General features: G+C 37.0%; 1 long non-coding RNA gene across 2 annotated transcripts; it reads right to left on the reverse strand.

The window, feature by feature from the left end:
• Positions 1-4580: 4580 nt before the first annotated feature.
• Positions 4581-57171, reverse strand: LOC138442317 (uncharacterized). Of its 2 annotated transcripts, none has more exons than XR_011257638.1 (4): positions 57080-57171; positions 56807-57002; positions 29222-29315; positions 4581-6114 (listed from the first exon to the last, which is right to left on the reverse strand). It is a non-coding gene; the product is annotated as an uncharacterized lncRNA (long non-coding RNA). The 2 variants fall into 2 exon arrangements; XR_011257639.1 differs by having other exon boundaries at positions 57086-57151.
• Between the last annotated feature and the right edge of the window lie 14918 nt (positions 57172-72089).

Raw genomic sequence — 72089 nt, forward strand, 5'->3', positions numbered from 1 at the left:
TACTGAAACACAGAAGACACTCTTTTTTCCTGGGACCCCAACCTGCTGCTTTTCTCAGTCTTCTATTCCTCCAGCACAGACCATGGAAAACCCCAGGAGCTGCTTTGTCAAACTCTGAAATAAGCAAATTAATTTATAATAATTTATGAAGTTCTGGAGCTCCTTGAGATGAACATCTGCTGAATGCGACTTCATATTGTAGCGTTCTAAAACTCGATGAGTTAAACAGTTCAGGGGCTTGGAAAATCGAAAAAAATTAAAGCGTCTCTGTCTAAAATAAGTTGGAAAAAGTCAGGGAACTAGCTTTTGCAAATTAAAAGGATTACTTTATCATCTAAATTACAAACACCAGTTAGGGGTGAGAGATATGGTGCTTTGACCAGAATTTCTTCAAGACCACTGGAATATCTACTGCCAAACACTGTTGAGAATAAACTAGAAAAATTTATTATACATAACTCCTCACCCTCCCCCCTCCACAGCCTAAAACTTAAAAGACATTGAATTAGTTATGGGCAAACACTCCTAAAGATTCCTAGCCAGTTTATTATTGCCCCTTACTTAACACGGGGGTACTTGAGAGCACTGCTGTCATGAGTGAGGGACAGAGATGAAAATATGAGAGAAATGGAGTGAAATAGAGCAAGAGTATGATGTGAAGCAAGTGTAACTGAGAAACAGAATCATAGAGAGAAAAGAGGCAAAAACACTCTTTTCCTTACTTTTGCACATTATTTCCAGGCAACATAATTTATTAATTCACTTTTTTTTTTTTTTCGCTTTTCCTGTATTATTTTTCCCCAGGTCCAAACCGGTAGCCAAACTTGGTGTTCTTGGGAAGTTTATTTAGAAGGCAAAAGTAGAAGTTATTTGAAATAACCTGTGTTTTTCAATTTTGTTTTCTAGAAGCTTGGTCTCTTCAGGGAAAAGAGCTAAAAGCAAGGATGTTACTTGAGGCCGAGTTGGGCCTGGAAGCTCCCAGCTGGGAGGTAGAAAGTCCTTGGAGGGCAGTACCCAACAGGTGGGTCCTAGATGCAAGCCCTTGACCTCTGGTTTCCAACCTCAGCCAAGATTCTCTTGGGTTGTCTGTGATGCAAGTGCAGCAATTGCCAGGGTCCTATGTAAGTCTAAACGGGGAATGTGTCTATACCAACCAGTGCAGGAGGAAGCCCAGAGGAGTCTTCCTCATGTACTGACACTTCATGGGACCTCTGGTCCATTGCAACAAGTGTGTGGAGTAAGAGAGCTCTCCCCCACCCCCAATAATAACTGAGGGAAAACCCCCTTCTAATGGCATGAAGTCTCCGATTAGGGTTTTTAGGGTTGCGTTCCTCTTTGCTACATTTGACTTGTGGACTTGGAATCTCTCTCTTTTTTTTTTTTTTTGGTAACTACCAAGTCCAGCTTGCTTGCTTATGCTGTATCAAATGTTCACAGGTATTTTAATTTGTGTACATGCACACACGCTAAGTCACATCAGTTGTGTCCAACTCTTCAACTCTATGGACTGTAGCCTGCCAGGCTTTTATGTCCATGGGGTGTTCCAGGCAAGAATACTGGGGTGAGGTGTCATTTCCTCTTTCAGGGGACCTTCCTGACCCAAGGGTCCAATCTGCATCTCTTGCGTCTCCTGCATTGGCAGGAAGATTCTTTAGCAGTAGGGTCACCTGGGAAGCCCAGAAGTTGCAATGTATTGCCATAATTTATTAACATAATGTTTCCAGTTTTCCTTGTTACTTTTTTTTTGTATTCGTGTGTATGTGTTTGCCTGTGTGATTGTGCACATGTGCCCAAAGTCATACACTTAGAGAACCTAAAGTTACTTAATCTCAATAGTTTAGTGAATGTTGGTGTTATCATTGAGCTTCCCAGATGGCTCAGTGGTAAAGGTGATGCTTTCTTGTTCTTTGAGGTGTTTTTCTTAAATATAATCTTGATTTTAATAATAGTGTAGCTTCTGCCTCATGAGAAAGAGGTATTTCTATTTGAAAATTTATTATAGCTCATAAAATGGTTAGCTCAGAATAACTGAACTGATGTTCAAATAATTGAACTAATGTACAACAGAGTAAAAGACATACACTGTTAATAGTTCATTTAGTGTAACTATAAATAGTTCACAAAATACAAATAACCAGCCAGGTTATTGGGTTCTTCCTCATTAAAAATGGGTGGCACTCTTGGCCAGATGGGGTTGGCAACGTGAGTGCTTCATTGACTGGTCTGTATTGGAAGGTATGTTTCCTTATCAGAAGAACCGAACACAAGTTGTGGAGAATTGTTTCTCCTACTGCAAGTGTTTAAAAGTCTGTCTTTAAGCTTCTCTCTGTGCTTCCTGTTACCTTCCAGACTAGGCAGAGGTTGGGTGATAAGGAGATTTGCTCTGATGACACATGCTGTCCGTGAAACATCTTCTGTTTACCCTGGAAATAATGACTCTCCTTGAGCCAGTTTGTTTTCTGTCTCCTGGAGTTCATGGCAGAAGTGGGAGGAACTGAGCATTTTCTAGGTCAGGCTTTTACTGAGAAAGATTTTTAATTTTCCTTGAAAAAGTCATGGAAAGAAGAGGAAAGGGATACAAAACCACAGAGCAAATAAGCTTCAGTTTTAAGCTGCTTCAGGTGTCTCCTTGACATTCACCGTTTGTGGCCGCAGAATGAGTGACTCGGAAGGTCAGCATATCCAGTAGATTTTTAATACATTTTTACTAATCTAGTTAATATTATTAGTGGGAATAGCTGACTGCAAACAAATAAACTTTAGTTATTAGCAGTGTCAAATAATAGGTTTGTCCTACTTCTAAGAATTTATCACAAAACAAGTATATATGCGTACAGTTGACCGCATCACTTGATTACTGTAGCTTTATAATGTGTTTCACTAGCTTATAGAACACGTTTCCCAATGTAATTCTTTTTTAAAAAATGTCAATTATCATGTGTATGTTCATTCAGAAAATCTATGACTCTGTCATATTCTATCACCTTTATGAGAAGCTATATTTTTATTTAAATTCTCTTAAATAGACAAATAAATGTAGAACTAAATCTATGCATTTTAAGTTTTTCATCTAAGAGTATTGAATTATTATTTAACTTTAGGAAAGTACATTATATCTAATGATGTTCAATTTCATATTTTTATTTTGAACCCTTTTTATGCCTATTGATACAACTTTTTATCATGTTTTAGTTATCACATTAGGTGAATAACTATATTTATATTTTTAATATGAACTTATGATCTATTCAAGAAGTCTAGGTAATCTCTATTTAACATAAAAGCCATATTTTAAAGATAGAATTTGACATATTTTTAGCATAAAATTTTTAAGTTATTTAAAATCATTCAGGAAATCTGAAGATCTTTATTATTTCCATACCATCCTTATATATGCAAATGATTTTATACCAATCATATATAAAAGTATTGATATTGAGGTTTATGGTTGGCAGAATACTCAATAGTCAGCTTTTAATTCCTAAATACAACATGGAATATCACTCCTCCCCCACAGGCAAATGCCACATTCCTCCCCTCCCTTTTCAAAATTTCACCCTCGCTCAAGGTGAGGGTGAAATCCAAACTCTTTTCTGTGTCTGTTCCTGCTTGTCCAGTGTGTCCAATATTTGGCATAGTTACTGAGGTAATGAATGTCAACTTTGCTGCTTATTATGGACCCCTTACAAATTCCCATGAATAAGGGATAAGGAATCACCCTCTTACCCTCAGCTTTGAGTCTGGTGTTCAGTTCAGCCCTGATAGTGCACCAGCTGCCTTTTGCTTAACTAACTCCTTGTGGAGTTCCACAATGACTAGTTTGTAGTCTGGCACTATCCAAAATGAAATCTTGCTCTGAACATTAGCTGATTTGGGTTCAGCCCTCCAAACCCATAATTTCTGGAAAGTTGAATCCTGTACTTAACACCTGCCCGCATTGGCTAAGGCATTGCCTCACTCTATCTTGTCCTTCTACCCCAGGTCTATGACACTACTTCCCTGCAGACAGCTATTGCCATTTTCCAGATCCTGGTCATTATTACCCTACCTTATCCAATGCACTTGGTGTATTGTCAGTTTGAATACAACTCCCATTCATGAGCCTTGCCTGAGGTATTTAGTTTGGATTCTTGGTAGTTATGCTTGGGTCCAACTCCTAACTCATTTCACAATTCATAAATTCAGAATTACCCCAACTCCAAATACTTGCTTTTCCTTGGCAAGCTACTGTTCGGATAGCTTCAGACATTTTCTCTGACAGTGAAGATCATGAGATTATCATGTCTTCCTGAAAAAAGTCTGGCTTAATTATTAAATTATTTTTAATTAAACTTTGAAAGGACAGAAATTTATATTCCCTATTGTAATATTCATATTTGGGAGAATAGATCCAGATACATAATTTGATAAATTCTAGTGTATTTATGCCAATGCAGGAGATGCGGGTTCAATCCTTGGGTTGGGAAGGTCCCCTGGAGAAGGAAGTGGCAATCCACTCCAGTATTCTTGCCTGGGAAATCCCATGGATGGAGGAGACTGTCTATAGTCCATGGGGTCACAAAAGAGTCAGACACAACTTAGTGACTAAAACAAGTATATTTATAGAGTGAGAGCATGAATTATTTGAAATAGGACCTGATGTTGTATTCTGAATACTATGGTTATCTTATTTCTAGCATAGTTTCTTGCATATACTGTTCAAAATTTCTTTCTTGGTTAATATGTATAAATGATATATGAGATACATGGTTAGAAGAAGCCTTTTTTAGCTTGTTTAAAATCATAATTATTATTCACAGAACACTTTTGAGTGAATTCCTCCGGTGAAATTTTTCTGGAAACTCTTAGCATTCATACATTGTGTCAGGGGGACCTTTCCACTCTGTGCATAGAATGGTCTTTTCAATACAGCACCTGAAGGGGTCACTCATGCATAGGACAAATACTACTCTCAGTGGAGTAGACTCTTGATTTGAATAGTAAAATGTCTTTGAGTGGTAGTAGAAACTTTTTTTTTTTTTTTGGTCACCTCTGAGGGACTGACCAGTTGAATTCTTTCTAGAAATAAAGGTTGTTTCCAAATGAGTGTATTGAAATGTAAATTTAATGATTATTATTCTTGTCAATTCTGAAAAGATTTTATTTCCTTAACATTTTTCTAGAAGCTTGTTTTAAGGATAAGAATGCAACCCAGAGCACACAAGCATTAGAGAGATTAGACTTTCAAAGGCTTTGAAGGAATGAAGGCATAGTTTTGGGGTTTTTTTTTTCAGACTTTTACCCTCTATTTTTATAGGAGAAAGGATTTTCTAAGAACGGGAGCAAAAAAGGGTTGTAATTGCATAGAAGATTTTTTTTCCCCCAAACAAATTTAATTGTATTTTTGTTATCCAAAATACAGCTCAAGAAAGTATCGTCTTGCTTTATGGTTTATTACTGATTTCTTTCTAGGCAAGAATATATGAAAATAAGCAGCTCTTGACAATTAGATACTGCCCTGATAAAATATCGCATAAAGCTGAGATTGTTTTACCTTTAAAAACGGGATTGATTAATCTCACACAAAACGAGGTTATCTTAGAAATTCTGTCACTTGTATGATTGTTGTATGCCTAATTTATTATTTAAAAAACTTTGTGTACCTAAAAATCCTAGTGCTGTTACTATATGATGAAAGTTCTCACTGTTTTTCAAATACTTAAAGTTCATCTGTGACTGCAAATTAAATAGAAACTCCAATTTTTGTGCATCTTCTCTGTGTAGGTTTTTATTTCTAAATTTAAATTAAGGTTGACATCTTAAAGTAGCTTTATAGAGAAAAGTATGGTCACAGATTTTTTTACGTCTGATAATTGCATTTTTTTTAAAGCAAGTGATACTCATTGATTACGTTGAAAGTTTCTTTATGCTATGTTAATTTGATAGAGCAGGCAATTTATTAGGTGTTTCCTGTTTTTAACTGTAGTCTGATTCTGAAGGAAATGAGCAGTGTCTGTGGCACAGCAGATGAGTCTGTGTCTGATGAGAGCCATGTGGGCCAAACTCTCATTTTTCATAAGTGCTGTCATTTTACAGATGTATGACCTTTTTCTTCTTTCTTCAGAGGAGGAGGATCTGGGGGAAGAAGATAATACACAGGGTTCATTTGAGAAACTCTTGTAGGCAGATACACAAATCATGTCATGTAAACCAGAACAGCCCAAGGAAACCTCACATCTCTTTTCCGAAGACAATAACAGTTAGTACAGAGAAAGATGGAGTCAAAGATGATTAGGAAAACAGGAATGGTTAATGGATAACAGCAACGTGGCGCCAAGCTGTTCATTCCATGTCATAAAGATATGAAACCACACAAACAGAGGCCAGGTAAAAGGTCTCTGAATGCATAGCCAATCAATGCAGACGTAGGTTCGTGCTTTGAGCCTAGGTGATGGGGAAATAACATGAAGCATGGAGAAGTTACCCATAGTAAAACAAGCTGTTCCCTCCTGGAGTTGAAGCACATCCAGGGCCACTTCACGGTGGTGTGTGGTGACCTACGCAGTCACACAGGACTCGGCACTTGGTGTAATGCTTTGCTCTTGCCCTCCATTTTCATTAAGCCCTGGATTCTGATAATTATGTAGCCAGTCCTGAACATGCCTAGTACATTTTGGACCATATTTCTTGTGTTTTTTGATACATGACACTTTCACTTTTAAATTCTGAAACCATAGGTTCACATGGTCCTTGAAACCAAGGGTGTCTTAAATGGTCATTATGGTGATCAGCCGGAAGAGATCTCTTAGACTCTTTTCATACCAAATATCTGCTTTTACTTACTCTAGATATGGGAGGTTTAGGGAGGCCAAATTTGATGGAAAGTTGAGATTGTACCTGTAAGAATTTTCCATCATGACTCATGTTTAAAATAGAATGAAGAAAAAAAATGCATTCTTAGATTGTGTTCCTAAATAGAAATCTTATTCTATATGCTTGATTAACTAACACATGCACACAAACATAAACACACACACACACACACACACATCTAGGAATAAGTTTAGTGATACGTATAAATTATTTTAAAATCACTGTTTTATTTTATAGTATGAAAATAGACTGTATCAAGCTTAGAATTTTCATATACATGAAGAGATGCAACTTCATACGGTCTCCTTATGAAAAGAAATCACTACTGTATCATTTCCATTTGGAATAAATTCTATATAATATTATCATACCATTAAAGAGTATTCATAGAGAAAACTTAGTTTTTATTTCATTCTTATTAAGCTGTTTTCTAATATTGAGCTAGTTTCTTTTTTGTAAGCATTTAAGCCAATCCAGCCCTGAGCCCTGCTGCTATATTGTGAAGTCAGTTTCTCATTTTATTTTGGAGATCTTTTTGTTCAATTCAGTATTTTGGCCTGGATAGGACCTCATGAGAGCTGAGGGTAGCTGATGAAAGTCCAGCGAATTATCTCATCTGGGGTTTGACTTCATTACTGAGGGGCATTCTCTAATCTGAGCTTCTCAGAAGTAGCCTCCACTTTACGTCTAGTATCAACTGCACTGGGAACCTTTTCTCATCCTCCTTATGTAGGAGTTAATGTTTATTTGGGAGGCAGATACAAAAGAAGAATCTCTTACACGCTAGTTGATCTTTTCCAAAAAGAAGATAACATGTACCCGATGATAAATGTGAAGAGCTACTCTGATATCAATAAAATCAATTTGATACATCCAGCTTAACAATCAAGCAATCTAAATGCTTTCCTGCTGTGTCCAGAGCACTCAATGACAGTTGCCAAGTAATTTTTATTTTAAAAATCAATTCCATACTAAATTGTGTTATATGATAAAAACATCAAATATACTACACAGTACTTTAAAAAGACCCTTCACCCAACCCAAACTGTTAATTATTGCACAGTCAGGGCTGCAATTAAAGGCTGGAGATTTGTCTAGTGAGATAACAGAGGGAGGAAAACAAGGACACAATCTCTCCATGGGGCGGTTACATCATACTTGATAGCTCTCTCATGGATGCTATTGTGTTTGTTCCTTAGGAGAGCGAATGTCCTAGTCAATAGATACATAGAAATAAAGAGCAATTGAGATGTACATCTGGCTGATTATTGGAAAGGAATACACTCTATGAAAGACCTGAGAGATTCTCTTCTATCCAAACATCTCAAGCTCAACTCTCTGAAGTTAATTTCTTGGGAAAATGACATTGACTGAAATATAACTATGTAATCACTTATTTATTCTAAGATAATGGACTATAAATTCATTTAAGATAGACATAGAAATTATTTTAAGAAGTAAGATTTCCTCGTAAGACTTCATTTATCTGACAGACTAGAGCTAAGACTATAGGAAGATATTTAAGGGCAGAGGTATTTATCTTATATGGTATCCTTTTATTTCCGTTACAAAACTTAACATTACATAAAGCCCTAAGGTAACTCTGGTCTGTTTTAGGCATTATTGTCATTATTTTGAAATCCTTTCCACTGCTTATAAAAGATTTGCTCCTTTATTTTTCATCTTCTCTACTTATATTAAACAATAATCTATTGCTAAAAATAAATTTTTCTTATCTTTACTTTCTCTAAGCAATAGTTGATTTTTGTCATAAACTTCTAAAGCCAAGGCATTTGAAACTGGATAAATCAATCCTCTAGTTCATTTTTTGCTTTTCTTTTGAATTTTCTCCCACTTATCTAATCTCTTTTAAGAATCTCTGTTGTGTATTTATCTTAGGTATACTTACACATGTTTCAGTGATACTGTCTATCTAGATACAGGGGACACTGATTAAAATCTATCTAGAAATTGTTTTCTTCTTTTAGTAGTTACTATATTATAATATAGCTTCTATACTTGACATTAGAAATAATGTATTTTAATCCATTTGTTGAACTACAATGGTAGATATATCACGATTATCTTTTTAATCGAATCTCAAGCTGGTCATAAAGATACTTAACATATATTTTGATAACTATAAGTATCATAACTACATACTTACATGGTCTTACAACTTGAGAGAAACATTTTTCCTTGCCATAAAGTTGAAGATCTGAAAAAGGTAAGATGTAGCCACAAAATAAAGCGTTGAGGAGGTAGAGGTTTGGAGAAGTTGGGACTTAGGCTTAACTTTCTGCTTGACTGGTTGGATCTCCTTGCAGTCCAAGGGACTCTCAAGAGTCTTCTCCAGCACCACAGTTGGAAAGCATCAATTCTTTGGCGCTCAGCCTCCTTTATGTTCCAACTCTCACATCCATACATGACTACTGGAAAAACCATAACTTTGACTATACAGACCTTTGTTGGCAAAGTAATGTCTCTGCTATTTAAAACACTGTCTAGATTTGACATAGCTGTTCTTCCAAGGAGCAAGTGTCTTTTAATTTTGTGGCTACAGTCACCATCCGCATTGATTTTGGAGTTCAAGAAAATGAAATCTGACACTGTTTCCACATTTTCCCCATTTATTACCATGAAGTGATAGGATTGGATGCTGTAATCTTAGTTTTTTGAATGCTGAGTTTTAAGCCAATTAGTTTTTATTATATTGGCTTCCCTGGCGGCTCATTTGTTAAAAAGTCTGCCCGTTTTTATTATTATAGTTTATTTTATTACTATAGTTTTTATTCCTAGGTCATAATAAATACAAATAATTTTTAAAACCAGCTGTGGAATTTGAATGCAAGGGTTTTCTCTGAATCTAAATACAGATATGTAATCATTACAAATACAGATATAAAATCATTACAATTTTAACCTTTTCAATTAGCTCTGATAGGTTTACAGGAAGCCTGAAAACACTGGGCTCTCCTTCTAGGGTGGAATCTTCTTGAGCTATTTTAATATGATTCATTTGATCTTTAATTTATAAAGAATCTTCAGAAAGGCCTGCAGATCCAAACTTAAGGCTTAAAATGCTACCCACACATATTCTGAGTATTAGGAAGCTCAATACTTATCATGTGGTAGAGCATGTTCCAACTCTTCTTTCTTAACAAATGCAGTGACATAATCTCATGGAATGTTGAGAGTCCCCATTTTGTGAAATAACTACGATGCAGCAGTCCTGTGTTGAAATAATGTAGCAAACTTTCTGTACTGATCAACAGTATTTGTAATCTGTAATTTTAGGCTCTTTGTTCAAGAATTAAAAACAAAATGGGAATAGTCTGTCTGGTTTGCTTAACCAACCATGGGGTTTTAAAATTTAATACTTAAGCAACATGCAAATTAGAAAATAACATTTTAGGAACTGGTCAATCAGAAAATCCTATGATTAAACTATTTGTTTGATAAGCATTCAAAAAGACCCCCCCATGTTCTTCCTCTTTTGGCATGGTTGTGTTCCTGCTTCTCAGGCCTAAGGGTTTTCATTTGCATTTTATTTGCATTTTGTTCTTAATGGGGGAAATAAAGAGAAACCAAGGAGATAAGAGAAAGAAAAAACAGTTCCAGATATCTAGTAGTAACCAATTCCTTGGTGTTAGCCTGTGCTTTTGAATATTTTATAATTTATAAACTGAAAACACATTATGCTCTGCTTTTCAAACAGGCTTTGTCACATGCCTTTCCTAAACCTTTTAAGACATAAGGCTTGTGACTAGGATAAAAAATGTGCATTCTTTATTTCTGCATATCTCCTGTGATGCTACACTGTGGGATTGGAAGGATAGAGGAGGTTAGAAGGATGTTCGAAGTCCCTGCTAATCATTTACAGAGGCAAAACTGATTTTTAACTTGTGACTATTATTGAACAACAAAAAAAAGTTGATTCTTAAAAAAAAATATCAAGAAACTGTATGCTTGTTAAAGAGGATGTCTTCCTGACTTCTTAATCATCTGGACACATATTTTGAGAGATGCTACTGAGAGATTTGTTGACCCTCATTGAATTAAGATCAACTTATCCATTCTCAACAGGAATCTAAGTTGAAGCTGATTCCTAATAGCTTCTGGAATGTAAAAGAAATGCTGACCTTTAGTCTAGATGTCAATGGAAGCAAAGTCAAGAGCCAGAGAGTTTGGGTAAGAAACTTATACATTGCTGATAAGAGGTAGAAACTGTCTCCGTGTTTCATATGTAAGAATCCAGAGGTGGTGTTTCTAGTTCTGCTTTCAGAAGACCAGGGCTGGTCATTAACCTTCCTGTCTTGTATTTGCTTTGCATGCATGAGAATTTGTGTTGGCCTATTGCTTTTTTTGGACATAAAAGGAAAGCTATGTTCATGTAGCATATTAACTTACATGTAAATAAATGATTTCAATTGGCTAAAAGAAAAATCCCAAGTTAGCCCAAGATGGGATCTGGAAACACAGGGAACATTGAAGAGAAGGGCAGAGCCTCGCTGTTCTTTGAAGAGTAGCCATGTGCCCTGCAGCTTACAGACAACTGCCCAAGAGCCAGGCAGTGCAGGGATCCTGTAAACCTTCAGCCCTTGAATTCTGCAGCGATAAGGCAGGCTCTCTGGATTAACAACCCTGTCAAGGGTAACCCTCTGAAGTGCTTATTTGTTTAGGCGAAGAAGCTCATTCATCATCAGGGAGTGATAGAAATGGGGCTCTCTGACACCGTATCTGAAGGCTACCTGGATGTATGGGCTCTTTTGGCACCATGAAAAGGAAGAGAAGGAGAAAGGACATTGTTGATATTCAGTTTCAACATAGTATTAAAATGAAATGTGTTATACATGTTCAAAAATGCCATTTTTTATGATGCCAACTTTATCCCTCTTCATTATAAACCTCTATGGAGAGAAATTTATCTTAAGTAACAATCAGAGATGACAAGTGTAGTTTTGGTGTTAACTAATGTAAAGAAACCCCCAAAGAAAAGAAGTAAATAACACGTCTGTAAAATCTGAAATTAGAATTGCAGCTTGTTTTTTATTTTATTATTTGATTCTTTTAAACCTATTTTTATCAATCAGTTCTTCTAGTCAAGCATGTGGTATTAGCACAATAAATCAATGATAAGCCCCAATAAATTTTCTTTTTAAAAATGCTGTAGCAGAAATAGTGACTTTAAAAAGCTTTGGAATAATTTTAGATTTTTTTAGATCTAGAAATGATAGTGTTATAAAAATGGGAAAAGCATATCTTATCTGAGGAAACAAATAACAGTAATTGATGTAAAAATTGAGTGCCTTGGGTATAAATAAGAAAAGGATTACTTGATAGGTAGGGGATATTTTAGGTACTGTACTTACTAGTTATGATTGGGAATTAAAACTAAATTCTGTGATTGCTGAGTGTTGTTCAGTCACTCAGTCATGTTAGACTCTTTGCCACCCCATGGACTGCAGCACACCAGGCTCCCCTGTCCTTCACTATCTCCCGGACTCTGCTCAAATGCATGTCCATTGAGTAGGTGATGCCACCCAACCATCTCATCCTCTGTCACCCCTTTCTTTTCCTGCCCTCAATCTTTCCCTGCATCCGGGTCTTTTCCAATGAGGTGGTTTTCACATCAGGTGACCAAAGTATTGGATGGAGCTTTGTTGAGTGTCCATATGACTAATGAGATTTCTGCTTTATTTAAAATAGGAATGACAAGCATATATTGTAATTACTAATATATTACAGATATATAAGTCACATATGTCACTATATATCACTATATAGTGATATATTTCCATATCATAAGCAAGGGTACTTATATATATAGCTGTAACCTATACAATATAAAGCATTCTAATATACAGTCTAATATAACTATAATTTATAAAGAGTTTGTTGCAAATAATTACCTCTTTTTTGATAACGTTCCTGCAAGTGAATACTCTGGTCTTAGTTTATAGGTGAAGAAAGTAAAGTTCATGGAGGTTAAATAACATGTCCAAGACCACGTATGTGACAGAACAGGGTTTGAAGGAAGATCCACTTAGAGTCAAAGCCCTTGCCATTTACTTGTAGTCACCTTGCCTTCAATGTAATATATCTACATGTATCTGTATGTAAATATCACTCCTATTTCTGATAATATTGTATGTATTGCCTTTCTCAAAAGAGCTTTTAGATACCCTAGTGGCAACCTACTCCAGCATTCTTGCCTGGAAAATCCCATGGACAGTGGAGCCTGGCAGGCTACAGTCCATAGGGTTGCAAAGAAGACACAACTGAGCGATTAACTCACACCCACCCACCCACCCACACACCCACCCACCCACCCACCCACACACCCACCCACACACACATACACACACACTGGCTATAAAGGGAAAACCAAAACAGCACAGATCCAATGGTTGATACTTGCTGCCCTATAAGGATCAAACCTGATGTAAATAAGTAAATATTGGAAGAAAGCAGGCTGACATCAGAAAAAAACTGTGCTATCAACAGTGTGTTTCTGATATTATTTCACTGTTCATTCTCTACTCGACTCCTTCTCACCCCACTACCTTTCTCCTTCACTCAGATCTAGTCAGGAACTCCCTTACATTTTGTCTGGTTTCTCAAGGTCTTGATGTTTCCTGGGTGATTATGGGTGAAGACAGATTATCTTATTCATTAATTATTACCTCTTTCTGTAAAATGTAACAATGAGGAATGAACAATAATAATGACTATTGAAACCATTAACGCATATACACAGCTTGATAGTGAGGACTAAAACTCCCTATCAGCCCCTTCTACTCAGCCCCAAATGTATATATCCACTATTTCATGAGACTTTCATCCAGGTAAAGGATTTCATTACTTGGAAACTTCCCTAAAGACCTACCAGATCTTCAATGCAAAACATCAAAACACAGTCAGTGCTGGACAGTTATATCTGAATCTTTATCTAATTTTAATGAATTCCCCTAAGTGAAAGACCCACAATAAACAAAGCTTTTAATTCTCAATAAATTTGGAAGGCAAGGTCAAATTTTCTCCCTCAAGAACATAGTCAAAGCTTTGAAGAGGTTGTCTTTTCCCTCACTGAGGTTAAGTAATAAAGTCAGCTCTATCTTATTGACAGTAATGTTTGGGGAGCTAGCATTTGATAATAATCAATATTTACATAGCACTTATTATGCGCTGGGTGCCATATGCACATGTGCCTGTACACAGACACACACACACGCGTGCAACTTAATCCTTGCAACAACTCTATGAAGTAGGCATTAATATTATTCTCATATTAGACACAAGGGAACTGGGGCCCAAAGAGGTGTTAAGTAGTTTTGTCTAGACAACTCAGCTTCTTAAGTGGCTTACTAAACTGGCTCTTGTAGAATATTACACCAAGGAAATGTGTCTTTAACAACGGTTAAAATAAAACTTATGGAACTATGATAGCAAACTTAGATAGTTATTAACTGGCTGTTGTTAGCTTCAAGTTAGACTAGCTGCTATCACTGTCCACAGGCGGTGCCAACTTTGCATATGAGCGAGTCAAATAGAAAGAATTGGTGCAGCACATCATTGAGGCAGGACAGTTGTTTTAGTGTCTGAGTGCAGTGATGGTTTCCCACGCTGACTCGTCTATAACTGCAGAAGATTCTTATATATACTGGGCAACCCTGCTGTGTATGCCTTTAAGAGAGAACTTATTCATGGCAAAATGACTTAGAGGCCCAGAGGAAAAGAAGCCACAGATCAAAAGCTCACAAGTTCATACTCTTGAGTTGTGGATCATGCTCAGTATACAACATAAATTATCATCATGATTCTTTAATAGGAAGGACAGCTGGGTTAAATCTTTTCTTGACATTGTATCAATTGTCTATCAATGAACTTCTAGGTAAATGACACGGGTTACATTCAGTCCACCACTATCTGTCTCTTACTGTGTTCTCTGACGGTACAGTCATCCCCTGCTATTAGAATTCATCAAATTCCTGGATTTGGATAGCAGAGGACCTATATATTTCTTGATCTGTTCTCTCACACAAATTAGTCTTTGCCATCTTTTCATCTTGACCCTTACTTTTCACGGTGTTATCACAATTTTGCATTAAGTTTCTTTAGGTGCTGACTAGGTTGATGTATGTTTTGTGAGCTCATCATGTAGAGAGTGAGCCTTTTTTGAATTGCTAGTTGATAAAATGTTGCCTGAGAATGACACTCTTGGAACATGTTAGGAATTAGTACAAAAGAAAATATAGAATAAACTATAATGAATTTAAATATCTCTTAAAGTATTTATCCTACATGGTTGTCAACTGAACTACCTCAATAAGATTCTAACTGTTTTTCTTTTATGCATATGTATATGTGTTGTTCAGTTGCAAAGTCATGTTTCTTTGTGGTCTCATGGCGTATAGCATGTGACTGTTTGAGATCCCAGGGACTGCAGCACACCAGGTTTCTCTGTTCTTCACCATCTCCCGGAGTTTGCTCAGATTCATGTCCGGTGAGTTGGTGGTGCTATCTAGCCATCTCATCCTCTGCCACCCTCTTTTTTTGCCCTCAGTCTTTCCCAGCATCAGGGTATTTTCTAATGAGTCAGCTGCTCACATCAGCTGACCAAAGTATTGGAATTTCAGCTTCAGCAACAGTCATTCCAATGAATATTCAGAGTTGATTTCCTTTAGGACTGAATGGTTTGATCTCCTTGCAGCCCAAGGGTGTCTCAAGAGTCTTCTCCAGCACCGTAAGGGTAATATATCCAAATATTCTGATACACAGTAGCATATTCCTCTTGCTAAAATAACTCCCAGATTCAAACTCTTACTCTACTTTCCTTCATCTAAAAATAAAATTTGAAATGTGTTCTGGAGCTCAAAGCCCATATCTCTACCCCTCATTCTCTCTGGCTATAGGTTTTAGAACAGGGAACCTTAAACATTCATGTGGGTCTGCACCACTTAGAGACCTTGTTAAAATACAGAGTCTGATTCAGTAGGTCTAGGGTGAGTGTTGCCGTTCTCACGTGCTTACAAGTGATGCTGCTGATGCTGATCCCTGAACCACGCTCAACTGGAACCACTCTCTTCTAGAACCTTGTTACATGAACAATCAGCTGTTTGTTCTACTCATCATCCCTTTTAACAGCCTTTGATTTTTCTGCCCGTTTGTCTTTGTCTATTCTCTTGGGCATATTCCTTTCTTCTGAGAGACTGGTTTTATCTGTAGAAATGTAAATGAACCTAACAATTTTCATCGGCAGTGCTACTCTCCGAAAATCTACATCTCAGTGCCCTTGAAGGAGAATCCCTTTCTCTCCACAACTTTCTGAGCACACACATTTCTCTGAATCCTGCCCTTTCACTGTCAAGAATTCTGAGCACACAGAAGGACTCCATGTCTCTTTGAATGTGGCCACACTGCACAGACACAGGGTGCTCACTGTAGGAACAAGCATAGGTAGGGGATATAGCCTTTGGTTATGGCAGAAAGTGAAGAGGAACTAAAAAGCCTCTTGATGAAAGTAAAAGAGGAGAGTGGAAAAGTTGGCTTAAAGCTCAACATTCAGAAAACGAAGAACATGGCATCCGGTCCCATCACTGCATGGGAAATAGATGGAGAAACAGTGGAAACAGTGTCAGACTTTATTTTTTGGGGCTCCAAAATCACTGCAGATGGTGACTGCAACCATGAAATTAAAAGACACTTACACCTTGGAAGAAAAGTTATGACCAACCTAAATAGCATATTCAAAAGCAGAGACATTACTTTGCCAACTAAGGTCCGTCTAGTCAAGGCTATGGTTTTTCCAGTAGTCATGCATGGATGTGAGAGTTGGACTGTGAAGAAGGCTGAGCGCCCAAGAATTGATGCTTTTGAACTGTGGTGTTGGAGAAGACTCTTGAGAGTCCCTTGGACTGCAAGGAGATCAACCAGTCCATTCTGAAAGAGATTAACCCTGGGATTTCTTTGGAAGGAATGATGCTAAAGCTGAAACTCCAGGACTTTGGCCACCTCATGTGAAGAGTTGACTCATTGGAAAAGACTCTGATGCTGGGAAGGATTGGGGGCAGGAGGAGAAGGGGACGACAGAGGATGAGATGGCTGGATGACATCACTGACTCGATGGACGTGAGTCTGAGTGAACTCCGGGAGTTGGTGATGGACAGGGAGGCCTGGCGTGCTGCGATTCATGGGGTCACAAAGAGTCAGACACGACTGAGCGACTGAACTGAACTGAGAGAAATAAAATATTGACTGAGAAATGTTTCATGAGTGTGCCTTTCTCTACTAAGGAAAACACTGCAGTCTCAGGATAGACACATCAAGTAATTCTGACATTTAAGAAAGGCACAAAGCAGCGCATCCTCGCTGGTTCTGTAAATGAGAAGTCATCCTGATTTCCGCTATGACTCTTCTGAACGTGTGCACTTCTTCAGCATGAGTCGCGAGTGATTGTCTTAATATTCAGTGATCCCCTAAGTGCTAGTTCATACGCGGAAGAGGCATGAAGTACTGAGTCTTGTGGTATCCCCGTGCCTTGTCCTTACGGACCTCTGGCTGTACGAACAGGACGGTGTAGCTTGAACCGTGATTAATCCCCGTGCTGAGTGCGAGCTCCTGCAAACCCGGGCTAATCAAGCCCTGGGCCTCACAGTAAGGACTTCCTGGCAGAGCTGCGGCTTTCTTTCGCGAAGTGAAACCCTCCGCTCACCTGGTTAAGCTGCCTAATCCTAAATTGGCTTTTAAATTGTCATTGAACAACTCTGAGGCCCTCCAGCAGAATTCTGTGCAAATCCCCAGGTAAATAAGGCCTAGGTTAATTGACAATGAACCAACAAAAGGTTTAAAAGTGGACAGCAAATTCTTTACCTAAACTGTATTTTAATTTCTTTTATCTGAAAAGTAAGGTCACATATCACTTCACACGATGCTGTGTGGCCTTCAGACTCGAACAGTGCTGCTACATGACTCCTCCGATTCAGGTAATGAAACAAAAGTTGCGTTTTCTATTTTTCTTTTCTGTCTTTTGAAAATTTACTGATGACACATTATATAGCTCTTAAAATTCTAACTTCTGCTTCTCATTTGTCTATTCAGTAATACATACTTTTAAAAGATTTGTGGATTGTTATGAAAAGAAGCATGTCCTTCTGAACATATTTTCCCCACTCTTATAACAGCATAAAATATCAGAAGTTCTCAGATTCAAAATGCAAATCTCTTTCTACCCATCAGTTCTGGGATGAAGCCAGCGATCTATATTTTTATCCAACCCTCCAGGTATTTCCTACTCAAGAAAGTGTCCCTTTTTATTTAAAATATTCTTCTGTGAGATGAGCAAATGGCCGTCAAATAAGACTCGATTTTGGTGAGGGCAGTGGAGCGGTGCCTCAGTGATAGAAGGAGGGACCCAGATGGCTGGCGGATCACCACCCCCAGTGGCTCCAACCGCCTAGAACTGGGGTCGGAGGGGACAGATCAGTGCGGAAAGATTTAAGGGAAAAGGGCAACTGGGAGTTCAAAGACTGATTTTAAAGGAGGGAATGATTTGAGTGGAGGCCACATGGTTTAACTTACAGTGAATCTGCAGGTTTTGAAAATTGCATGCTGGATTTCCTCATAAACATACATCAATCTCAGGGAACAGGAGGCTCTGCTCTTTGGTATGCAATCTTATGGGAATTTTTTCTCATTCAGTACAAATACATAGAAAATATACATTGGAGTTGAGAATTAAAAAATGCAGAGAAATAAGCTTTCAATAATTTAATAAAAAACACCTGGGCAAATGTGTGTGTTCTAGTTACTTTCTATTTAAATTATGAAAAGCTTTGAATTTGCTTTTAGGAGAATAAACACAGTATACCTTGGCATTATCTCTCTCTCTCTTTCTACTTTTTTTTTGTTTTTGTTTGTTTGTTTTTTAAAACCTGAACGTCATTTCAGAATGAAGTGGCAGCAATTAGTCTCAGGGACCCAAGCAAGCAGTAGCCCTGAATAGGGAAAAGGCCACATGCACAGGTTGAAATTGGGTTTGCCACCCAAAGCTCAGTCTTTTCCAATACACAGTTATATACAGGGGGAAAAAAAAAAAAGGAATATGAACACCCAGAGATATAAAAAATATTTTTTTGCTGTTTTTTTGGAATTAATAAAACACACAAAATCTCTGGTTTGTCTCGTAGGAAGTTTAGCAAGTTTCTAGGATTAAATGGCTTTCCTCTTCTGCGAAGGGTCTGATGTAAACCCTTGTACCAAGGCTTAAAGTCTTAAGGCTGTTAGAAGTTTCCATCAGTCAGTCTGTATGTCAGTGGATAAAGTCACTTATGATCTAACCTATTTATTGCTCTCTGGAAAAAGGCATCAAACTACAGAAGTATTTTTTAATGAAGGAGGGCTGGGGAATTAAAGACTTGTCAGATGATAAAATGTGTTTTCTAACTGGCAACATTTTGGAGCACCATGTTACCACAATGGTTTTCTAAGTAATTTTAAGGTTTGTATTTGATGAAGTGAAAAAAAGAGATCAGTTGTCTTTGGTAATTTATCTCTAGTTACTTCTAAGAACTGAAATCATCTCTCATTTCTATGGTTAGAAAAGTTTGAAGTTTGTGTTCTGTGTATATTGTTTTCGAAATAGTTGAGTTTAAACATTCAGTAATAGGAAACTTCAGTGAAGGGACATAACTTTTGTTTTGCTTTTTTGCCTCTTGTGCTCTTTTAGTTAATTAGATATACACTTTAAATACTTGAAATATTTGCATTTCATGGGTAACATATATTATGTATAGGAGGATGTGTGCACTGTGTTAGCCAGCAATTATTTGACATTGCATGCTGAACTGTGTACTCTGCTCAGTGAAATGTTAGCAAAGGGGCAGACAAGGGTAGAATGCAGATAAAATACCACATCTGGCCTTGGCCCTCCAGGGTTTTACATAGTATATTTGAAAACACATGAATGTAGATCATAATAAGTGTGGTTAAAGGCATGCAAGTATACATGTGCTTTGCATGCTGGTGAATTTTTAATAGGCTGCTCTATAGTTTATGTCACAAAGTTCACCAAAGGAATTTGCCAATGATTTAACAATGTTGAAATTACTGAGTTACTTTTTAGTCTGGTTAGATGGGCAGACTTCCTATAAAACATTTTAATTACCACATTCAGTTCCAATATTGGAGTTCCCAAAAGAATGGTCAGCTTCTCTTCTGTTTTCTTGGTTTTACTATTGCTTCCAAATTATAGTTCTTGTAGATACTTTCACAGCCAATTATGACTATAAAAATTAATTAATATGTATCTGAGGTGAATTTTGACATTTTCCTTAATAGTTTGGACAACTATGTCTCAGGACTGATTTAGTCTGTGTCTGCCTGGCCAGGCAGATTAATACTAATGTTATTCACATTTCCAACAATGATAACTAAATTTTTGATTGAGAGTATATTAATTAAAGTCTGCTTGTGAGCTTTCGAATGATGCAAATAGAATAATACAAGTTTTTATGTATACACAAAAGGTAACAGCAGAAAAACTACAAATGGCTTTTCAAGTGAAATGTATTGATTAGAAGAAATCTCATCACTTTTGACAAATACAAAACAGAAATATGGTGGTTTTTACAGGTTTGAAATTTTCTTAAGCCACACCCTGTGAATAATTCAGTTACTGTTTCAGTCTGGAACTTTTGGAAGGTCATCAACTCTCATCGGGCCACTTGAATTTTATAAAAGTGGCCAGCACTTCTTAGGAGAGGGCTTCATTCATATGTAGCATCTGGCTCAACATTTGCTTCATTATATTAACATTTTTTTTCTTTTAAACCTGGTATTAATTTCCTGCTGCTACTTTCTGTCTCTGTTTAGATGATTTTTGGACTTGGGATATTGTATCTGCCTTCTTCCTTCCCTCCTCTCAAAACCCCCAACCCAGATGTCGAAAAATCATTTTGTTTGAATATAGAAAAGCTCATTTACTTTTTCTGTAAAAAGAGCTTTGGTAAAAATGTAATGTACAGCAGAAAAAAAGAAAATAAATTTTTATTCAAATTTATCAGAAAGGTTTAAATATTAGATTAGTATAGAAATCACTGTAAAGCTTAAAAAAATTAAACACTGCATGTTAGCCCAGATTCTATACAATAGAATAGCTTTTCAGTACTATCCTATCATAGAAGGTGAGAGACATTTCCTCATTTTGTTTTTAAACAATGCTTTGACAATAGATCTTGCCATAAATACTGATCACTTCAGTGTTCTGACTTGACTTGATGGTCCAGGGGGTCAGGAGTGCATCTCACCTCATCATGTTTATAGTCCAAGAAAACAAGGTAATAAAAGTTAGCTTGGTTAATTTTTTATGGCTGATACTGTTAGAATGTAGAGTTTATTGTTTTGGAGAGGAGGGCAAAATCACAGTAGATGGAAAATAAATATTCAACTCCCATAGCACAAAAACCAGCAAAAGCAAACATCAGTCAATCACAGAAAAAAATAGCCTCATGGAATAGTCCTGAGCAGGAAAACTTTGCTTTGCCTTGGGAAAGGTTGGACCCCCTTGTTTATGGTAGTATGTCCTTGTTAAAGTTCTTGAAACTTTTACCCTAATGTTTTCCCAGTATTTTAAATTTTACTCGGTAATATTTAAATGAATCACATTTTTGGATAGAATAATTAGTATAAGTTTAAAATATGTTTGTACCTAACTCCATAAAACATATGGGGGGAGTGGATCTTTAATGACATCAGAACCTGAATGCCTTATGACTGAAGAGATTGTGCCTAAGATTCTATTCTAATAAACTCCCTGAAAACTATTTTACAGACCAAACTAGAACTTCATCCACTTGTTATTTACCATAAAATTGGATTTGTTGGAAACATGAGTTATTACAAAAAATATTACAAAGGGAAAACTTTAAAATATGTGACTGATTGCCAAAAGATATTCTTGTATGCTTTGGCTACTGGTGTGAAGGAAGATACCTTGAAATTTCATTCATCATTTTCTCAATAAAATTGTGTTATTATAATACCAAGTAGGAGCAACAGGTGTTTTAATTTTAAAGTTTTCTATCTAAATGCCATTGATATAGTTTAGTAATCATAACTTTCCAATGATGAAATGTCTGATAGGTAGATTCTTTCTTTTTCGTCTAAAATAACAAGAATTAGTAGAGAATTAGGATCTGATTGGGCTTCCCAGGTAGGGCTAGTGGTAAAGAACCCGCCTGCCAATGCAGGAGATGTAGAGAGAAGTGGGTTTGATTCCTGGGTCAGGATGATCTCCTGGAGGAGGGCATGGCAACCCATTCCAGTATTCTTGTTTGGAGAATTCTCATGGACAGAGGAGCCTGGTGCACTCACAGAGAGTCAGTACAGAAGCAACTGAGTTGCTGAGCAAGTGAGCGAGCAAGGATCTGATAACACATCTTAAATTCCCTGCTGGCTCAGATGGCAAAGAATCTACCTGCAATGCAGGAGACCCCGATTTGATCCCTGGGTATTACTGAATATTCCAGTGTTCTTGCCTGGAGAATCCCCATGGACAGAGGAACCTGGTAGCTACACTCCATGGGGTTGCAAAGAGTTGGACATGACTTTGGGACTAACACACACTACACATACTTACTATTTTAAGTCATATATTCTTTTAAGTCATATTGTCTTTTCATAACAGTACTATGAAGTCAGTATGTTATTATTTTTATTTTTATAAATGAGGAAACTGAGTCAAGAAAAAGGAAGTAGTTTCTCACACTATTAATAAATGACAGAGCCAGGATTTGAACCCAGGAAATACCTACTATAGTACATGTACTTTTAAACATTTAACTCCCTTTCATTAGAGTTGTTCTGAACATGTAGTGAAGATTAGGCTAGGTGCTCCTGTAAGGAATAGATGCGTGATATTTATATATAGATTCAGAAAAAATCTGCTTCCATAATTTCCTTTAGCTTTTTAGACTTAGATGAAAAATTATGACGTATAGTATTAATCCTGGTGAATTTTAAAGATGTGTAACAATTGAGATTCTTCCCAGTTAAGCTGAATTGCAAGTTTATTTTCATTTGGCATAATTTATTTTAAGCTTTCAGATTCAGATATACATTAATATGTGTAGAAATAGTCAACAGAAAAAAAGATGTAGGAAAAAGAAAATATGAATTTATGAACTTAGCTGTGAATTGCATATAAGGATATTAACATTTAACTGATGCTAGTCTTAGCTGGGTTTATAGAAAGCCAGGTAGATGTCAACAGTAGGCATGCCTGGTGGTTAATTAAGTGCCAGATATTAAGATATTGATTTAATAACTGTTTATTGAACACCATATGGGTATATAATTTTTGAAGTATCAGACATGGATACTTCATAATATATTGCATTTTTGTAGGAAATGACACTGCATTCCACCTTAAATTATTAAACTTCTTCTAGTACAGAATTATAGTGGGAAGAAATTGCTTGGTACACATAGATGAGATTAATGAATACAATACTTCTTATTAGTGTGTTCTGTCATTTTCTAATGTGACACATGTAAGAGAAAATCTTTATTTCTATGTGAGATTGAGAAAATAGAAAATCCTTTAATACTTCTTTTTTTGTGTGAAAACCTGGTCAGGAAGCAACAGTGAGAACTGGACATGGAACAACAGACTGGTTCCAAACAGGAAAGGAGTACATCAAGGCTGTATATTGTCACCCTGCTTATTTAACTTACATGCAGAGTACATCATGAGAAACGCTGGGCTGGAAGAAGCACAAGCTGGAATCAAGATTGCCAGGAGAAATATCAATTACCTCAGATATGCAGATGATACCACCCTTATGGCAGAAAGTGAAGAGGAACTAAAAAGCCTCTTGATGAAAGTGAAAGAGGAGAGTGAAAAAGTTGGCTTAAAGCTCAGCATTCAGAAAACGAAGATCATAGCATGACTTCATGGGAAATAGATGGGGAAACAGTAGAAACAGTGTCAGACTTTATTTTTGGGAGCTCCAAAATCACTGCAGATGGTGATTGCAGCTATGAAATTAAAAGATGCTCCTTGGAAGAAAAGTTATAACCAACCTAGATAGCATATTCAAAAGCAGAGACATTACTTTGCCAACAAAGGCCCATCTAATCAAGGCTATGGTTTTTCCAGTAGTCATGTATGGATGTGAGAGTTGGACTGTGAAGAAAGCTGAATGCTGAAGAATTGATGCTTTTGAACTGTGGTGTTGGAGAAGACTCTTGAGAGACTGCAAGGAGATCCAACCAGTCCATTCTAAAGGAGATCAGCCCTGGGTGTTCTTTGGAAGGAATGATGCTAAAGCTGAAACTCCAGTACTTTGGCCACCTCATGGGAAGAGTTGACTCATTGGAAAAGACTCTGATGCTGGGAGGGTTTGGGGGCAGGAGGAAAAGGCGACGACCGAGGATGAGATGGCTGGATGGCATCACTGACTCGATGGGCGTGAGTTTGAGTGAACTCCGGGAGATGGTGGAGGAGGCCTGGCATGCTGCGATTCATGGGGTCGCAAAGAGTCGGACACGACTAAGCAACTGTACTGAACTGAACTGAACTGAACTTTCCCACATGGTGATCTTTTAAGAAGGTTAACTAGTGTTACATTTTTTAAACAAATAACTCAAAGACTAATATCCTAATATAAACCATCACCCCAAATGCATTCTGTTTGATCTTGTCTGACTTCTGCTGCTAAGGGGGATATATTTTTCTGACATTTATGGATCATAAATTATAGTGAGGATAAGAAATTTATTTTAAACTATATTTAGGGGAAGACCTTATTTAAATTCAGAAATAGGCAAACATGTATTTGTTTGCTTCTTCATTTAAAATAGTCTTATATTTCCATCCTCCTTTTCTGATCACTTGCCTGCCCTTTCTGGTTTCCAGTGTTCTTGAGATGCATACAACTCTATTATTACTTGTGAAAGTTTTTTTTTTTTTTAAATCATGGTAAATATACGTAACTTAAAATGTCCTATTATAGCCATTTTTAAGTATATGTGTTAGTGGCATTAAGTACTTTTACCACTATTTCTATAATTTTTTCATCATCCCAAACAGAAAGTCTGTTTAAACAATAAATTCACTCCTTTGTTCTTAGATCCTAATAAGTTCTACTCTATTATCTGTATCTATAAATTAGCTTATTCTAAGCATCTCACATAGTGGAATTAAACAATATTTTTTCCTTTTCCATTTCTTTTTATATATACACTAGGTGAATAATGTTCTATTGTCTGTATATACCACATATTATTTATCCATTCTTCTGTTTATAGACACTTGGCCTTTCATGCAACTGGGTACCGTGTTTGTTCTTTGCAGCAGCATCAGCACTTGTAATATTGCCTGGGATACTGTAGGTACTTAATAAGTGTTGCTAAATGAATGAACAATGCTTTAACTTTACTCAGTCAATTATCTCTTATTAGTTAAGAAGCATGAGACCTTCTATTTAAAGAAATTTAAATAGCAATTTTAATTTATTTTTATGATTTTAAGTATACCAAGTATATATATATATATAAAACATTCTTACATATGCATACTATAAACATATTATCAAAATATATCTCAGATAAATATATAGCTCAGAAAAGTTTCAAATTTACAGTGCTACATTAAATTTCAAAACTTTTCATAGAACCAAGTACTAACAACTGAATAATAATTAAAAAAAAGAACTGTAGAACCTACTTCAGTTTATACTGCTTAAATTTAAAATGATGTAAGACATTTGTTAAATAACATTTTGTTTCCCAGTGACCTAGGCAATGTATGCTGATAAGATTTACAGGCATCCCCCGCTTTTTGAAAGTTTGTTTTCTGCCACTTTGTTTATCAAAGATCTTCATCAGTACCTGTTTTCCAGAATGGAAAGAAATCTGAAGAGAATTTTTACTTTTATGAAAAAAAGTAAAAATAGTGTTTGGTCTGTTTTGCAATGAGCTGTTGGAGAGGCACTGGGTTCCCCTTGCAGTGAGAGAGCACCACTGAGTGCCTTCCGCAGGATTTATACTCAACATTTCTACATCAAATCACAGTAGCTTTGACCTGTGTCTGTGAGCATCCATGATTTCTCTCAATTTATTGTGTGCATCTGTTAGCGAGATGTATTCTAAGGTACTGCTTCTTTGCTTTGCTCCATTTTGGCTCATGAAAGTTTGTATGGGAATGCCTTTTTTTGGATATCAGGGGAAACCTGTACTAGAAATGTTTGGGAGAATATCTAAGTGAATTGATTTGGGCATTGCTGTCTCAGTATGCACTCTTCATTCTTACAAAGTGAATTATTTAAATGTCCGGACGAGTAATACATAGAGTCACTCTTAGAAGGGTCTTAAACTTGGTTTAAGGCTCCATTGTAACTTTCCAGAAAGTTTTCATCCTTTTTAAAGAAGAAGCCTCACATTTTTATTTTGCACTGGGTCTCATAAATTATGTAGCCCTTCCTGCTGCATTTTCACTAAGGGCATATGTCTCATAATGTTACTAACCCTCATAATAAATGATAACAGATAATTCCTATTTAGTCAATGAAGTTTAAAGCACACCAAATGTAACATGGAAACTAAAAATTCTAGGTAAAATAGAAAGCACTCAGATTTTTAGAATCTTTAAAATCACAATTTTGCAAAATTAGTAACAAGATTTTCTAAATTCACGTTGACAGAAGAAAAATGATGAATGGAAACAGTGATTTTTTTTCCTTAAAAAAAAAAAACCATATCCCAACATATCTGTTTTCTGTGGTTCCCATGGAATCCAGAAATCCAGTAGCATGTATAAAATAAGGAAGACAGAAGTAACTAAATTTACTTCATTTATGTTCTTTCAATAAAGCATCTCATAAACTATTGATATAGTTGAAGAAATACAGTGAGGATTTGGTGTTCCTTCTAAAACAGACAACAGAGGTTTTAACTGTGAGAGACAGTGAAAAAAAATCAGAAGGTTGAGATTTTTTTCCCCCCCATAAACTTATTAAGAAAAGAAAAACACGTTACTTTATGGCTACTCGGGAAAAAAATCACATACTCATTGTCATCTTGAAGTAGTAGTCTATGACCCAGAATATGTGCTGGCTTATTACTACCTGAACAAAATAGTTTTCTAAGACCATTTAAGAAATCGAAGGCAGAGGGGACCACTGTTAGAGTTGCCAATTTAAACTTATGATTTGTGGTGTGAATTCAGCTTACATCACTAACTTCTAGTTTAATATGTCTTTTAATTGTGGTTGACTTTTGGATGCTAAATAAGTAAAGAGCATGCAAAGTAACTCAATAACCCCCATCAATCAAGGAAGAATGCAAATAATGTCCAGCCTCCTGTTTATCCCCATCAGTACATTTCTAGATACAGGGCATAGGTCCAAATGGTCCTAGAAAGTCACGTGATGTCTAGAGAAATTTGACTGCACAAGAACTTAAGAAAATAAAGGAAATTTTCTATGCACACATCGACTATGGAATTAGTGGGAATAAGTAGGTTAGATTTACAGTATTATAGTGTAGAAAGGAATTTTAAAATTTTATGATTAATTCCTAGAGCTGACTATAGTCTCTTCAAATCTTATACACAGATTAGTTAAAAATGAGTATAGAGGGGAATATAAGATTCATGTAGTCCTCCTCTGGTTTTAATACTAAAAACAACCACAGTTCTCTCTTTCAGGGACTAGGGTGTATTATTCCCATTCTATATTGAGTGTCTTTGGCTCTATTTTTAAACGTAAAAATTTTCATTCAATGAGTCAGTGATAAACCCTGAACTGATACATAAAATTACATAGCAATAATGGTGTTTCTTACATACAATAAGATACACATACATGGCTTGCTTGGTTAAAAAAAGGATTATGTCTCAAGACTTTTAAATACTGTCGAAATATGAAGTGATTATAGAATTAAGAGATGGTACAAAAAAGATTCCAAAGGGGAAAATGCAGTATTTTATGCCAAGTAAACAAGAAAAAGATACTTTCCTAATAATCTTTTCTGATTACATGTTTGGAAAAAGGTGAGAGAGTGGAATGGGCTTCCCAGGTGGCACTAGTTGTAAAGAACCCACTCGTCAGTGCAGAAGATAAAAGAGATGCAAGTTCGATCCCTAGATCAGGAAGATCCCCTGGAGAAAGGCATGGCAACCCACTCCAGTATGCTTGCCTGGAGAGTCCCATGGACAGAGGAGACTGGCAGGCCACAGTCTGTAGGGTCACACAGAGTTGGACACGACTGAAGCAACTTAGCTTGCGCACGTGCCAAAGAGTGGTATGAGCCTCTGTCAGTGTTAGAATATCTCAGGGAGACAAACAAAAGTTATCTGCACAAACAAGTTATAATTCTATTTCATGATGACATTTATAGAGACAGTCATCTTTCCCAAGCTGATAGAATATCAAGTACTACATAAACATGGAAATAAATTGCATATTCTGGATATATGTGAAGAGGAAAGGCATCGTGGCATAATCAGGCACATATGCATTGCACATAGTTTCTTTCTGAGCCATAACCCAGTCTCTTTTTTCCCAGTTGGGAAGATGCATCTGTTTCTTCTCCCGCTTTTGATATGATCCAGTAAAATCTAAGCTTTGGACTTGCTTGCCTGGAACATCAATGATTACTTGATTTCTCAGCACATAAATCTCACTCCAATCCTTGTTGGGCAGATATTAGTAATGAGGTAACTTAGCCTATGGTCTCTTCTGCCCTTTGCTTCTCTCCACCAGGAGACTCTTTGCAACCTGCCACTCCAGCACTGTCAAGACTGATGTCAATTGTTTTCCCAGATCAGCATGGTGGAGAAATATACACTGAGTAAAGAAAAACAGAAAAGCCTGTGGCGGCTTATAGTATTTCCAAATCATTGCAAGTTTGGAATTCCAAAACATGATGCTCCAGAGGCTCAACTGGAACTTGGAAGCCAAGTCTCTGCCATTAGTACCTCATGGACTCTCGCTCCCTCCCCTCCCCCTACATACACACCCTGTTTGTCTTTACTTGCTATGTCTTCCTTTTTCAAAAGATTTTACACACTAATAGCTCTCTTCAGCAAACTAAAATAATACATAAATATGTTTTAAAAATTCTATTTTAGTATTAGAACACGTGCCAGCTTTGCCAACAAGTCATGAGCACCAGTTATCTGAGAATGAATGCTTTTGCTCTAAGTAAGATAATTGTCTTTTTGGTTGGTGCAGTGGGTTTGAAGGTGTTTTTGTTTGTGTTGCAGAATTGACTAAAAAGGATTGAATTAACAGAGTACCTGTATATATGAAAAGCTGGCTATGTGGCAGTGCTGTTGAGCATATGTATTTAATTGCCTTGTACTTACTGTGTTCTAGACTTCCAGCACAGCCATGAACACGACACTTATGCAGTTCCATAAGACTCCACACTTGGCAGGGCGTCCCGTTTGCTGTTGCTGTCTTGAAAGTCATAACAATTTTTAATTAACTTTTGAAAAGGAACCTAGGATTTTCATTCTGCCTAGGATTTTCATTTGTATTCATTATACCACAAATTATATAGCTGGTTTTGCCTTCCAGTAAAAGTTTATTTCATATTCTAGGCACTTGGGTACATTGCTACTGGCTGGGAGAATTGGTTCATTGTCCATGAGAACATATTGGGAGTTTAATAAATTGTGTAGACAGAGCCTGATCTTGAAAGAATGCAGATATCCAATGACTGTGAATGATTGTTTATAAAGAAAACCATATACATATTTCTATTGACTTTCATTGTGAAACAAAGAATCATTCGTATGGACTGTTTCTATCCATAAGACAAGTTGAAATTCTTTGGTGATGAAGAGGTTAAACAATGTTCTTCATTGCTGCTCTAGGATCTGCCTATAGTTTTTTCTTATATATTTCAGTTTGAATAAATAAAGCAGTTTCTTTTGTCTCCATAAAAAAATTAACATTTAGCATAGGTTTAGCCCTAACTGCCATGACTTCTGGCAGTTTAAGATTGGGCCATTTTTTTTAAGCATGAGCATTGAAATTTTACTTAAATTAAGCTCATGGTATTGCATAAAACATACAATTTCCAGTTGAGGTATCCTCTTACCTGTGTTTTTACATTGAATTTTTATGTAGTATTTATGAAATTTAGAAAATGTTTTCTGGCACTGTCAACCCAAAACCATTACCTCTTCTTAATATTGGAGGATCTTGTTACTGACTTTTCATCTGTTATGACTTTGCACTGAATGGTTGTAGCAAGGACTGACCAAGAGACAGCTAGGGTAAGAACCCTAACACATGTGTTGAAATTGCAGGGATTTGAATATGAGAGTGGAAAAATGTCAGCTGTTTCAGGTTGTCACTACTGGTCTAGCAACTTTTAACTAGTCATCTAAAAATTAAAAATGATCAACATAAGAAAGAAGGAGGTGAGGTACAAGTACCATTGGCAAAATAATCAAATTTAGTCTGAGACTCAGAATGTCTACTCAAGAAATTTCAAAATAGGTAGTCAGTAGAGTTCTGAGTGGACAGGTAGCCAGCACCAAGGAGAACCAAAAGTGGTGTTTAGGACCAAGTCATGGAAGGGCTAGATTAGAGGCAAGAAATTCTGTTCCAGTAGGGGTTGCTGCTGCTGCTGCTAAGTCGCTTCCATAGACCGCAGCCCATCAGGCTCCACTGTCCCTCGCTGCTACACAAAATGGAGAAATGGGAACCAATTATTGAGGAGAGAACAAAAGACCTAGTTAATAGAGTACTCTAGCCCCTAGATAGACTGTCTCCAAACTAGAAATGGAGCACTTCTAATGTAGGGATATGAAAAAGTAAAATTTGCTGTCCACTGTAAGGTGGAAGCCTCTTGAGTCCACATAGAAGCTGGGGGGCATCAGCTTGAGTCACAGACTTTCCTCCTCTAGTTCCTATGAACTCTCCATTTCCTCTTCTCTAAAATGTACTTCAGCATCATTCAGGGAGGCCTGGCGTGCTGCGATTCATAGGGTTGCAAAGAGTCGGACACGACTGAGTGACCGAACTGAACTGAAAATGTACTTACAAAAAAAAGATGGTAGGCTATTCAAGAAAGTAAGAGAATATGTTTACATAATTACAGTGATGGCTTCCTCCTTCTGTTCAATGACTATTTTGGGGGAAAGCTATGTTTACATTGATAGTGGTCCTTGAGTAATGATTGTAAAGTCTTTTAGAACAACAGAGATCACATTTAAACCCTGATCATGGGCGCAATGATGGATTTAATCTCTGACTACAATAAAGCCAGGCAGCTTGACATTTTACTATGGTAGCAAGAGTGTTTGGCTTTATTTTCTGCAGACTGGCATGGTGCCATTACTTTATATCCCCCTGAAATAGCACTTTTAATAAATACCCCTGCCTCCTTCCAGTGCTCTTGCACTGATTCAAGGCTAAGAAGCAGTGGCCCAGTGCCAGCTCTAATTAAGCAATAAGACTCTCCAGGCGGTATATTTCTAGGGATTATTGCATGCCTGATTTAAGTGTGTCACTACTCAATGAGGGCAGTCATCCTTTAGAAAACGCATTCTCTGAAGTGACTTATTACCATTTGAAAGGGGAACTTTTATAAACTAGAAAGAAGAGAGGAGGAAAGGTATTTCCCATGTACTGGATGCATTCTCTGTGTGTGGCTTTCTTATTTCTTTGAAAGGGGAAGGGCTGTTCACCTGAGAACATTATAGTCAGCAGTGAGACATTCTATCTAGAACAGATCCAACCAACACGTGCTTGCCCAGCTGTCTTCTCACTGCAGGTCAGTTCACACAGTGAATAAGATTTTTAATCTGAGGTCATTTTGCCTCTTAGATGAAAGTTTCCCCACAAGACAATTTTTAAAATAGCATTACTCTTCTCTTGTTTTAAATTTAAAAAGACAAGAGCTATAAAATAGATTTTGATGAATTGAAGACTAAAGCATTTAGTCTTTAGTTTTCATAGATCTAAGAGGTATGTAGTATAGAGTACTGATTATAAAGCCAAGCCAGATGGCTGGGTTTGAATGCCACCCTTGATGCTTTTTTAGCTGTATGACTTTGAGAAAGTTACTTTAATTCTCTATTTCTCATTTTCCTCATCTGTAAAATGCGTATAAAAAGCATACCTTATAGGGTTGTTTTAGAGATTAAATGGATCGACATATACAAAGCAATTAAATAGTATCTGGCATGTAGCAAGATAAAAAGATGTCTCCTGACTTTTTGAAAATACTTATTACATTTAAAATTATCAGTGATCCTTAGCGGATGCTGATTAGAGAATTTGAATTACCTTGTCTTACTTTTAACTGTGTACCTGGGGAAGATTTGCATCTCAAGGGTTCAACTTCTTTATCCACAAAGTGGTTGGAAAGTTAAGCAGCCTCTCAGATGGCTCCGAGGGGCCCTGTCTCTGGTATTGATACCCTTGGTAGTCCCGTCCCCTTGAATGTGGGCTGGACTGAGGTGCTGCTTCTGAGATGAGGTGGTGAAAGATGGTGGCTTCTGTTTCAGAAGCCCTTCCTAGCTCTCTTTCTCGGAGCACAAGCTGCCCTGTCACAGGGGTGCACATTGGCGGTTTATGCAGAGGCCTGCGTGCGAGGACTCACAGCCAGCTTAGATGAACGTGAAAGTAGATTCTGAGCCCTTTACAAGTCTGAGCTGATAGCTTGATTGTAACTTCTGGAGAGAGGCTGAACATACTAAGCTGAGAGGCACCCACATTGCTCATTACAGACACTGAAGTGATAAACATTTCTTGTTTTTAGCTACCAAGTTTTCAGGTAATTTGTTATGCAGCAATAACTAATACAGTCAATGAGGTAATGACTAGTTATTCATAGCTATTCGCTACTAATTAATATAGTCAATATGTGGAAGGTAGTGAACAGGCACAAAATGTAAAATTGAGGCATTGATATTATTAATAGCTGCCTTAAAGAAACTAAGTAATATATGCAAAAAAGACCAATAAATTATCCGACTTTATTTGCTTCATATGTATTTGTACCGAAGAGCCTGGGAGGCTACAGTCCATAAGGGTCACAAAGAGTTGGACATGACTGAAGCAACTGAGCACTCCCACGTGTACTTGTGTTACTCATTAACAACAACAACAAAATACCTCGAGAGCACCTTCTTTGTGCCAGGCAGCGTGTTAGGACTGGTAACATAGCAGCAAATATAGGGAGTGCATGTATACAGGTAGGATGTTTGTGTGTGTCTTTTTCAGTTTTAAAAAGATTGGCTATGAAGAGACTCCATGAGAAAGTAATATTTAAGTCAAGATCTAAAAGGACAAAAGGAGCAAACCATGAGGAATAGGGAAGTATATTCCAGGCAGAGGCAATAGTGGGCTAAGGCCCTGAAGCTGGGGCTTTTCTCTGCCTTTAGGAACATCAGGAGATATGGTCAAAGGGGCATGGGAAATCAGTGCAGCTTCCTATAGACCATTTAAAACAATGGGTTAACTCAGTAAGAGGAAAGATCACAGTGGGTTCTGAGTGGATTTCAGCAAGATCTGATTATGGTTTTGCAGAGTTTTTGGATGCTAATGGAGAATAAGGCTTGAGATGGGGAGAGACAAGAGGGACAGCCAGGAGGCCACTTACTGACATTAGTTAAGTGAGCTAATCAAATGTGTTTTACTTTTGTGGTAATTGGGAATAAGATGATCTAAAATAAACTTTCATTGATAAAATTTTAGGCAAGATACATTGATTGTCTTAGAAACACATAGCCAACTAAACAATCAATATGGACAATAATGATTTAATAGTTTGATGCATAAAAATTGATATTGGTCTGCAACCACTGCCTATGTGCTATGTTGCTTCAGTCATGTCTGACTGTGTGCAACCATGCGGACTGCAGCCTGCCAGGTTCCTCTGTCCATGGGATTCCCTGGGCAAGAATATTGGAGTGGGTCTGCTACCCTAGTTTTATCAGAATTGTATTTATTTTTGTTTTTGTCTATCAAATACAGTGTTGAAGCATTTTTTTAAAAAATGGCTATTTCTTAATTGGTCTTATTGAAAAAATAAAAGAAAGTAAATGGAATAAATATAATATAAAGGAACAAAACAAAAAACTTTTTTTAGGTCAAAAAAATACAAACTTTTATCATAAAATAAGTTAAAGCAACATCCTTCTTTTTGCTATGATAAACCAAAAGTTGTAGTAAGGACACTCTTGAAAGGTTTTTGTTTCTCTAACAGTACCACAAAAAAAATTATGTCAGATTTATGCAGGCTATATTAGTCATGAGAATAGATTTAATTCCCAAGATAGTTTTGGCAATAGCCAAGCCTGATAGGTATCTACAGCAAATGTTTAATCTTTTAGCCAAAAAAACAAACATACAAACAAACCAGGCTACTTGTAAATATATATAGTCTCTAAAATGTTATGGAATTTATAAAAGGGAGGTCAATTCTAATTTAACTCAGCTTATTGCAGTGGCAACCCACTCCAGTACTCTTGCCTGGAAAATCCCATGGGTGGAGGAGCCTGGTAGGCTGCAGTCCATGGGGTCGCTAAGAGTCGGACACGACTGAGCGACTTCACTTTCACTTTTCACGTTCATGCATTGGAGAAGGAAATGGCAACCCACTCCAGTGTTCTTGCCTGGGGAATCCCAGGGACGGGGGAGCCTGGTGGGCTGCCGTCTATGGGGTCACACAGAGTCAGACACGACTGAAGTGACTTAGCAGCAGTAGCAGCATTGCTACCTTTTCTATGTTGAGAGATTTAAACTATGGTCTATTTCTTACTGTATCTGATCCTTTATAAAACTGATATGTGGATATGGTTTATGTTCTTTTTTTAAAAAATTAATTTTAAAATCTTTAATTCTTACATGCGTTCCCAAACATGACCCCCCCTCCCACCTCCCTCCCCACAACATCTCTCTGGGTCATCCCCATGCACCAGCCCCAAGCATGCTGCACCCTACGTCAGACATGGACTGGCGATTCAATTCTTACATGATAGTATACATGGATCTCACTATCAATGATGGTGGAGATCAAATGGAAAATTGTTTTTCCATTTCCTATGAAAGCACATAGAGTTCAACTGAATTTTGGGGGCCAGTACAGGGGAGACAATTTTACTTTTGTAAAAAAACTACAGGTGAAAACTAACATACAATACAATCAAGATCAAATATTTCAATTTTAATGTTAGTCAAGGAATAATAAAAATGGCTGCTGAAGTCTCCAAGAGAGGAAGGTAATTCAAGGTTAAAATCTTTTTTTTTTTTTTTCTGATGATCTTATTGAGTGACCTTGGGGAAGGGGAAAAAATGTTCTTTTTATTTTAGATTTCTTAGACATACTGTGTTCTCCTATCATAAGATTAACACCTAGAATATATCTTGTACTTGAACTCATTTATCTTTCTGAGATAACTTTTCCTTATGCTTCTAATTTTACAACTGAACGTTTTGTGACAGCTCCCCATCAGGTTTGGCTCCTCTCGACAATATTGTTGTTTGAGGGGTGCTTTCCCACCTGAGCACTGGTCATCAGGCCTCACATTTCCTCAGACAGGCCATGCAAATTTGAATAGTATCAAATGGGGAAATTGCCAGAGCTTATTTTAGGAGCAAATCATTGGCTATGTGTGAATGGCACATGCCTGTTTTCGAACAAAGTAGCAAGTATCTCCAGGTAACTGGTAGAGTAATAGCCTCTCAACACTAAGTGAAAGTGAAACTTGCTCAGTTATGTCCGACTCTTTGCGACCCTATGGACTATGCAGTCCATGGAATTCTCCAGGCCAGAATACTGGAGTTGGTAGCCTTTCCCTTCTCCAGGGGATCTTCCCAAGCCAGGGGTCAAATCCAGCTCTCCCACTTTGCAGGTGGATTCTTTGCCAGCTGAGCCACAAGGGAAGCCCAAGAATACTGGAGTTGGTAGCCTTTCCCTTCTCCAGGGATCTTCCCAATCCAGGGATCGAACCCAAAGTAGCCATATTTGGGGTTCTCTTTAAGCAAGGCCAAATAACTGAGTTACAAACCTTTATGTCCCTGGTATTTATATATTCCTGAACAGAGGATGTTTCTCAGACACAAAAACTGCAAATGTACTTATTATATTCTTCATCTTATTACTTTTGTGCCTTCTGTCCAATATCCTTTTAAACAATAGATTCTCTTTAACAAAGATCTCCACTTCATATATCATTGAAATTCTGTAATTTGAATCTGCCAACTTTCCTGGTCTCCTAATGAATTTATTTCTGTGTAACACTGAGAATAGTGATGTATGCTTCTGAAAGAAATATATTATGTACAGTCTTTCAAGTTATATGTTGTTCAAAATAGGAAGTGGGTATTCTTGGAGCTGGTTATCGATTTATTATGATTGCAGGGTGCTTGAAAAGCTCAAAGATAAATGATTGGAACCCCTATTAGAATTCTGTTGCTGTGTAACACATTACCAGTGAACTGAAGATCACATTCATTTATTAGCTCACAGTTACATAGGTTGGATATCTGGGCAGTAGTGGTTGGATTCTTTGCTCAGGGTCTCATTATCCAAAATCAAATGATGACTGGGGCTATGCTTCTCATTTGGGCCTCAAAGTATTCTTCCAAGATAAGGGGCTGTCAGAAAAATTTAGTTACTTGTGTTTGTAGGACTGAGGTCCTTTTAAAAGGCTCATGTGATTAGGATAGGCTCATGTGATTAGGACCAACCTAGACAGCATATTAAAAAGCAGACACATTACCTTGCTGACAGAGGTCCGTCTAGTCAAAGCTATGGTTTTTCCAGTAGTCATCTGTGGATGTGAGAGTTGGACTATAAAGAAAGCTAAGTGCTGAAGAATTGATGCTTTTGAACTGTGGTGTTGGAAAAGACTATTGAGAGTCCCTTGGGCTGCAAGGAGATCAAACCAGTGAATCCTCAAGGAAATCAGTCCTGAATATTCATTAGAAGGACTGATGCTGAAGCTGAAACTCCAATATTTGGCCACCTGATGGGAAGAGCTGACTCACTGGAAAAGATGCCGATGCTGGGAAAGATTTTAGGCAGGAGAAAGGGACAACAGAGGATGAGATGGTTGGATGGCATCACCTACTTGATGGACATGAGTTTGAGCAAGCTCTGGGAGTTGGTGATGGACAGGGAAGCCTGGCGTGCTGCAGTCCATGGGGTCACAAAGAGTCAGACATGACTGAGTGACTGAACTGAACTGATTAGGATAGGACCACCCAAATAATCTCCTTGTTTTAAGATCAGTTGATCTGGGACTTTAATTATATCTGCAAAATTCTTTCATAGCAGTGTCTAGGTTAGTGTTTCAATAATTGGGAGAAGGCATGTGTACACCTCAAGGGGCAGGTTCCAGGGGCAGGGTTTTTCTTAGAATTTTGCCTACCACAGAGCTTGATTCTTAAACTGTCTTGATTATGAACCATGTCAACTTCCAGTAAATTCTTTTTAATACATTTTTTAAAAATCTGGAATCAATTTCTGTTTCTTTGGTCACTTCAGTCCATGATTTTGAGTTGGCTGTTAAAATGTTACTTTTCTTTGTGTGGGAAAAAATAATTTGCTTCAAGACATCCTTCTAGTTACCAATACACATAGAATTGACATTCCCAGTCAAAGGGGGATAATTGAAATAAAATTTGGTAGATCTTAAAGTTTGATTATCACATATTTTCCAATGTCACAGTCATTCAGACATCAGGTAAAGATGGAAATGCTGGGCAGGGCGGAGGTGAAGCAGTCTACATGTCTGGTGTGAGGGGTAGTGGTGAGCTGTGGGAATGTGGAGAAGTAATGGTAAAGTAAGGGTCATAGAAAGCTTGGTCTAATTTCCTGATGCTACTGCTTACTTTGTGTTATGAACCGAAGTGGTAGAAGATACCGTTCAGTTACTTAAGACTGACTCGTGTTGAAGAGTAACTGACATTTCCATCTCACGATTTGGGCATCAGTTTGGGTTTGTTCTTGTCTTTTCCATCCTCATTACATCCACTGTCCTCATTGAAGCCTCCTCACCTAACAGTTGGATTACCGCAGTAGCCTCTTTCTTCACTCCTCTCTTCCCAAACTTTTCTCCTTCAATCCAGCCTACACATGGTTGCTAAATTAATCCTCCTAGAACGTGACTGTGATCACATTAGTCCCTTGGTATGGCAGGCAGCAAGAGCAGGAGAAAAACTGGGCGGCAGGAGGCCTGGACTCTGACCCGGGCTCAGCCACTGCCAGCTGGACGTGTCCTTCTCCCCTTCTGCTGCCCTTCTGGGCAGGATGACACTAGCGCAGCCGGAAAGCTGGCCCTCGCTCTAAAGTCTCACACCCCTGTGGTACAAAATCTGATCTGCGTATCGCTGCCTCCTTTCCCTGCAGTTCCTTCCTCAGCTGAGTGACCCACACCTCCTTCCTCCTCACAGTGGCAGTGAGAGTGAGTCCTCAGAAATGCTACGTGTATCCATTTGGACTGGCTCACCTTTGTGAAGCTTTCCCAGAGATCTTCAGCTTTTATCCTATAATTGACACCTTTGGGACTCACAGCTTTATCTCAAAACTTAGCCCCTTCTTATGGATCATCTAAGCAGTGGTGACAGTAATATTAGCTAAAATTTATCAAACACTTCTCAGGTGTTAGGCACTACATTAGTGCTTGTTTTCCTTATCTTATTTATTTATTCTCAAGGTACTGTTATTGTTCCTGCTTTATAGAGAAAGAAATTGAGGCCTAGAGAGGATGAGACACTGTCCAGAGTTTCATCCTGCTGGTGGATACTGGAGTCCTAGTTCCTAACCACATCTGCCGACTCCAGAAACCATATCCTTAATCACAAGACCATACCATGGATATATTATTTCTGTTTTGTCTTTTTTCTTGTAAATTAAATTATATTGTCAGAAATTCTATTTAGTACTTCTTCTTGACCACCACACAAACCTGTTATGTGACAGGTACACATAATAGAAGTTCTCAGTAGGAAAATAAGTGGTTGATAGAGATTAGGCAGCATTTTATCAGGGATGGGCATTTTTTTATTGGGTTGTTAAAAATAATTTATTAGATCTATATCTCTTGATGAGGAAAGTTGATAATAAAATGTTATTAATTGAAAATATAGAACATGATAAAAAACCAATGTGTATATTTATATATTTTTAAAACTTTAAGACAGTCTTTTTCTATATATACATTTTAAATTAGGACTTAAAGAAGGTCTATAAGTTAACATGTATATACTGGAGCTTCCCGGATAGATAGTGCTAATGGTGAAGAACCCACCAGCCAATGTAGGAGACGTAAGAGACATGGGTTCGATCCCTGAGTCAGGAAGATCCCCAGGAGGAGGAAATGGCAATGCACTCCAGTATTCTTGCTGGAGAATCCCATGGATATATGGGAGGAGCCTGGTGGGCTACAGTCCATAGGGTCACAAAGAGCTGGACACAACTAGAGTGACTTAGCATACATGCACTTATAAAATTATATTTAAATTAACATGGAAAAGAAGTGGGAAGGCTATACACTAAATTTTTAATATTGACTGCTTGTGATGAATAAGATTGGATAGAAGGAAGAAGAGGTTTAGCTTTTCTTTATACCTCTTATTGTTTGAATCGACATGGTGGACATGTAAATTTTTTAGAATTTGAGAACAGAGTAGAAAAAATAAAAATTGAAACTTGAATCTTAAATAATTTTTTGTTTCATTTGGGATTTTGAAAATAGTATTCTTTTCTAAAAAGTATTTGTCTTCATTTTATGTTGATCATGCACTTGGCTGATTTTTATCAAGTTGGATATACATTTTTATTATTATTTATCATGAGAAGATAAATTATATTGTTATTATATTATATTGTTATATATTAGAAGAATAGAGAAATCTTTGGCATGTTTCTTCAGCATGGCTTATCTGAACTTCATATTGCATGGCTCACCTGAACTTCATATTAACTATAAGGCTGACATTCAGGATTATAAACTTTATTTCCAAATTCAGTCAAATATCCTCTTCTTAAAAGTATTGTATACTGAGTTTGTTGTTGATTTATTCATCACATGAAAGAGTTGATATTCATCCATTAACTAATACTAATAAAAGGCTAGTCATATGAAAGTATTTCTAAATTCTTTAAACTATCATTTTCACAAAAAGAATTCCAGAAAGCCAATATTTGAAGACAAAAGCTAAAGTTTTGAGATGCGATATTCTGAAACATTGGCTGTAAAATCCCTGTAATTAGCATGACCCTTGGAGAATGTCATTGGATATTTGATGAAACAGGGCATGAACTCTGTTCTACCACCCAGGGGGGCCTGTAATACTACCCAGAATGACGCCTGGGAGTTTTAAACTACCAGATAGTTCTTATCTAAAAAACTCAGGGAGAAAGGCATTTGTCCACTCTAATGACTTCTGTTAGCAGATTTATGCCACTTAGATAAATATATTTCCACCTTCCTATCCCCTAAACTCTACTTAGATTTTAAAAAGTGAGAGAAAAAAAGGAAGATGTGTCTCATCTCAGTTTTCATAACTGAAAAAATATGATATAATAATTTTCTAGGAAACCACTCTAGTTCATATTCTTTGTTATAATATTTTAAAACATGCCTAGAGTTACAAACATGCAAACACAGAAAACCACTGGCTTTCTTTGTAGAATTAATCACATATTTTAAGAAAACAAATAGAATTAAATTGAAATAATAGACCAAAGAATGAGATACTTTATTAAAAACATTTCAGTCAGAAGTCATTATTCCCTCATAAACAGCTTTTCTAAGTGGTCATTGTTTTAGTAATTATAAGGCCATTATCCTTCTTCTTACATCAGTCTTGATGTAAAGATCAATGAAAAGAATAAATGTCTCTTTTATAAAGATAAATACTGTTGGAAAAAGGATGATTTAAAAAAAGAAAAGGGTCTGTTATAACCAGGGGTTTGCTCTTTGATTAAAAGTATCTCTAAAACAAATAACCTGCATGTGTATATGTGTGTGTAACTAATGCAATTAATCTTCATGCTAGATTAACTTGATAAAATATTGACCTAATTTGGGATTAAAAGATTACGAGTAACATTTTGCACTGAAGGCTGCAACATGCCTCATGTCAACGCAGTAATGACAGAATTAACCTCCCAAGCCCTCTTCAATTGGGGCGTTTCTGAGCTGCTACTTGTGCAGTGCTTAGATGACCCACAATGACTGATGCACAAAAGGCCCAGTGATGCTATTTTCTCAGCCAGCTGAGCGCCTCTGTGACTCAGAACTGTGGAAAAGGAAAACATATTCAAAAGAACATCTAGAAATGACTAACTTCTGCTTGTCAAATGTTTTAATTTACTAGTAAAACAAGTTGTCTGGAAGTACTTGCAACATTTTATTTTGAGTACAAAAATGCCATTAATAAACACGGTACAACTGAGCACACACACACACACGCACACACACACACACACACAGTTGCTTACAAGTATTAGACATTTTGCCATTAAATGTAAAGACTTGAAGGTAGAAGAAAATTTCCCTGTTGTTTCTTTTCTGCAGTTTTGGTTATAGTTTTCTGAAAATTAATGCAGAATTCCTGCCTATGGTATGTACCGATAGAGACAATGGTGTCTGACTCCCTTTTCTCATTGGGCAACTCTGTACTTTCAGATGGTAAAGAATTTGCCCTCAGTGCAGGAGACTTGGGTTCGATCCCTAAGATCCCCTGGAGAAGGGAATGACAACCCATTCCAGTATTCTTGCCTGGCAGATTCCATGGACAGAGGAGCCTGGTGGGCTATAGTCCACAGGGTTGCAAAGATTCAGACACAACTGAGCCACTAACATTTTCACTGTATACATATAAAATTCCAGTCAATACTTAACCTTCAATTGCCCTTGGCAGTTAGAGATGAGGTTGCGTAATAAATGAAATACATGGATGATTAAAAGGGATTTCTTAAAAAAATAAAAAGCAATTATGAGAGAGGGGGAAAAAAGCAGCATTAGTGCAATATTTACTTATTGAGTAGCATAGAATAAAACTGGCTCATGAGTTTAACATTCTTGAATTGATCATATTTTCTTTTAATAGATTTCCTAATTATCTGGATCCCGATTTCCCTTATTTGTATAAATACATCAACTAGATTGATGGAAGAGGGATTGAAAAATCTCTGTTCTGTCCTCTTGTGAATTAAACTTAATATATGTGGGTATGTGAAAGAAGAATTTTCAGGCTGGGCTGGACTTTATGAAGGCACATGCTCATGCTGTTCACAGGGGGATTTGAAGAGTTACAGATCAAGGTTTATTACATCAAATGCGAACCAATACATTCTCTGTCTGCCATTAGAGCTTCCTTCTAGATTTCAGCAATCAAAACTCTTCATGTGCAGAACACATGCAGTATGATTTTTCTCACATTCTATAACACCACGCTGTGGATCTTCCTTACAGGAGTGAATTCCACAGAATTTTGGCTCGTGTTATGACCAAGCTAAGAAAACTGTGGTCAATATTTCTTAGAATAAGTATATTTTACAAAGAAATAAATATCCTAATACATTCGATGAATTTTCTATGGAAAGCACCACAGTAATTTGGAATATGAGAAGCAATAAAATCCACAAGCCAAATCATGACTCATTCTTTATTGCTTTTTCCTAAAAGTGGAAAATTCCTATCATCAGTTAAGCCTGTATATTAGAATATATATGTATAATAACTTATATTGGTAGTTCAATAGATGTGTATGTATGTACCTAAAAATACCTCAGAAATGTTTATTACCAGGGCTTCTGATTCGCTGTGGGTGGAGGGTCACATACTGCTCTTCCAGCAATTTCTTGCCTGCTGTTCTTTCTTCATCATTACTCATTTCCTCTCCCTGTCTAGTGGTGTTTTCATTGGTAGCTCCAAACCTTTTTGGAGCCTACATGGTTCTGCCATTTTATCTCATTGAACCAGTCTTCATTATTTTCCATGTATAGAAACTGAGAATAAAAAGAAAGACTAACAGAAGAAATTACTGCTTTCTTGGATTCCATTAGTCCAATCCATTGAATTTGGTATGTACGGTACCTTATACTTAAGATGTTTTAGATAGAAAGACTTTTAGGTACTCTTGTCTTTCAGTAGATCGGAAACAAATTAGAGGGTAAAAGAGACTGTGTTCTTTCTGTCAGTGAGTGTAATTGTCTCCACAAATTGATTAATGCTTATAGTAATAAAAGAATAGCCAAGCAAAAAGTTCTTTGCACAAGGCACAAAAATACAAGTGTATTCCAAAGGAAAAAACAAAAATTTTTTTTTTCTGACAGAATTCTTTATGCTGATAATATTATCCAATTTAGCAGAGTTTATCTGATAAGTGTTCCATAATTTTGTACTCGTGTCATACAAAAAAAGACCAAGAACTGTGCTGAAAACATACTGACTTTTTCTGTCCACATCTCTTGACCTGTTTATGAATTTGAGATTCTAGACTAGCACCCCCTTTTTAAAACTCTGTTTATTTTTCTTCACTTTCCTGGTGTGTCATTATCGAAATTCTAGTGTTTTGACGACTCAAGCTACTTTCTTTCCTTTCCTGAATCCTTTTTTAAAAAAAATCCCCTTCTTATTCTGTTTTAGGTCCATTTCATCCCTCTTTGGTAATTCTTTTGATGCAAATATCAAATTTAAAGCAATTGAATCAGCAATTAATTCTGGTTATTTCTAAGCAGTGGTATTATGGGAGACTTTCTAATCTCTAAAATGTTTGATTATTTGCAAATAGTATGTGTTGCTGTGAAAATTAAAAGTACCGAAAATATTTGAAAGACCTAACTGGTAGTTGATGGTCCATTACCTCCACCATAGTTTGGCCCCAGGTGAATAACAGGGAGGGAACACAGCCCTTGTGTTTCTGTCCATCAACAGAAAATTGGATTAAAGATTGAGTGAACATGGCCCCGCCCATCAGAACAAGACCCAATTTTCCCCTCAGTCAGTCTCTTCCATCAGGAAGCTTCCGTAAGCCTCTTATCCTCCTCCATCAGAGGGTAGGCAGACTGAAAACCACAATCACTGAAAACTAACCAGTCTGAGCACACGGACCACAGCTCTGTCTAATTCAGTGAAACTATGAGCCATGCCATGTAGGGCCACCCAAGATGGACGAGTCATGGTGGAGGGTTCCGACAAAACATGGTCCACTGGAGACAGGAATGGCAAACCACTTTAGTATTCTTGCCTTGAGAACCCTATGAACAGTATGAAAAGGCAAAAAGATAGAATACTGAAAGAGGACCTTCCCAGGACAGTAGGTGCCCAATATGCTACTGGAGATCAGAGGAGAAATAGCTCCAGAAAGAATGAGGGGATGGAACCAAAGTGAAACAACACCCAGCTGTGGATGTGACTGGTGATAGAAGTGAAGTCCAGTACTGTAAAGAGCAGTATTGTACAGGAACCTGGAATGTTAGGTCCATGAATCAAGGCAAAATGGAAAGGTCAAACAGGAGATGGCAAGAGTGAACACTGGCATTTTAGGAATCAGTGAACTGAAATGGACTGGAATGGGTGAATTGAACTCAGATGACCATTATGTCTACTACTGTGGGCAAGAATCCCTTAGAAGAAATAAGAGTAGCCATCATAGTCAACAAAAGAGTCTGAAATGCAGTACTTGGATGCAATTTCAAAAACGACAGAATGATCTCTGTTCATTTCCAAGGCAAATCATTCAGTATCACGGTAATCCAAGTCTGTGCCCTGACCAGTAATGCTGAAGAAGCTGAAGTTGAATGGTTATATGAAGACCTACAAGACCTTCTAGAACTAACAACCCAAAGAGATGTCCTTAATAGGGGACTGGAATGCAAAAGTAGGAAGTTAAACAGCTGGAATAACAGGCATATTCGGCCTTGGAGTACAGAATGAGCAGGGCAAAGCCTAATAGAGTTTTGCCAAGAGAACACGCTGGTCATAGCAAACACCCTCTTCCAACAACACAAGAGAAGACTCTACACATGACCATCACCATGGTCAATACCAAAATCAGATTGATTATATTCTTTGCAGCCAAAGATGAAGAAGCTCTATACAGTCAGCAAAAACAAGACTGGGAGCTGACTGTGGCTCAGATCATGAACTCCTTATTGCCAAATACAGACTTAAACTGAAGAAAGTAGGGAAAACCATTAAACCATTCAGGTATGACCTAAATCAAATCCCTTATGATTGTACAGTGGAAGTGACAGATAGATTCAAGGGATTAGGCCTAGAGAACTATGGACAGAGGTTCATGACCTTGTACAGGAGGCAGGGATCAAGACCATCCCCAAAGAAAAGAAATGCAAAAAGGCAAAATGGTTTTCTGAGGAGGCCTTACAAATAGCTGTAAATAGAAGAGAAGGGAAAGGCAAAGGAGAAAAGGAAAGGAAAGATATGCCTATTTGAATGCAGAGTTCCAAAGAATAGCAAGGAGAGATAAGAAGGTCTTCCTCGGCGATCAATGCAAAGAAATAGAGGAGAACAATAGAATGGGAAAGACTAGAGATCTCTTCAAAAAGATTAGAGACACCAAGGGAATATTTCACGCAAAGATGGGCACAATAAAGGACAGAAATAGTATGGGCCTAACAGAAGCAGCGGATATTAAGAAGAGGTAGCAAGAATATACAGAGTGAAGTGAGTGAAGTCGCTCAGTCGTGTCCGACTCTTTGCGACCCTGTTGTAGCCCACCAGGCTCCTCCATTTATGGGATTCTCCAGGCAGGAATACTGGAGAGGGTTGCCATTTCCTTCTCCTGGGGATCTTCCCGACCCAGGGATCGAACCCAGGTCTCCCACATTGCGGGCAGACACTTTAACCTCTAAGCCACCAGGGAAGTCAGAATATACAGAAGAACTATACAAAAAAGATCTTCATGACCCAGATAATCATGATGGTGTGATCACTCACCTAGAGCCAGACATCCTAGAATGCGAAGTCAAGTGAGCCTTAGGAAGCATCACTATGACCAAGGCTAGTGGAGGTGATGGAATTCCAGTTGAGCTATTTCAAATCCTGAAAGATGATGCTGTGAAAGTGCTGCACTCAATATGCCAGCAAATATGGAAAACTCAGCAGTGGCCACAGGACTGGAAAAGGCCAGTTTTCATTCCAATCCCAAAGAAAGGCAATGCCAAAGAATGCTCAAACTACCACACAATTGTCACACGCTAGTAAAGTAATGCTCAAAATTCTCCAGCCAGGCTTCAGCAATACGTGAACTGTGAACATCCACATGTTCAAGCTAGATTTAGAAAAGGCAGAGGAACCAGAGATCAAATTGCCAACATCCACTGGATCATCGAAAAAGCAAGAGAGTTCCAAAAAATATCTACTTCTGCTTTATTGACTATACCAAATCCTTTGACTGTGGACCACAACAAACTGGATAATTCTTCAAGAGATGGGCATACCAGATCACCTGACCTGCCTCTTGAGAAATCTGTATGCAGATCAGGATGCAAGAGTTAGAACTGGACATGGAACAACAGACTAGTTCCAAATAGGAAAAGGAGTACGTCAAGGCTATATATTGTCATACTGCTTATTTAACTTATATGTGGAGCACATCATGTGAAACACTGGGCTGGATGAAGCACAAGCTGGAATCAAGATTGCCGGGAGAAATATCAATAACCTCAGATATGCAGATGACACCACACTTACGGCAGAAAGTGAAGAAGAACTAAAGAGCCTTTAGATGAAAGTGAAAGAGGAGAGTGAAAAAGTTGGCTTTAAAGCTCAATATTCAGAAAACTAATATTATGGCAACTGGTCCCATCACTTCATGGCAGATAGATGGGGAAACAGTGGAAACAGTGGCTGACTTTATTTTTTGGGGCTCCAAAATCACTGCAGCTGGTGACTGCAGCCATGAAATTAAAAGACGCTTGCTCCTTTCATAGAAGAAAAGCTATGACCAACCTAGACAGCATGTTAAAAAGCAGAGACATTACTTTATCAACAAAGGTTCATCTAGTCAAAACTATGGTTTTTCCAGTGGTCATGTATGGATGTGAGAGTTGGACTGTGAAGAAGGCTGAGTGCCAAAGAATTGATGCTTTTGAACTGTGGTGTTGAAGACTATTGAAAGTCCCTTGGCCTGCAAGGAGATCCAACCAGTCCATCCTAAAGAAAATCAGTCCTGAATATTCGTTGGAAGGATTGATGCTGAAGCTGAAACTCCAATAATGTGGCCACCTGTTGTGAAAAATTGACTCATTGGAAAAGACCCTGATGCTGGGAAAGATTTAAGGCAGGAGGAGAAGGGGACAACAGAGGATGAGATGGTTGGATGGCATCACGGACTTAATGGAGATGAGTTTGAGTAAACTCCAGGAGTTGGCAATGGACAGTGAGGCCTGGTGTGTTGCAGTCCATTGGGTCACAAGGAGTCAGAATGACTGAGTGACTGAACTGAACTGAACTGGTAGTTGAGGTCTTAGATCTTTGTCAGCAGAAGATGGATGTCTGTTTCTTTATTCTTCTCCCCCTCTTAGTCAACTTGTTTAGGAAATGGTAACCCACTCCAGTATTTTTGCCTGGAAAATTCAGGAAGAGAAAAGCCTGGCAGGCTGCAGTTTATGGGGTCCCAAAGGGTCAGACATGACTGATCCCGATGCACTTCTGAGTCAAAGTTTAAGGCATCTGCTCATTACATTCCAGGGGCCTTCAGAGTGGGGCCCAGGTTGTTCCCACCAACTTACCATCACTATGAGGGTCTCATCATTCCCTGCATCATTTCTGCATTTATAGATTCCCCTGCTGCCTTACGATGTCTCCCCTGGGGTTTTGTTGCTTTATACACTTATAAGTTATCTCAGTGTTATTTATTTATTTTTAAAATTTGATCTGTAAGTTCTCACACGTCTTCAGACTAGTGAGGGTGCAGTGGTGGTGCTGTGCTCACTGTGTCTGACTCCGTGCAGCCCTCTGACTGTGTGTAGCCCACCAGGCTCCTCTGTCCATGGGATTCTCCAGGCAAGGAGTACCAGAATGCGATGACATGCCCTCTTCCAGCAGTCTTCCTGACCCAGCAATCTAACCTGCGTCTCTTACATCTCCTAAATTGGCAGGCGAGTTCTTCACCACTGTGCCTCCTGTGAAGCCCATGGTGAGAGCAGTGATGGCAAAATACAAACCAGATTATTTCTCTCCTCTCAAACACTTCCAATATTTTTTGTTTGCCACTTCACCTGAATACAAAAGATTTTTTGCAATCTTTAATCTAATTTTAGAATTGAAAGCAGGGTTCACAACAGAATTATTCCCAGTAGTTGAAGGGAAGTGAAATCAAGCCAAATGACTATCTGCACATAAACCGAATATAGTATGTGTGTGTGTATCAGTTCAATTCAGTTCAGTCGCTCAGTCGTGTCTGACTCTTTGTGACCCCATGAATCACAGCACATCAGGCCTCCCTGTCCATCACCAGCTTTCAGAGTCCACCCAAAACCATGTCCATCACGTCGATGATGCCATCCAACCATCTCATCCTCTGCTGTCCCCTTCTCCTCCTGCCCTCAATATTTCCCAGCATCAGGGTCCTTTCCAATGAGTCAGCTCTTCACATCAGGTTGCCAAAGTATTGGAGTTTCAGCCCCAACATCAGTCCTTCCAGGGAACACCCAGGACTGATCTCCTTTAGGATGGACTGGTTGGATTTTCTTGCAGTCCAAGGGACTCTCAAGAGTCTTCTCCAACACCACAGCTCAAAAGCATCAATTCTTCGGGGCTCAGCTTTCTTCACAGTCCAACTCTCACATCCATACATGACTACTGGAAAAACCATAGCCTTGACTAGACGGACCTTTGTTGGCAAAGTAATGTCTCTGCTTTTGAATATGCTATCTAGGTTAGTCATAACTTTCCTTCCAAGGAGTAAGCGTCTTTCAATTTCATGGCTGCAATCATCATCTGCAGTGATTTTGGAGCCCAAAAAAATGAAGTCTGACACTGTTTTCAGTGTTTCCCCATCTATCTGCCATGAAGTGATGGGACCGGATGCCATGATATTAGTTTTCTGAATGTTGAGCTTTAAGCCAACTTTTTCACTCTCCTCTTTCGCTTTCATCAAGAGGCTCTTTAGTTCTTCACTTTCTGCCATAAGTGTGGTGTCATCTGCATATCTGAGGTTATTGATATTTCTCCCGCCAATCTTGATTCCAGCTTGTGCTTCTTCCAGCCCAGTGTTTCTCATGATGTACTCTGCATATAAGTTAAATAAGCAAGGTGACAATATACAGCCTCGATGTACTTCTTTTCCTATTTGGAACTAGTCTGTTGTTCCATGTCCAGTTCTAACCCTTGCATCCTGATCTGCATACAGATTTCTCAAGAGCGGATCAGGTGGTCTGGTATTCCCATCTCTTCAGAATTTTCCACAGTTTATTATGATCCACACAGTCAAAGGCTTTGGCATAGTCAATAAAGCAGAAATAGATATTTTTCTGGAACTCTCTTGCTTTTTTGATGATCCATCGGACGTTGGCAATTTGATCTCTGGTTCCTCTGCCTTTTCTAAAACCAGCTTGAACATGTGGAAGTTCACAGTTCACATATTGCTGAAGCCTGGCTTGGAGAATTTTGAGCATTACTTTACTAGCATGTGAGATGAGTGCAATTGTGCGGTAGTTTGAGCATTCTTTGGCATTTCCTTTCTTTGGGATTGGAATGAAAACTGACCTTTTCCAGTCCTGTGGCCACTGCTGAGTTTTCCATGTTTGCTGGCATATTGAGTGCAGCACTTTCACAGCATCATCTTTCAGAATTTGAAATAGCTCAACTGGAATTCCATCACCTCCACAATATATATATAATCATTCACAATGGAATGTCATTCAGCCTAAAAAAGAATAAAAGTTTGGTATATGCCGCAGTATTAATGAACTTTGAAAACATTATGTTAAGTGAAATGTCAGTTGCAACAAATATTGTGAATTCCATCTATAGGCGATACCTAGAATAGTCAAATTCGTAAGAGAGAGAAATACTGTTTACTAGGGTCTAGGGGGAGGAGAGAAATGGGGAGTCATTATTAGTGAGTACAGAGTTTCAGTTTGGGAATAAAAAAGTTCTGGGAATAGATAGTGGCGATGATTACACAAGGATGTGAATGTATTTAATACTGAATTCTAAATTTAAATGACTAAAAGGATAAATTTTATGTTACACGTATGTTAGACCAATAAAAAGTGCCTTGAAAAAGTATTAAAAATGTAACAAAAATCACTCAAGCATCTACTTATCATGTGTCTGCATATGACTCTAAATTATGTCTCCGGGTCTGAATAATATTTTGATAATGCTTTTCTTCTGCTCTATCTTCTGGAAATGTAAATTCTAAAACCTGATTGTAAGAATAAGAAGAAACAAAAGAAAATAGGGTTATGAGTTAAAAAAAAAAACAAACGTCAAGGGCAACACTGCATATTTGAAATCCAAAATGTTTGTGTAGCATCTCTGTGGAGCCCTGGGCTAGGTGTTTTCATTCATTCATCCATTCAGTTCAGTATTCCAGTCCTCCCTCAGGTTCTAGGGTCCAGCACTAAATGAGACAGACAAGATCTCTAACCTAAAAGGCCATTTCACATACTAACAAGTGCTGTGAAGGAAGATAAAACCCAGAGAAGGTGATGTAGTGTGTTGTGTGTGTGTGTGTGTGTGTGTGTACTTGTGTTAGATGAGATAGTGATGCAGAAAGGGAGGTTAAAAAGAACAGAAGAATCAGGGTCGTTTGTGTAACATCTCTGTACTCCAACACTGCTGCTGTAGTTTCTGATGATGGTGGTGATAATCCTTAAAATTCAGCGAGGACTACATTAAGGAGAATCACATACATACACAGTTTTTTCTTTCACTTGAGCCTCTAAAAACATGGCTTTGATTATATATCTTTGCAAAAATGATAAAAACTCATATATCAATTCATGTATATGAACTGCATTATTTCAACGTATTACACCTGTTGCTGTGTTGCTCTGCCAAGTCTCTTTCAGTAATAGTGGCAAAAGGAAAAATATTTCCTCACCTCACCAGCTGTGCATTTTCCTAAGTAGGTCTCTTCTTATGATTCATCCCATGAGATATTTGTTGCTATGGCCTTTTGTTGCCCATTAGAGCCTGAGTTTATGGAGTTTATTGTGATTAGAGTATGTTCTTTAAAAACAAAACTGTGTTTACCTCATGATACTTTCTTCAGTGTCTAAAACACAGTGTTCTGTCAGTAAATATTTCTCAAATTGAACTGAATCCATAATTTGAAAGTTTAGTTTTACGTAGACTTTTAGGGATAGAATTTAAGGATAGAATTTCATAGTTGTATTTTTAAGAGATCTTAATATTTTTTCTTCCTTTGGAATTATTATGATTACAAAATGTAGTACTTTGGAGTGTGTAGGTGTACAGAGGTCTAAAAGCTAAAAGACATGTCCCATGGAAAGCTTGTTGACTTTCTGCCCATTTGTTACTGAGAATGAACGAAGCTGTCCCCTAACTTGCGAGTATCTGAGGTGCCCATTCTCTCTCTGAAGGTTTTCAGATTCATCTTATTCTGTCTTGGTGGAATCTTGAACCTTTTTCAGAGGTCAATAGAGGGGTGGATTTGATGTCAGATTCTCACATTTTTATTTTTTGTGTTTTGGGAGAAATTCCAAGGAGGCTCTGGAAACTCTTCTGGTCAAAGAATAAATCACTTTACAAGCCCTTGTCTTGATGATGACTTCTTCCTGCAGTTATGTCCTCTTAAAAGTTTATTCAGGGACTGAATTGTTTTATTTATTGAACTGGACAGGAAATAATTTGAGATCACTCATATTATTCCATATATTGGCATTAAAATTTATCTCTATGGCAAAAATTTTCTTAGGTATTCCTTAATGCATTCCTCAAACTTCATATTTATAACTAGTTTGAAAATCAAAATTTTCTCTCATACCACCAATCAGAACAAAAAACGTGTCTGTTCCTTGAATGCCAGAATTACCCAGGGTTTTGCCTTTAGCCTTCCTGTACTACAGGCCATCTCACGCACTACCCAAATTTTTTTAAAATTCCTACTAATTGTGCCAGGCATGACCATTTTCTTACTTTATATAGCTCTTCTCAGTCCTTAGGTTCTCCTCTTCTCCTATCCTTTCTCTTGGGTTGGACTTTGTGACTGGTTTCCCAAATTAGTCTCTTACCAACACCCTTGATTCTTGTGTATGCTAAATCCCATGGACAGAGGAGCCTGGTAGGCTTGTCCATGGGATTGCAAAGAGCTGGACATGATTGAGCAACTGAGCAGAGCTCACACACGTTCAGCAACTACCTATAAAATCCTTATCCTGGATTGTTGCTGTCATCCACTTTCTCTGCCCTCATATCCAGGCAGCTGAACCTACCAAAAAATAATCACATAAACTTGGACATTGACCATTACAAAAATATGGTCCCCAGTTTAATCAGTCATTGTAACATGGTCCCCCATTTCAGTATATTTTCCCAGTGTTTTCTAAGAATAATTTAAACATATGTCACATTTCTCATGTAACTTGTTCAGCCTTTTCCTCTTGACAGATAATGACCTCTGGATTTATTGAGAAAATTGTGCCCATCGCAGCTGTGTTGCAGACTCTCATTATAATTTGTCCTTCTACCTACAAGCTATCTACATCCAGACCAATCTTAAATGTTTTTTTCCTAAAGCCTGAAGATCCGTCCATTCATGCTATCCTTTGGCTCCATAACCTCCCCATATTGCTGCACTTTATTCCACTTTTCAAGGCCCCAATCCTGAAAATGTCAAACTCACTTTTCTAAAGATTTCTTTCAAATCTCTCCCATTCTAATAAAATGTCCCTTAACCCTAGGATCCCACGAGTTGTTATTCATTTTTTTCCTTCTCCTTTCTTACCTGAATTTTACCAAAGAGCAGTCTTCACTTTCTGTCTTTAATCTTTACTTCTCTGAAATATGATTTCATCCCTAACCACAATATTGAAACTTCTTTTTTAAGATAATGCATGTATTTTAGTTTTCCAAACCCAACAAACATTTTTCATCCTTTTTGACTGAAGTATAGTTGATTCACAATGTTGTATTAATTTCTTCTCTACAGGAAAATGACCCTCATACACTCGTACTTTTTCATATTCTATTTATATTCTATTCATTTTTCATCCTTATATTACTGGAATGGACATTGGGCATAAAAATACATATTGTATGATTGTTGAATCACTTTGACTTTTATTTGGATTTTATACCAAAAACAATTTAAATATCTCTGCAATTTGATGTTCTTATTTAGGTTTGAAAAGATATAAAACCACAAGGTTTTTAAAGATATAAAACAATAGATCATCTACAACAAAAACTACAAAACTAATCACTCCAGGGAAACTATTATAACATGGGTTCTATAGAATTTCAGGACAAGCTATTGTCATTTTTAAGAGTAATGAAGTAACGTTATGCCTTTAATCCATTAGGAAGTAGTGATCTGGTTTAAAGAGCTAAGAGAGTCTTTAAATGCATCATGGTTTTGGTTGTTCTTTGCACCTCTTCATCTTTTTTCATTGACTACTTGTAATTTATCTAAGTTTATAACATTTATGGTTTCATAGTCATGGACAATTCTCCTACCTAAAACATTTGGTAATTGTCTTACCTTTGAGAAAATGAGAAAGGCTAGAGGCCTAGGTGAAATTCTGCACCATATATAGTTTCATAGAAATGATTTAATAATTGCCATCCACGCAACATCTGTAAAATCTTTTTCCTCAACCAATCTTTGAACATGTTTAAAATTATAAATATTTAGAATTTTTATATAAATTCAACTATAGCCTGTTCTTTTGTTTTCACACTGACTCACCTTATACGTAATGTGAACAGCAGTTAAATAGTTCTTTTATTCTATCACATCCTTTGAGGATGATTTTTTTTTTCATAAGCTTCTTTTATATTTGAAAATATTTTCTAGGTAGTTAGGTTTCTCATTATTTTTATTATTATTTCACTATTAAAAATGAAGAGAAATATCTTATCTTCTATTATTGCTTATATTTCTTCAAAAAAAGGAAAAACCAAAGTTTCTTCCTATTAACAACTAAATTCATGACATGTTTCTCCTGAGATTTTTTTAAAAAATCCAATACTGTGGAAACTTGCCATTTAAGGTAGTGGCACAGAGCCCTATTACACCTTAGTTAAAAGACGTGAAGAAAAACTGATGTCCTAGGCTGTGGAGAAACAGGGTGGAGCCTCAGCCAGCTGACCCTCAGTCAGCTTTCTTTGTTACACTAGTGCTCAGAAAGTAGTATCATTTCCTTTGTATACTAAAATATGAAAATAATCAAGAAGTACTACTTTTCATTAAGGCAGAACTTATCTTGAAGACAGTTGTGGGAAAAAACAAAATCCCAGTATTTCTTTATGTATCAGTTTATATTACTGCCCAACAAATTACTTTTAATTTGAAACCAAGATTTCAAAATTGTTTTAGTGGTTGTTGACTGTAATAAAAAGCTATTACATGGGCAAATAGTTAGATGTTCACTGTTAAAAGAAAATAATTATATCAACAGTTGCCTTTTTTGAATAATACGTTGTATAATGATGGTCTATGGTTGAACAGCCTTATGAGTAAACACAGGTTTGAGAGTATGTTTATACATATAGGCAGATTTAATTGCTTCTAATTTAAAAAAATTACATAGCTTTAGGTACACAGAAAGCTATTTTATTTGTTATAATGCAGAATAACCACTTGAGTATATGTTTTTTAGTTGCTATTATTCTTTTATGCTTCATGTATTAACATTATCCGATAGAGCAATATTATGCAAATAAAATTTCTAACAGGCATTTTTTTGCTTTGTGTGGATCAGAGTAAATTCAGTATTTTTTGTATTAAATGTTTTTACTGCTTTATTTATCTATTCATCAACTATATATTGACTGCTTACTATGGACCAGATGCAGTGAGATGTCAGAATAGCGGAAATTCAAGATGGAATTTTTCTTAAGCTCAAAATCTTGGTTCCTTCTCTTTGTAATGATATACATGAAAGTATTCAGTTTATTATGAGCAATTGGGGCTGAATTTATCCCGCTCTTGTGAAGAAGAAAGAAAAGTCTTCTATGTCAAAAAAGAGAGAATTTGTTACTGAAATCATAAAGGAAAGCATCCTGCCCTGTTGCTGTTAGGGTCTATGAATAATATATCCTTGTACCCATAAAATGTCATTTAAGAAATTATTTTTAAATAATATTCATAATTTAGCCATAAGCCAAAACATCTGGACATCCTAATTTTTGCTATTTTAGAAACACTTAAATGTATTTATTGGTTTCAAGCAGAAAGTTTTATCTTATGATAAAATAACTTCCACTTTAAGTAACTTATAAAAAAAACAAATTATTTTAGAACATTGGTTTTATTAGTAAACAGAACCAGAATTATTTCACAATGATCTTTTAAGAATTTTGGTAACTCCTATATTGGAAAAATGTAACCGCCTCCTACAGAGATCTGAATTTGTTTTTATTAAATGTACTTGAATATTCACATCTATTAACTGAGTTCTTGAAACTGATGCTCAAGTCCTTTATGAAGAAAAAGAAATCTCAAAGCATATTTTATCATAATAATGAATAGTATTAATACTATCATGATTACTGTCATGATTATTTACTTATTTTTGCCTTTGATTTCATTAAGTAGTGCCATTGTCTTAGAAATTTATTACAGCAGGATGAAAGCAAGGACATGTCATTTGGCTGTCTCAATGTCAGTTTCCTTTCATCCTGGGGGCGGGGTAGGGGGAAGGTATGGGGGAGCCAGCGCTGTGTAGGGAGAATAAAGCTCTTTCTTGGAGGTGGGGGTATTATACTATGAATCCAATTTCATATCTATCTTGTCATCTGTCACTAGACAGAAGAGATATAGGACAGTGGCAAACTCATGTTAAAAAGGCTGTCTTGGGACACCAAAGAGAAAAGTTAATGGACATGGATTTACAAATTATTAATGATTTTTCTTGTCATTTCTTGAAAAATGAAAGCTATGCACACTGCCTCTCTCCCCAAACAGATTGCATTTTATTTCTCTGCAGTTTGTCCATCAGCCTTCACTCTGACAACATAATCCAGAACTAATCCAGAGCATTCGGTTTTCCTTGTTGGCTCTCAGGCAGCCTGCTTAGACAAATCCTGCTACCTGTCAGCCCTCCTGTGGGTGCCAAATCGGCTGCCAGTTTAACCCCTCGGGAAGCAGGAAGACCTGCTGATTTAACCCCAACTTCCCTTTCTGTAATCCACAGTAAATAGGGAGGATGTGAGCAGGCTAACTGTTTTAATCAGGCCTGGATCCTTTGAAATCTGTTTCATATACAGCTTTAAGAACTCAGGTTATGAACATCCTGATGTAAAATCAGATGGCAGGTCTTCCAAAATGTGCGCCCTAAAGAAGCAGATGGATCAGACACACTAAAAGGTCTTAATCTTCTAAAGTAGTCTATAGAAACATACACATCACTTCCCTGAGCCAAACTGTGGCTTATAAATACTTCCTAATTGTCAGGATGAGGTCAAAACTGATTTAGGGAAAAAAAGGGGAAAAATAACCATTTGGGGATTATCAAGATTCACGCTTTGCTAATTTCTAAATGTGCTTGTCATAAGTTACCTTCTCTTTATCCCCTGCCTCCCCAATGCATGTCTATGCACACACGTTAATTCTTGTTGCATGACAGCGAATTTGAATATTATTTACAGATTGGTCTCAAATGATTCCAATATGAGCAAATAAGTAGACAAAGTTTTCAAATGAGTAAATATAAATTAATGTTGCATGGCATTTAAATGACTCACATTAATTTGACCAGGAATGAAAACGGAGCACATTGAAGTAAAAAGCCTTTTAAAAATACTCACTTTTTTATTCATAAAGAATACCAACACGCCACTTTGTCCTTGTTGGAATTCAAGGCACATCAGTCTATCTGCTCCTGCAGCATCAATAATCCACAGCAGGAGAAAACTTCCATGAGCACGGCGTTCCAGGGCACACTTAAAAGTTCCTCTAAGTTTAGCCTTCTGAGAAATGTGATAAAGCTTCGGTCAGCTCTTCCTGTATTAGGAAGGTAAGACATCCAGGTTGATAGGGAGAAGGGAACCATAGCCCACTCCCCAAGGAGAGAAGCAGACCTTTACCACAAACAAGTGGTGGGAATCGCTGTGATTCTAATGGGGACCTTTACTCTTCCTCCATTTAATTGCAGGCTTTTCTTTAAAAGCAGGAAAGACAAGGTTGGCCCCCTCCCTACTTATTTCCTCCCACAGAGCAGATGACAGATGAGAAAAGTTCATTGTGCAGAACAAACACCCAAGATATGGCTCAGCGTGAGTGCACTTGTACACATGCAAACATACATGCCACTCACTTGGTGGTTTCTGACCTATTTTTGAAATTAAATATTTTATTCCTCGTCAATCAATGTGATGATAGATGTCTTTTTGTATGGTCATATCTCAAAATTTATGCAGTAGAAATGAAAACAAGCTTTTTGTTTTTTGAATGCTCAGGTTTTTAAAGTAAAAAATTTACTTTTGTCTGTTTAACAGGTAGTTGTATTTATTTGAAAATGAAGGTGTGACTTATATTCCAACTTTTTTTGGTTTGTTTTTGCTAGCATCCTTTTCACCTCTCTTTCTCCATGATCCATGTTCTTTTTTTCCTTTTACTCCTTTAAATTCCTATTTTTTTTTATTGGTGGTAAAGTTTACTAGGGTGTCAGATAGTAATTTATCATGAAGCAGCTGACTTCCATAGTTAACAAGAGAACTGGGAATAATTGTCAAACAACACCATGTAAGATAAAGCTTGTTTTAAAGGAGAGCTGTTCCTTTATGTCCTATTTCTTAAGTAGGCAATTATTAAGCTGAAATTTGGAAATAAAATTTGAAATCACAAAGGCAAGTGAAATTGAAAAATTGGGCCATTGGAATAGAAGTCTTCAAACTATTATTTAAGACTTTATTGATCACTATTAAAATGTGTTTGAAAGACATCTTTATTACAGCATTGACTCTACGTTCTGTGATAAGATATACTGGTGCTATAATCTTAGGGTTGTTGACCCCATGGACTGTAGCTCACCAGGCTTCTCCATCTAAGATATGCCTGGAATTTTCCAGGCAAGAATATGGAAGTGGGTAGCCATTCCTTTTTTCAGGGGGTCTTTCCAACCCAGGATCGAACCTGGATCTCCTACATTACAGGCACTTTTTACCACCTGAGCCAGCAGGGAAGCCTGATAACCCTAGGATTGTTGAAGGATGGTAATTAAGTCCTTCACTTAGATCCAGAAGCTGAGATCCAGTAGTTGTGTTGAGGGAGGTGGCTGGGCAGGGTGAGCTTAGAAGAAAGCCAGTTGATTTGGGGTGCTGCAATGAGGGGAGAAAAAGTGAATCAAGAGAGAGGATAGTGTGAGCCTTCTGGGAGAAAAGGAGTACACGAGTAGCGGAGAGATGGGAAACTGAGTAAAAAGAGGGAAGAGGCTGGAAAAAAGTGTGACAGCACGTTTACATCTTTATAGACTACATATGGAATAAAATAGTCACTTCACTTTCAGAAGCTAGTTTGAGTAATTTTCTGACCCGGGATCAGTGTCTCCTGCATTGCAGGCAGCTTGTTTACCATCTGAGCCACCAGGGAAGTCCGGATTACATATGGGCTGAAATTATCACTTCAGTTTTAGAAACTAGTTTTAGTAATTCAGTCTTTGTGCCACATTTAAATCATTAGAAATTTTTCTAAAAAAGACACATACCTTAGCACATACATGCCAAATATAAGAAAAATCAATGGATAGTTACGCCAAGTCACAAAGGTTTAAGAGTATAAACTGTAGAGCTGGGCTGGCTAGGTTTGAAAGTCAGCTCTGCCACCCACTAGCTAGGTATGCAGGGAGGTACTTATTGTCTATGCTTCATTCTTCTCTAAAAATGGGAACTACCTATTCCATAATGTTGCTGTTCAGATTATGTGAAATAATATATATGTAATTCTTAAATGGAGCTTGGCCTAGAGAATGAGCTTGGGGGCGGTATAACTGTGACTCCGGAGTCCAAATGCACTTAAAACACATTTAAATTTCCAGATTAGAAGTTTATAGTCAGGAATCATAGCTTGATACTTTGCTAATGAAAATATTGAGTTGTTTAAGGTTCGTATTGGATGGAATATTTAAAATCTCTGTATCAGAATTTTATCCAGAGCTTTAGAGCTTTAGAAAATAGTGCTGATCCTTTGGGATACTGAGTAAATTGATTTTAAAACACTCATATACTACTTTGACCTGAGATTTTTCAGGGCTTAAGTTGACCTACTTCTTGTTTGTATTTGACTTATTTACTCAGTGAAGAACACATTGTTTTCAGAACGGTTGTAAGTAAAGTGCCAGGATACGTCGTTAAAGCTATATATTAAATAGAAAAACAAAGAAAATCTATAACCACACTGAGAAACACAGCTTCATGGGTTTCTATTTGGTTTTTATGATATAAAGCAACTTCAGCTGAGCAGTCATGCTGTTTAAAATACATTGACTGCTATACAATTGATGAATATGTTGTAAACAAATGCTGAAAATGTTAGGTCATTTTTGATCATCTTTCCTTTCTAAAGTACCAGCTGTAAGACGCTATCTGGTTATCGATCACATTTCTTATCAGCTCTGCACATTATGGTATGTTTGTAGTTGGTACATAATCTAAACAGTACTGGCCTAATTCATTGACCTTTGAAATCTGGGTCTAAATAGCAGTAAAACAAGAAGACTGATCACACTTAAAGAAGTTTTTAACTTGGTCTGTCTGGTGAAATTTGAAATGATCACAGCTCAGAAAGTAAATTAGATAGTACAATTTTGTTTGAGGAAAAAAATAGTGTTCAAATTGATAGATGCAAATAGAATTTGAGCTTTAAATTTTTAAGTCAATTACTTTTTCACAAAAGAGCTAGACTCATTTATTAGAACTGATCTGAGACCAATTTTGGTCAGAATTTTGCCTCTTCTTTCAGTCAGGGGATAATAGGATAGCCTTAGAATGGCTGATTTTAATTTGTGATGAAATATCTGAAAACTTAAAGATTTTTGTGGTCTCAACTTTTAGAACTAAAATTTGTTTGGTATTTGAAACACATCTGATTCAGTGACACACAAAAATCTTTTTACTAAATGAATTCAAAGTTCATATTTAAAAGGTAAAAATAATCACAAATTAAAAACAGAAGAGAAGAAAGACTAAATTAAGTGGAGCCAATGAACTAATGGCAATCTTTAGTGAACAAATTTCTGCATTCTTCACCAGCTCCCAGCAGTTTGACTTTTTTAATGTGATCATACACTATTTATATGTAACAGGCTTCTAAAATTTGTCTTGACATTATTACTTTTATTATCTAAAAGTATTCTTTTGTATAGATTTACAATAAATAAATCACTCTTCTTTTTAGGATAAGATTGTTTTCAAGTTTTCACTGTCTTGACCATTCAGGTGCACGAAATCTTTGCATCATTTTACTCTTGCTTTCTTATCATACACTCTTGGGAGTGAAATGGATAGGTTAGATGGTATCCATGTTTAAATTTCAATATTTATACTATACAACCTTTAAAAAGGTATATTGGTTTATCCTTTAATGTCCTTTGTACATTATTGTTAGCTTCCATATTCCATTACACTAATTATTTTTCTTCTTTTTTATTTTCTAATCTGACCAAAAAAAAAGCTGTTTTATTTGTACTTGTTTGACTATGACAGTGAACACCTTTTCAAATCGGTTGGTCATTTTATTACTTTCCTGACTGTTTATTTGTTGTTGCCCACTTTTCCAGTGAATTGTGAAACTTTTTCTAAAGTAAAATCCTCTATTGCAACTATATCTCTAAAAATTTCTGAAAGACTAAAAAATTTCTGACAATATTTTCCTTATACATTTTGAGACGATTAATTACTGAATTTTATGACTGTTATGCATTTATTTAGGAAGGACTGTGCAACTTTTATATAAAAATAACCTTCTTAATGCAGTGTGGGAGACCTGAGTTCGATCCCTAGGTTGGGAAGATCCCCTGGAAAAGGGAAAGTCTACCCACTCCAGTAATCTGGCCTGTAGAATTCCATGGACTGTATAGTCCATGGCGTCGCAAGAGTCGGACATGACTGAGCTTTTCACTTTCACAACCTTCTTAAGCAATAATGGTATTTTTCCTTTAATTATTCTTTTGTTAATATTGCTTGTTGCTGCTGCTGCTGCTGCTGCTAAGTCGCTTCAGTCGTGTCCGACTCTGTGTGACCCCATAGACGGCAGCCCACCAGGCTCCCTCATCCCTGGGATTCTCCAGGCAAGAATGCTGGAGTGGGTGGCCATTTCCTTCTCCAATGCATGAAAGTGAAAAGTGAAAGTGAAGTCGCTCAGTCATGCCTGACTCTAGCGACCCCATGGACTGCAGCCTACCAGGCTCCTCCGTCCATGGGATTTTCCAGGCAAGAGTACTGGAGTGGGTTGCCATTTTGCTAGATCTTTAAAAATCTTTCCACTCTAACTCTCCCACACCATTTATTTAGGGATACATCTTTTATTTGCTTAGTATTTCTGCATATATCTAAGTAAGGCAACATTTTACTGGTTTATAAATGGCTGTCAGTCAGACTGTTGATGTGAAGATTAGAATGTCAAAAATGCATTTGAAACTATTATGTTTTTGTGTATGTTTGATAATATTACATAACACTGACATTATCTATTCCTTAAGAGATCAAAGTAGCTTCTCAGGAAGGTTATTTTGGTCTGAAGCTATTTGAGGACATAATCTCTGACATACTTTCAATTTCTTTAATTTTTTTTTCTCTCTTTAAGTTCTCTACTTTATGGACCAACTTTTAAAGTATATACATATATATTTTTAAATTGCATAAAATTTCAAATTGATTAGTACTGGCATATATAGAATACTGTCTGAAAATCTTTAAAATCTCCTCTCTTTGTTGTTATACATCTTGTCTCATTCTGATTTTTGGTTATTTGTGTATACTCTTTTTCATTTATCAGAATTCTGTCCATTTCATTTGCGAATGTATTAGTCTTAATGATTCTAATGCTAATGCTATTTTGATTTATAATTCACTATTCTGTTATTTTAAATATTTTATTACTCCTGATTGGGATCTCACATATTGTATTATGACTAGTGAAGTTAGCATGTGCTAGCTGTGTGATTTTGCAAAAGGGACAAACTTTTAAACTCTCTAAGCCTGTTTCCCATGTGCAAAATTTGGACTGATATCTACGTCATTAAGTCAGAATTAAAAGTGGAAACTATTATAACATGTTTAAACAGGGTGGTTGTTTTAAAAAGAAGCTTCTATTGATATTATTAATATTACACGAAATAATTATAATGCTTTCAGTTAAATGCTTAGTTCATGAATTTGTATTTCATAATGATTACCCTTAAGGCTGAGCATTTGTTTTTGTTAAGTTTTGGTTCTTCTTCTAAGTGTTGAAATATAGTGTTTTTTAAAATTTTATTATTTCCTGAATTTCTTACTGTGGCTTTAACATGTATTATTTAACTCAATAATGATTTAGATGAGCTTTAAAAGATTCTAGTAGGGCTCTTTTTTTTTTTTTTTTTTTGCTTAAAATTTGTTATTCATTTTCCATTTTTCTTGTATAGAGATAATGGGGTTTATACACTCTCTGAAGCTGGGGATGTACTGAGATTTTCTTATGGCTCACTCTGTATACTTGTGTGCAAGCATGCTAAGTCGCTTCAGTTGTGTCTCACTCTTTGTGATCCTATGGACTATAGGGTCCACCAGGCTCCCCTGTCCATGGGATACTCCAGGAATACTACTCAGCCATAAAAAAGAATGGAACATTACCATTTGCAGCGTATAACACATTTTCTTAAGTTAGTCATGTATTGATGGGCATTTGGGTTGTTTCCATGTCTTAGCTGTTGGAAATAGTGTGCTATGAATATTGGGGTGATGTATGTTTTCAAATTACAATTTTAATCTTTTCTGAATATATGCCCAGGAGAGGGATTGTTGGATTATATGGTAGTTCTAGTTTTAGTATTTTAAGGAACTTCCATACTATTTTCTATAGTGGCTGCACCAATTTACATTCCTACCAACAATGCAGGAGAATTTCCTTTTCTCCACACTTTTTCCAGTTATTGCTGCAGACGTTTGGATGATGACCATTTTGACTGGTATGAAGTGATACCTCATTGTAGTTTTGAACTGCATTTCTTAGTAGTTAGCAATGTTGAGCATTTTTTCATATGCTTATTGGCCGTCTGTGTCTTCTTTGAAGGAAACACCTATTTAGGTCTTGTGACTCCATTTTTTTTTTTTTTTGATTAAGTTGTTTGCTTTGATAGAGTTGTATGTGCTGCGTGATGTTTTAGATATTAACCCTTTGTCACTCAAATTATTTGCAAATATTTTCTCCCACTTTGTAGGTTGTCTTTTCATTTTTTTGATAGTTTCCTTTGCTGTAGATAAGTTGTGATTTTAAAAGGTAGATACTATAGTCGGAGAAACTTGTTGCACTTTTGACAACTTGTATGGATTTCCTGGCCATTTCTGTCTTTAGAACAGAGTACTTGATTCATTTGTTTTCAGTTTTATGTCTCAATGACAAATTCTGGACAGTTGAAAAGTTCTACTTAATATCCTGTTGATTTAGATTTCTTTCTCTTTTTTTGATGTTCTACGAGACTTTGAGACAGGCTGGTTCAGAGTAAATGAGAGACAAAAGAAAACCGAAACAAAAAAAAAAATAAACTTGAAACTAGAGGTGGATTTGTTTCCTTTTAAAACTGAAAACCACAACAAAACTGTCCGCTAAGAGACTGAGATATTGTGGACCCAAGGAGAAAAAGTGGGAAACAGATTTATGCAGTTATAAAAATTAGTCTCCTCATTTTAATAAAATAGAGCTTTCTCCAGATTAATTCTATTCATATTCTTTTATGAGCCATGCAAAGACCATATATCTATTCATTTATTAATTATTAATTAATCAAATCATTCATTCATTTATCTAAAAGCACTGATCTACAAGAAGCAGCATATGATGGGTTATGAATATAGTGCTGTGGAGATATTTAAAGATAAATATTTCAGTGATTTCACACTTAAAACATTTGTCATGTAGTAGAGAGACAACAGATTGTCACAATGAAAATACAGATGTGGAAAAATTTTTATTTTCTCAGCAGCTGGTATAAAACTTTGTTTTATGAAGAGACTCCTGCCTCTCATGCCTCCTAATGCTGATTTGAGGATAATCTGATAAGGACCTTCCAAAGTCCGATTATCATCTGGTACCCACGCTTCCTAAGGATGAGAAAGCCCTCTGCCTTGTAGACGGACAGTTGGACATTGCAGTGACTACTCTGGTTGACTGAGCACTCAGCAGGGAAAGCATACGAAGATAAGAATGCCTGAGACAGGGACCAGCTGAGACAAGGACTTAAGGACAGGAAATAGCTCAGTTCAGTTCAGTTTAGTCGCTCGGTCATGTTCGACTCTTTGTGACCCCATGAATCGCAGCACGCCAGGACTCCCTGTCCATCACCAACTCCCGGAGTTCACTCAGATTCATGTCCATCAAGTCAGTGATGCCATCCAGCCATCTCATCCTCTGTTGTCCCCTTCTGCTCCTGCCCCCAATCCCTCCCAGCATCAGAGTCTTTTCCAATGAGTCAACTTTTTGCATGAGGTGGCCAAAGTACTGGAGTTTCAGCTCTAGCATCATACCTTCCAAAGAAACCCCAGGGTTGATCTCCTTCAGAATGGACTGGTTGGATCTCCTTGCAGTCCAAGGGACTCTCAAGAGTCTTCTCCAACACCACAGTTCAAAAGCATCAATTCTTTGGCACTCAGCCTTCTTCACAGTCCAACTCTCACATCCATACATGACTATTGGAAAAACCATAGCCTTGACTAGACGGACCTTAGTCAGCAAAGTAATGTCTCTGCTTTTGAATATGCTATCCAGGTTGGTCATAACTTTTCTTCCAAGGAGTAAGCGTTTTTTAATTTCATGGCTGCAGTCACCATCTGCAGTGATTCTGGAGCTCCCAAAAATAAAGTCTGACACTGTTTCCACTGTTTCCCCATCTATTTCCCATGAAGTGATGGGACCAGATGCCATGATCTTCATTTTCTGAATGTTGAGCTTTAAGCCAACTTTTTCACTCTCCTCTTTTACTTTCATCAAGAGGCTTTCTATTTCCTCTTCACTTTCTGCCATAAGGGTGGTGTCATCTGCATATCTGAGGTTATTGATATTTCTCCCGGCAATCTTGATTCCAGCTTGTCTTTCTTCCAGTCCAGCGTTTCTCATGATGTACTCTGCATAGAAGTTAAATAAGCAGGGTGACAATATACAGCCTTGACGCACTCCTTTTCCTATCTGAAACCAGTCTGTCGTTCCATGTCCAGTTCTAACTGTTGCTTCCTGACCTGCATACAGATTTCTCAAGAGGCAGGTCAGGTGGTCTGATATTCCCATCTCTTTCAAATAGCTCAAAGGGTTTTAAAATAATTTAAAAAATTGCTTGTAGTGTGTTATAATGTAAAACACTTGCCTACTAGTTATAAGTTTCTCTGTAAAAAATTTTGTTTCTTATTACTTAACTGTTAATTTGTCAAATGGACTTTTGGGGAAATGATAAAAAAATGTAGTCTTGCATACACGTTGGTGCAAGTTTAAAAGATAGATGGTTCCATAGAATTTTGGAAAGCAAAGAAGAAAAGGAAATCTGACATTCGGATAATAAATCAAAATTTTTGATGTGACAAACACGTGTCCTCCGTCGGTGTTTAGAAAAATCAAAAAATTATTCTCTGCTGTCTAATTAGAAGATCCACGGAGACAGTGGCATTTGAAATGGCTTTCTCTGGAAAGTGTGACCATTAGGGAGATATGAGGACATTTTCAGCAGGAAGAAGGAAGTGGGTATATTTGAGAAAGTAGACATCAGGTGTGTTTAGAGAAAACAGGGTATTTCAGAACTTAAAGTTTGTTCAGAACTTAAAGACAGTGTAGGAGTTCTGAAAGATGTTGGATGTACATAAATGAAGATTTAACATGTTCCTAAACATTATATTACTTATCAGATATAATAGTAATATGTTCCTTGCCAAGTTACCAGGTATATTAAAGGTAATTCTTATGAAAACCTAAGGTTTGTTTTAGTAAACAAAGTGGTCTTAAAGTTTCTCTAGATTAATAAATATATGAAAATTTATTCAAAAATGCAAGTATGAAACACAAAATACTGATGAATGACTTAGCATTTTGGTAGAATAGTCAGATCCATGTATTAGGACTCCTTGAATTGGACTGATGGGGGTAAATAAACCTTTGGAGTTGAAATGTGGAGGAAACAATTTTTCAGTAAATAGTTTTGTCAGAATGATCATTTTGAAAAAAAGATAATCTAAGCCCTAAGGAGATGAAACCAGTCAATCCTAAAGGAAATCGATCCTGAATATTCATTGGAAGGACTGATGATGAAGCTGAAGCTCTAATACTTTGGCCACCTGATGCAAAGAACTGACTCATTAGAAAAGACTCTGATGCTGGGAAAGATTGAAGGCAGGAGGAGAAGGGGACGACCGAGGATGAGATGCTTGGGTGGCATCACTGATTCAGTGGACATGAATTTGAGCAAGCTCTAGGAGATGATGAAGGACAGGGAAGCCTGGCATGCTGCAGTCCACGGGATGGCAAAGAATCAGACATTTCACATCTTACATTAAAAAATCAAGTTGAATCAAATAGTTAAAAAATATAAAAACACTTAAACATAAACAGAATGTAATAATTAATAAACTTTTTTGAAGAGAAAGGCTGTCAAATTATAGAAGCCATTGAAGTCATCAGAGATTTGAAGGTCTATGGTTGATATCAATATAGACAAACAGAGTGTAAACACATAGGATTTAATTCAGTAGGAATTTGAAGGAAAGAGAGTATGTTTTGGATTGCAGCAGGAAAGCAGCATCAGGACTAGAACTGGTTCTTTCATGGCAGGAAAGCGTTTGTTTAGCAAAGGGGACATGGGCAGGAAGGTGAGTTGAAGTAACCTGGAGCTGTGGCAGACGTTTGTGGGGCAGAGTGGTTCTGTAGGAGCACAGTATGCTGTTGGGAACAGCTGAGAGGCTAGATTAAGAAAAGCTTTGAGAATCAGTCTCAGGGATGTGTGCTGTGGTATGAAACCATTTGGAAGGTGTTGTGAGAAATTGGGCATGATATCAAGATTGGGGAGAAACTTGCTTTATTTTTGTTTTAAATTAGTTTCTATTTGCTTACATGATGTTTTGCCTTTTCGATATGAAAATCCAGAGAGGAAAAGTTAAAACTTTCCTTCCATGAAAATCTTTTTGTGACTCCTTGCTCTGAGTGGAAAAGGTGCAGTATCATCACAGCAGTTAAATCAACATTAGACCCCAAATGACAGGAGTTGAGTAAGTACTTGGCATAATCGTTTTGTGCCATTTATTCCTGATTGAGTGCATTTTCAACAAATGATTCCAGCATTATTATACAAGATAAGGTTTGTCTTGCTACAGCTTGTAATTTCTAAAATAGCAAGAAGTTCTCAAGTGTAATGAAATATGGGGTAATGCCTCTTGGTGTTTACTGCTTTTGATGATTATAGCTCTCTACCTCATCTCCTTTGCTCTTTTACTGATGATTCTGCCTCTAGGTCTGAAAACTTAGCTTGCTCCTGACAGCTGTACTGCAACAAAGTGGGGAATGGTGAAATCTGGGATCAATTTTATGAGGATTTGCTAAATTCTAGAAATGAACTATAAAATGGCTAATACATATAACTGTGGAGAAATTTGAAGGCTAAGCCAGTAATTTACATGCACCTTATCATTTAATCTTTGAAACACTCCAATTTTAAGGTTTGTACTTCAATCTTAAGTTGGTAAATTGAGGTAAATAATCATGTTATGTATGAGGAAGCTGAGACTTATAGAGATTAACTAACTTGCTGGAGCACAGAATTGACCAGTGGCAGAGCTAGGACTTGAACCCAGGCAGTGCAGCCCTAAATCCCAAGCTCTCAGCCACTGCATCATGTTGTGTCTGCCATTCACTATGTGTTGAATCCTCCTTATTTGTCAAGATTCAGTTAAATCTCACTTTCTCTCTGAAGACTTTTCCAGTCCCTCTCCTGGATTTGCTCACTGTGCTCTTTAGGCTCTCAGTAAATTTGACTTGTACCTTGGCTATAACACTTGTCATATCACAGTTTAATTTGTCTTATAGTTTTAAAACAAGCATTTTAAATTACAGAATGAATTGAGCTGATAAACTGTTTTGATGTACTGGCACAGTGTTTTAAAAATAATTTGTTTTGAATGGCTCTGCATGGGGCGTGCACTCTGGACTTAGACTTTTGACCACTCCCTAATGTCCTACATTTAGCTGGTTCCTGGATGTGTATTTCCTGCCTGTCCTGTCAAAGGTTTGCAGCTGAACTCAGTGGCTTTTATATTTTAGTTGACCTCCTCACTGTTGTCCCTTCTCCTCCTCCATCACCTCTTCTCAAACATCACCACTAGATTAAAACCTCCCTGAAGTCAGACTCTATGTTTTATTTATCTGTTTCTATCACCACATGCCACAGTGTCGGGCATATCTTTAATATTAAATAAAAGCTTACTTTTTAAATCTCTTTGCCTGTTTTCCTCAATGCTTAGGATTATATAAAACTTATAAAAATAGAATTGCTTTAATTAAATATTTCCAAGAAATTATTTGAAAGGATGTTATTACATTAATCTTGACATATACCATTTTAAAATGGCTTAAAGGACAGTCATAAATTATTCCCTTAGAACTTGCTTTCATTTAAAAATACTAAAACAAATTAAGGGAAACTGTTTCCTTCAGTAAAAATGTTTAAATTTGGTCAGATGTCTAATGATAATCTCACCAAATAGCTATTTGTGGAGCAGCATTTTTTTTTCAGAGCACTTTATGAGTCTAGATATAGTCATAATGGTTGTAAGTCATTATTTCCTATCTGACAGCATGTTATTTTCCTCATTTATAGTAACACTCACCTTGGAAAAGAACCTACACTAGTACTACTCTATTATCTGTAAATTAAAAATCAAGTCAAATCTTTTAAAAGCTCATGCAATAATTTTCACATTTTTTTTCTTTATTGCAGTCCAAGTCAACATTTTAAATATGAAAGTTAACATCAACCCAATTTCCAGTTTTTATATGAGAGGCGGAATCAGAAAAAGCTTATAAGGTTAAATTGTGTATTATCATTTCTTTTTAGCCTTGGGATCAATTTTTACAACATTCAAATAATAATTTTGCTCTAAAGTAAAACAATAATATTTAGTAGATTATACGCATGATGTGGTTGTGTGTGTGTTCAGTGCTTCAGTAATGTCTGACTCTTTGCAACCCTATGGACTGTAGCCTGGCCGGCTCCTCAGTCCATGGGAATTTCTAGGCAAGAATATTGGAGTGGGTTGCCGCGCCCTCCTGCAGAGGATCTTCCCAACCCAGGGATTGAACCTCGATCTTCTGCATTGCCTATAGATTCTTTACCACTGAGCCACTGGGGCAAGTCCCTGATCCAGTTGTGCTGGAGTATAAAACTACCTCAGTTAAACTAAAAATACTTTAAATGTGTTACTTCTAATAATCTATTATTTGGTTCAAATTATTATTTAATTATTAAACAAAAACTGAATTTTTCAAGATACGATGAAGATAATATACTGAAATAGAAGAAATGGAAAATATATGCAATTGAATTATTGTTTGAGTATTGTTTAAACAAATCTTATCACAATGTGGAATCAAAATTTTTTTTGTGTGTGTGTGTTGATTAATGACATCCATAGGCAGTTTCTGGTACTATCAGCTTTATTTACTGTAAACAGTTCAGAAGATATTCCTTAAAAGATGACCTTATTTCCATGGGGATGTAGAAGGTTTTAGTTCTAAAGGAAGGTATGCAAATTCATAAGGCCTGTGCCTTGGACATACTCTTATCAGTTTGAGTTTAAATGAGATTTATTTCACTGTACTTATGGATAGAAATGAATCATAATTTTTTTCCCCTAAAATCTAGGGGCAAATGATTTAAAACATATGAAACTAAAGCTGCACACTGAGTGATTGTCATGCATGACTGGAAGCGGTAACCACTTCAGCCTATGAAATGTCCTGTGATTGTTCATGTGGATTACATTTTAATATTATGCTTGAGTTTAATTATAAAGGATTATTAGCAGATTGTAAGAGGACTTCAACGAAATAGGGTCATACAGACTAAAATGTTATTAGCTGTCTCATCTTCAATTTGTACCTTCTCAAGTTGGCATCTTTCAGTGAGTTTGTAGAAGGTATCGGTTTGTTTTTTTCTGGCATTTTTAGCAAAAAGTCTGTCTCTGCAGTATTTTTGGCTTAAATTGTTTGTTGTCTGATTATTTGATTGGTTGGATTGCTCCTGATCATGTTTGCTGGTTCTTAGAAAGTGAACTTCATAATGCGATCCCTCAAAAGCTACTTATCGACTTGACTGTATCAGCTAGCAAGTATTGTTTGATATAAGATGAGCAAGGTATAGGATAAGCACATCTCTATTTTATTTTTTTGGCAAAGAGAAAAAGTGAAATAAATGAATTTTTTAAAGCGCTAGGGATCCCCATTTAAATGGTTGCAAAATCTCACATTGAAACTGCAATTAGGCAAAGAATCAGTGCTGCCTGTTACACTTTTCAACAGATGATAGGAGTAGCCAGGCATAGGCAACTCTGTCCTTTATAATGTGGGTGCAGCATTGTCTTAAAATAGTACTAATGTTGACTTTTGTCATGTTAACTGTGGGAACTTTGGGGGAAATACATTTAGGTACTTGAAGACTATAAGTTAAAAGATAAGGCCAACTGATATTGTGAACAGTGTGCCTGAGAGGTAAATTGCATGCAGAAACTAAACATGACAGCCGGAGATAAAACACTTATTATGATTAATACCAGAAGTAGGAACAAGCTCATTTCTTTCTGCTGCCCCAGGAAACCTCATTTCTACCTGATAGTGTTTATGGCTCCAGCTCACTCACCCAATGCCCTGTATTTTCTTAATGGCAGGCTACTACTACTCTGTGAAACATCAGGACTTTAGGAATTCTCATTTCTCTGATCTTCACCTTTCTTTAGAAGATTTACAAATCATTACTGTCAAATTCCACATCAAGTGCTTAAAGGAGGTAGGCCAGGGGTCCAATATTCATTGAAACAAACCAAGATTTAATATCATTGGTTTCCTTCTATGTCATCGCCGTTGGTGCTTTGAGTTTATACTGGAATATAGCAAAGTGGGTTTACCTGAGTTATTGCCATGAGGAACAAATGAGATAGACTAGTCAAATAAGTATTTGGGGGACAGATGTGAGAAGCAGCAAGAGATGCAGACTCACATAGCAGGAATAACATCCACAGAAGGCAGAGTCATTTACTTTTATTTATATCGTTGTTGTTGTTCAGTTGCTAAGTCCTGTCTGACTCTTGGAACCCCATGGACTGCAGCATGCCAGGCTTCTCTGTTCTCCACTATCTCCTGGAGGAGTTTGCTCAAATTCATGTCCATTGAGTTGGTGATCCTATCTAACCATCTCATTCTCTGCTGCCCTCTTCTCCTCTTGCCTTCAGTGTTTCCCAGTATTGATTTTACCAACATCAGTTTATATCATACACATTGATATCTGCATCTTCTTAGAACAATAGAGTTCTGAAGTTGGAAGGAAATGTTAAGGTCTTAAAATCTGACCCCTCTACATTTCTATTGTATTCTGACATTTTCACCTATAAGAAAGTCATTATCGCTTTATCTTGATTCTTTAAACAGCTTTATTTTCATCTAGATCTAATTAGTACTGATTTGACATCTGTCATTTTGTAACTTTGGCCTGCTTGTCCTAGTTTGGCATCTTGGCATTGTTCAGAAAAGCTAGAATGCTTCTTTGACAAAGCAATTCTTCAAACCTATCACAATTTTTCTAAGGTGTTTCTCCTATTGGTGAAAAATTTCTAGCTGCTTCAACCATTCTTCCAATGAAGTGGTCTTTGGACAACT

The sequence above is a fragment of the Ovis canadensis genome, chromosome 6, assembly GCF_042477335.2.
Source record: "Ovis canadensis isolate MfBH-ARS-UI-01 breed Bighorn chromosome 6, ARS-UI_OviCan_v2, whole genome shotgun sequence".
Lineage (NCBI taxonomy): Eukaryota > Metazoa > Chordata > Mammalia > Artiodactyla > Bovidae > Ovis > Ovis canadensis.